The sequence below is a fragment of the Silene latifolia genome, chromosome Y, assembly GCF_048544455.1.
Source record: "Silene latifolia isolate original U9 population chromosome Y, ASM4854445v1, whole genome shotgun sequence".
Taxonomy (NCBI): domain Eukaryota; kingdom Viridiplantae; phylum Streptophyta; class Magnoliopsida; order Caryophyllales; family Caryophyllaceae; genus Silene; species Silene latifolia.
The window spans coordinates 214,136,904-214,208,992 of record NC_133538.1 but is presented as its reverse complement, the minus strand read 5'-3'; the positions used below and the strand labels follow the sequence as shown (position 1 = coordinate 214,208,992).

The 72,089-nt window shown below is 38.5% G+C and overlaps 1 protein-coding gene and 1 pseudogene across 1 annotated transcript; both read right to left on the bottom strand.

Annotated features, from left to right (window-relative positions):
* Positions 1-26,571: 26,571 nt before the first annotated feature.
* On the bottom strand, positions 26,572-60,439 carry LOC141630052 (uncharacterized; annotated as a pseudogene).
* A 2,196-nt stretch (positions 60,440-62,635) lies between these two features.
* Positions 62,636-63,157, bottom strand: LOC141630051 (uncharacterized). The gene has a single exon (XM_074442938.1). The coding sequence runs from the start codon at positions 63,155-63,157 to the stop codon at positions 62,636-62,638; it is 522 nt and encodes a 173-aa protein (XP_074299039.1).
* Between the last annotated feature and the right edge of the window lie 8,932 nt (positions 63,158-72,089).

The window sequence follows — 72,089 nt, the reverse complement described above, 5'->3', positions numbered from 1 at the left end:
AACAATTATTGAAAGATTGAAGTGCTTTGTAGAAAGATTAAAGACTAATCTACTCCTAATCTAATCTAAGGAGGTTTTTCCTACACTAATAGGGCTTAATCTAAATTAAGAGGACTTGACCCTCAATTTATTACAAAGAGGATATATATAGTGATACAAGGATTAGGTTAACTAAGGGTTTAAATGACGATTAGACCCCTTAATTGACGTCTAAGGCCTTGCAAGTCCTGGGGAGGCGACACCCGACCTCTGTTTGAAGATAATCATCTTGTATGGGGAGACACCCGACCTGTCATGGCGACGCCCGTCCAGAGCTTGGCGACACCCGGTCCGACTTCGTGTCGCCCGTCCTCAAGTGCTTTTCTTCTTCTTCTTCTTCTTTCTTGGCTACCTCCAAATCTGTGGGGATCATTGAGGAGCCGTGGGGGTCCTTTGTCAGTGCCCAATTCCTTGTTTCATTGACTTAGGCCTGTAGTGGTGGTCTTCTCTTTGATGCTTGGTCGTTAGATGTTATCAATTTAGCTCCGCTTCACTCCGTCTAGCCAAGTTAGTGCTCTTCTCCTACAAAGGACGCCAAACCTCATAGTATATGCATAAAAGGAAGCTAAAGATAAGAAACGATCCTAATACATACAAAAAAGAATAGTAACTAGGCTAGTTAGGGGACTAAATGTGTGTAAATAAGAGTCACATCAAATATCCCCAAACCGAACCTTTGCTCGTCCTGAGTAAAGAGGTGATACATTCAGGCATTAAGCAAACAAAAACAAGTCAAAGGATGCATCTACAAAAGAATATCCACTTTCCTTATCTAAGTGGCGGAAATCATGTACAAGGTAAGCAACTTAAGGGTACACACTTCATCATAGATATTAGTTTTCCTAGGTACTAAGTCCAAGAGGATACAAACAAGTCACCTCCAAGTTGTGTTAAACTAGGCTACTTTCGTTCACAATCGCTAATTTATCAAGAGCCAATTCCCTATGGTGTTAGAAAGCACTGTAGGATCGCGAAATTCCCCTCTTGCGTAAACTAGAAGAAGGGTCGTCCCCTCTTCACCTTGCAACAAATATAGGATCATCAGTGGATAAAAGGGATTCAAAGTGTATGAGTTTCATGATAGTTGTTTGCTTTTGGGTTTATTTCCCCCTTTCCCCACCCCCCCCCCCCCCCCCTCGCCATTTTTGTAGCATTCGACGATTACGAACATTTCATGCCATTTCTGATGTTTGGCATTTGATACTTGGCAATTTCAATTTTGCATTTTTGAACATTTTTCAAAGTAACCCCATTTGTAGCAAGGGTACTTCTAGTAAAGCATAGGAGTCTATTTTTGCTCCTCATTTCATTGATGCAATTTGCAAACATTTGATTTTGATTTTGTACTTGAACTCAATTTGATGTTTTTGTGCCCATTCCCTTTTTGTTGACAAAATGATGATAGAAGTGCAAGAACGGTTGCATGGCATCAAGGATCACCTTGGAATAAACGGTAGCCAAGGAATTATCACACCACAAGGCACTCTTGACTAGGCCTTAGACCATGGGACAAAAGATACTAGTATGACACATCCTAGGGTGTCTTGATAGTATCATAGCAAACAAAGTCTCAAGGAGAAAAATTATCTATAAGGGCCTTATATACACTAGTCAAGCTTCCCAAATAGGCATTTTCACAAAATTTTCTATCATGCAAACTATATGCCATAATGCAACTAATATATGATGCGGGAGCAATGTCGAGCTCTAGCGCACTCTTACTTAACGCTGATCCGAGTCCTTATTTTGGTGCTAAAAGAAATGCGAGTTATGTCACAATGATAAGTTGGACACCGAGCTCTAGCTGATCCAAGGAGTGCCACCCAAGGAGAGTGCCGCCCAAGGAGAGTGCCGCCCAAGTTAGAGGATGATTTTAGTCTTCCTCACCTAGTTTTCCTCACCTAGTTTTTACAAAAATCTAGCATATTTTTTCTATAATTTTAAATAATGCCTTGGTGCCCAAGCATGCCTAGGAAATAGTTTTTAGCATTTAATGTTGTCTTGGAGCCCAAGCACATATTTGCTATATAAGGGGCGAAAATCCTCATTTGTAATAATCCAATTTTCAGAAATATAAACCCAAGTGTAGAGATTTTCTCTCAAACTTTGAATGCTTGCGAGTGTTCTTGTCTTCCTTGCGAGGTCGGCGCCATATTTCAACCTTGTTTACTGTGTGTTCTTGGTTGAAATATCCTTTGTTTCCCTCCTTGTTCCTGTGTGGTCTTGGTTAGAGATTTCAGTTTTAGTTGAGTTATCTTGCGAGGTTTCTTAGCTAATCCATATCCATTTTACTTTACATTTTCCGCTGCAATTTAAACTCATAAAACACCAAAAATATCACTCACAATACTTTACCAAATCAGGCCTTTTTGTGTCTAACATTCACACCGATTTGGTACCCGGTTTTACATCAAATTGGTTATCAGAGCTTTGTTCAAATTTGTTTCTTAACAAGTTTGTCTTGGGAAAAGCATAATCAAAAAAAAAAAAAAAAAAAAAATTCTTTGTTCACGTCATTCTTGTTCACCCGTGAAAAAAAAAAAAAAAAAAAAAAGATGTCTTATGATGGTTCATATCAAGAACCATGGGAGGAACGTATGGATGACTTAACAAAACAAATGGCACAAATGAATTACAAGATTGATCGATTTGTAATCATACTCTTAGAAAAGAAGGGGAAAAGGCATGTTAAAAGTTGATTCCGATGAGAGCCATCATTCCATTCCTGAACCAAGGAGGAATAATGATGATGATCGTGGATTAAAACTTGATATCCCGGAGTTTGAAGGGGAACTTGATGCTGAAAAATTCCTAGATTGGGTGAGACAAGCAGAGAGAGTCTTTGAATATAAAGGTTATGATGAACACAAGCAATTCAAGGTTGCTACCTTGAAAATGACCAAGTATGCATCCTTGTGGTATGAGAACCTTAAGAAGCAAAGAAGGCGTGAAAGAAAGAGTAAGATTGAGACTTGGGATAAGTTGAAGAAGCACTTGCAAAAACGCTTCGTGCCAAGAGACTATGAACAAGAGCGACTTGATGCTTACATCTCTTTCTCAAGGTAATTTAAGTGTGACTGATTACATTAAGGAGTTTGAAAGACTAATTATGGTGTGTGACCTTGAGGAACGGGAGGAGATGCAAATTGCTCGGTTCATTAAGGGTTTGAGTCCTTCATTGACCCAACGAGTTGAAGTTCAGAATTTCCTTGATTTTAATGATGTGTGTAAGCTTGCTCTTAAGTTTGAAAAGCAGGACAAAGGAAAGAAACCCCTGGTTGCTCGTGATGGTTCTAAGGGTGTTAATCCTTTTTATAAGTCAAGCGCTACATCATCGTTCAATAAGGAAGCCAAAAAGGAAGAACCCAAAGACAAAGGCAAAGGAGTTGCTACTGATTTTAAAAATATGGGTGCTAGGAGATGCTTTAAATGCCAAGGTTATGGACACATCGCTAACGAATGTCCCCAAAAGAGAGCGCTTACTCTTCAAGAGTTAGGTGAGATTACTCCATGTTTCGTGGTGACAAATGAGACGGAGGTCAATTCTGTCCAGAACGATGGAGATGAAGAAGATGATGAGGTTCACACTCATATTGTCGAACCATCATATGACACTGATAAGGAGATGTTCGTGGTGAGAAACTTGCATATTCAATCCACACCGATTGAAATGGAGCAACGTGAGCAGATTTTCCATGCTCGTTGTAAGGTGCGTGGTAAGACTTGCAATTTGATTATTGATAGTGGGTCTTGCACAAATGCGGTTGCTACTGAATTGGTGGATTCCTTTAAGCTTGAGACTCGTAATCACCATAAACCATACATGCTGCATTGGTTGAATGAAAACAGTGGGATTAAAGTCAAGAAACAAGCTTTGCTTTCATTTGTTATGGGTCCCTATGAAGATGAAGTATGGTGTGACGTGTTACCCATGAGTGCGTGTCATATTCTATTGGGACGACCATGGCAGTTTGATAGAGAAGTTGTTCATCAAGGAAGGGATAACATTTACATTGTTAGTAAGGGTAAAAACAGATTCCACTTGAAACCCTTGTCACCTAACAAAGTAAAGAAGAAAAATGAGAATTTGTTTATGAATGCTAAAGAATTTGTTGAAGCATTAGAACAAGGGGAACAAGCTTATGTTCTTATGGTTCGAGATGTGGAAGAGGGAATTGAAGTTCATGACGAGACTGTCCAAATGTTGTTGAATGAGTTTGGTGATGTGTTCCCGGAAGAGTTGCCACTTGGATTACCTCCTAAGCGTGGCATAGAGCACGAAATTGATCTTATTCCAGGAGCTACACTTCCAAACAAACCAGCCTATCGATGCAATCCAGAAGAGGCTAAAGAGTTGCAAAGACAAGTGCAAGAATTGATTGATCGAGGCTATGTGCAAGAGAGTCTTAGTCCTTGTGCCGTACCTGCTCTTTTGGTACCCAAGAAGGATGGGACATGGCGTATGTGTATTGATAGCCGAGCGGTGAACAATATTACAATCAAATATCGCTTTCCTATGCCGAGGCTAGATGATATGCTTGATGAGTTGAATGGAGCTCGTGTGTTCTCGAAAATTGATCTTCGAAGTGGTTATCATCAAATGAGGATTCGAGAAGGTGACGAATGGAAAACAGCCTTCAAAACAAAGCAAGGGTTGTATGAGTGGCTTGTTATGCCATTTGGGTTATGCAATGCTCCTAGTTCTTTCATGCGGCTGATGAATGAGGTCCTAAGGCCATTTCTTAATAAGTTTGTTGTTGTTTATCTTGACGACATTCTTATTTACAAAGAAAAAATAAGGAACAACACTTGGAGGATTTGAAGAAGGTATTTGAGAAGCTAAGAGAACAGAAGCTTTATGGAAAGCTCGAGAAATGTATGTTCATGGTGCCTAGTGTAACCTTTCTTGGTTATATCGTTGGAGAAGAAGGGGTGAGCGTTGATCCTTCAAAAGTGGAAGCAATTCAATCGTGGCCTATTCCTAAAACAACTACTGAAGTTAGAAGTTTTCATGGATTGGGTTCGTTTTATCGAAGGTTCATTCAGAATTTTAGCTCTATTGTTGCACCTATCACAGAGCTAACAAAGAAAGGAGAGTTTGTGTGGAATCCAAGTGCACAAAAGGCATTTGATGAGATCAAAGATAAGTTGTGTTCAGCACCTATTCTAGCTTTGCCCAACTTTGACAAATTGTTCGAAGTTGAATGCGACGCTAGCGGAGTTGGAGTGGGAGCTGTTCTAATCCAAGAGAAACGACCTATTGCATTCTTTAGTGAGAAATTGGGTGGAGCAAGGCTAAAGTATTCCACCTATGACAAAGAGTTCTATGCGATTGTGCGAGCACTGGATCATTGGGCTCATTATCTTCGCCCAAAACCATTTGTTCTACATTCTGATCACGAGGCTCTAAAGCACATTCATGGGCAACAAAAGTTGAATGCAAGACATGCCAGATGGGTAGAGTTCCTACAATCCTTTACCTTTTCTTCAAAGTATAAAATGGGAAACTCTAATGTTGTGGCTGATGCGCTTTCAAGGAGGCATTGTTTGCTTGTTGCACTTGATGCGAGGTTACTTGGATTTGAGCAATTGAAAGAATTATACAAAGATGATCCTGATTTCTCAAATGAACTTATTAGTCCTACTAATTTGTTCTCGGTGCAAGAAGGATATTTGTTCAAAGGAAACAAGCTTTGTATTCCTAAGTTCATCAAACTTTACTATTAACTATTGTCGAAGATATCTGAAATTTTTATATTCCTTATACAATTGTTTTGCTTTAGATTTTACATTGAATTCATTTCTACCATTTCTAAGTATAAATTTTCATATTGTTAAATAAGTTTCAGTTTTCTTCTCTTATTCACCTATATATCCTAGAGCCGTTTTCAATTTTTCTTTTCTTTGATTTGGACTCTTGATTCGTACTTATGTTTATACAATGCATCATATTACCTTTTTTTTTCCTTTTAATATATTGGCACATACAATCTCTAAATTGGTACCTTTTTGTATTCAAAATTTCATTGTTGCCTACAGATTAATGTGCTTTGCTATTTCATGAGTTCATGTTGATCTTCAATTTCAACTTATCCAATCCAACATTTCAAGTTAAGTATGTGATTTCTTGAAAACTACAATGACACCATCTGTATTTGTCATTCATATTTCATCAACTTACGAATATGATATTTTAACAATAAATTATTTTAAATCAAGTATTACTCCATATGTTCGGGTTATTTGTTTATCTTTGATTTTGGCACTAAGATCAAGTAAAAAGGAGATGACCAATTATTTGATGACAATTGTACCAAATTGGGTGTGGAGGATCAAATTGTTCATAAAAACATTCTCAAAATAGAAAGGTAAACAATTGATCAAACACCAAAAAATCAAAATGGTAAACAAATGACCGGACGGAGGGAGTATTTCTTTGTGTTCGCCTCACGGTTCTCATTGTGACACATTGTACTAATGTTTTTTATGTCATCTTATTTCAAAATAGTCTGTGTTTAAAATCGGTCTTGAGAAACTAATGTACTCCGTAACTTTTGATAATGTTCTACTCATTCTACAAAAACGAATCAACTAAATGAGGTGGAATGGTTGCATGTAATTATCAAAAGTATGTGACAAATTTGAAAAGTTTTTTTTCTTAAGTCCACAAGTGATTATAATTTTATATTTCTTCTGTCAATTGTGTCATTGTAGTTGGATTGATTTTTGATAAAAATAAATGCTGGCCTTTGGTAGAGTATGATACTCATGGATCGAATTTTATATACTGGTTTGATAATCTATTAAATAATAAATATAAATATTTTCCTAATTTTATTTGTCATCAAATAATTGATCTCCTGTTAATTTTTTCATTTGTGTTTGTGCTAAAATTAAAGTTAAACAAATAGGATATATTTTCTATGATATATAAGAGCGATTTGTAAAGGCCCTTTATTTTGTGAATGCCTCTAAATTATAAATGTTAAAAGCAAAAAAAAGTGTTAGCAAAAATAATACTTTATCCATTTTGATTATATTGTTTAATCTCTCATTTTAAATCATCTCAAATTAACTGTGGTGCATAACAAAATGATTTACAATGTTGAGAGGTAAGTGTCAACATGACTCAATAAACAAAAGAAAAGACAAGAAAATAAAATATTATTTGGCGACTTCAAGGCGATTGAATGGGCGGTATTGATGGTAGGAGGTTGCGATGGAAAGGAGTCGCGATGGTTGGGTAATGATGGGGGTAGGGAGTCGGATAACGTTACCAGAAGGGTCAGGGGTCACGCATGGGGTGGGGGTGTTATGCTGGAGGTATGGTGGGGGACGTAGGGGATGATCATGGAGGTAAGATGGGGTAGGGTAGTTATTGGAGGATGTAGGATATGGATTGCAGGGTGGTGGTTAGTTGTGGGGCTGATGAGATAGGGGTTGAGAGAGACATCGTGGTCCGAGGTGTTGGGTGCAGTCACCTATGCAGTGGAGGGTCTCGAGTTAGTCAGACGGTGATGGAAAACGCTGCTTTCATACGTCCAGGAGATGGGAGAGAAAATGAGAGAGAAGGTAGAGAATTGAGAGGAAAACAAACAAGAAGGAGAATATGAAAAAAAAAAAAAAAAAAAACCGTACAACAATGAGTAAAATAAAATTTATATTGCGTAAATACATGTTATGAAATTTACAATAATTTTATATCCACTTTTCATATGTCACCTATCATAAGTTAAAAAGTTGAGGAAAAAAGTTAGAGTATTTCGAATAAAATTAATCAACATAAAATTATCAAAATTGTGTGGGTAGACAAAGTAAAAATTTCTAAAATTTAATAATTTACTAAATATAAAAAACACGTAATTTGTTACTTTTAATCATACTTTCCGTTACCACCCGTGCAATGCACGGGTTGAAAAACTAGTTTATTTACAAATGCCAATGAAAGTTAACAAAAGCCATTATTGTGCCATGTTTTAATTTGTTACATAGTATTCCGTGATTGTTAATGTGATAAAGATAGTGTATAATGAAGTCCTTAACTAGGAATTGTATAGGCATATTTTATTGTTTTTAACAAGCCAATTGTTTTAGAATGATTTGATAAGAAAATGTAAATAAAGACACCCACAAGAAAGAGAAATTAATGTGATCCTCAAACTTGATACGTTATTACTTTTTATCTGAGATTTTTTTTTAATAATTTCAATTTTCTAAAATAAACTTTGAGTGATAATGTATAATCTGGAGCACAAGTTGTTTAATATAGAGATATTTGTTTTTCAGTTAAAACAGATTAAGTATTACTCATTTATATAGATGATGACAAAAAATAATATTTAGCAAATAATAAATTTCTGGTCATCTATATAAATAGTGTAGTACATAACCTATTTTCAATATAAAACAGATGATTTAGTCAAGTGAGACTAACCGACCAAGAACAATGTCGTGATTCATGAATATTATTGTTTGTGAATAAAAGAGGAAGAATTATATTTTACGGGTCATGTTGATATGAAATCCGGTTGCCCCTATAACTAGGCTTGCCTATATTACTCCCTGATTGGAGTATAGCTTCAGTAAACAGTTACAGACACATTGTGTTGGAAATTTTATAAAAAGGTAGGGCCTTTTGCATGTTCTTCTATTCGACACTTGAGTAAATACGAAGTACTCCGTAATAGACTTGATTTGTTTAAAAGTGATGCCACAAACATATTGCACATTGCCACGACCAAAACTGACAACTATTAATCGGTCATACAAAGTACAAAACTCTATAATTGGTGACGGAACAAAATAAAGAATGTAAAAAAAGTAAAACACAAGAAATTGGTGACGCGGAAAATCCGAATGTGGGAAAAACCGCGGGGGAGTTGTTATTCCATCAAATGTATGCACCATGACTTCTGGAGTACTGACGAGGAACAATGTAACGATACAATTTTGAGGGAAATAATGACTAATGCCCTTGCGCGATGATGAGTGATATTTTTCTGGTGTTCAGACTTGAAGTGTGAGTGAATGATTTATTAAATGCCTTGCTGCTTTGCCTCTGCTTCGTATTTATAACTGTTCCCTTTGACCCGCTCCTCCTCAGCGCCTACTCCCTGTTTCTCTCAACTTCCCTATTTTCGTGAGATCTGTTATTGGGCCGAGTCTCACGGGCTTTGTTTAACTTGTATGTGACTACAGCTTTGTGTGAGGTTTGATTAAGATATTTCTTTGCCACGTCGTCAATCCGTTGCTTCTGTTTTGATCCAATTGCTAGCTGCCACGTCATCAAGCGGGTTTTTGTGTAAAAATAACCCAAACAATTACCCCCAAAGTAATTGTCGTTTACTTGCCCAATGCAATGATGGGAATTGCTTTCCAGAAAAAGGCGGACTGTCAGAGGAGTCCCATCAATACCACGCCGCCTATCTCCTCAACTGACCCTATCCACTTCCCCACGATCTCCCTCTTAACTTCGAACACTTTCTCCCCTCAACTTCCCCCTTTATAAATACCCCTACACCCCTGGTCTCTTTACTCCTCTTTTCCAAAAAACGCTTTCTCTCAAGTATTTTCTCCCTCTTTCTCTTCTCTTACTCCTTTTTTCCAGCCACTATGACCAAAAAATCTACCCGCCGTCCACTGTCTCATGCTTCAACATCTCCTCCCTCTCCCTCTACTTCATTCGAATCCACGGGGGTTCTTTCTGAGATGTTCTTATGTGACTCCTGCTACGCTCACTCTGATGTTTTAGAGGTGGGGCAAAAATTTGGGCGGGATGACCAGGTGGAAATTCATCTTCCCCAACCTGGTGAAGCTCCTGACTTCTACCGTACGAGATGAACTTGCCTTTATGAGTATCCATCTCATCTGGGTTTCTCGTTCCCCCTGCCTTCTCTGGTTCAGCAGGTGCTCTCCTTCAATAAGCTGGCGATATGTCAGCTTCAACCGCATGCATGGCGTGTGCTGGTCTCGTTGTGCATTCTGGATGAAGACTTTAACTTGGGTCTGACTTTGGCAATCTGGCGGCGCTGTATACCTACAGATCCGTCAAGCATGGCCAAGTGACCCTTAGATCTTGTAATAATATGAAATCGGGGATGATTCTTCCTCCCAAAGTGAGGGAAGAGGGTTGGTTCAAGCGCTACATCTTTGTCAAAATCGACACAATCTCCCATACCTTCAATTATTTGTTCGATAAGTGGGCTCTTGTTGAAGGTAACTACTATTGTCAATGTACTCATTCTTCCTTTTGATCTCACTGTTCTTGTTGGCTTTTTCTTGCAGACTTGGTGCAACCAGTTCCTACCAAAGATCTTACTGTGGTGACTAGGCTCCTCAATCTCCCTCCCAAAGCTAGAACCTTCCCTGCCGTCCTTGTTTCGCAGGCCACAGGTTCTTCCTCTCATCAGCTTAAGATAGACGAAGAGGAAGAAGAGGACCATGAGCCTCGCGAAGAAGAAGGCGAAGAAGAAGAAGGAGAGACTCCCTCCAACCCAGAAAAGGAATCTGAAACGGAACCCTCGATGTCGTCTGGTGAGACATTTTTCTGTTGTTCTTTCTGTCTGTTATGTTTGTTTTACTTTGTGTGACTGGTGTGATAACCGCTTTTCTTATGCAAAGCCCCTTTCAGTGCTGACTTTGCAATGTAACTAAAGAAAAGGAAGCTTGCCTCCTCCTCCTCCTCTCAACCTACTCCAAAGAAGAAAGTTGTTCCGGCTTCTGAGCCAGAAGCGAAGTCTGTTCCTCCTTTGGCCTCGGTACATCCCAGGGCGCCTCTGCTCAACTCTACAACTCTCCTTTGTTTCCCTCGTGGATATGGTGGTGAAGCTGGTATTCCTCTCTAACCTCAACTGGAACAGTTCCTACTCCCTGCCACGGCCTAGAAACTGAGTACCAAGCCTATGCTTGAGATGTTGGACATCTCAGTGGAAACTGCCTTCGCTGTAAGTACATTTGTCTCTGTATTTTGTTATTTGTTCTTGCTGAGGTGGCTGCTCATATCTGTTTTCTATTCTGGCAAAGTCTTCAGCTGAATCTGTTCATCCGCAAGAAGGTTCCTTGTCTGATGGGCGAGGTGAACAACCTCAACCAGCGGGTTGCTGATCTGGAGGCTAAGCTCCCTGCTGCTACCGAGGAGAAGAACACTGCCCATTCACAGTGGCACAAACTCAAACCCAACTAGTAAAGGTACAGAGCACCAATTCCTCTCTGGTCGATAACCTTGTTGCTGCTGAGGGTCAGGTGCAGACCCTAAAGAAGCTGCTTCTGGATGCCCTGCTGTATGTTGCCTGGGAGTCCAAGATCAAGCGTATGCAGGAATTCCAAGTCGGTACGCACACCACTTGGAATCTGGCAGAGTAGGACAGGCAGTTTGCTGAGACCTTCCCCGTTCAGCCTGATTTTAGCATCATCAAAGACCTGATGGCGGAGGAGGAAGCGACTCTGGCTGGGGGGGGGGGCGAATGCTCCTGCTAAAGAGGTGATGCAGGTGGAGGAAGACGTCCCTGAATCTGCTGCTGCTGCTGTTCCGGATGAGGGGCATGTTCCAGATCAGGCTGATTAGACGAGAAAATGCCCTCTAGTTAATTGTAGTTTATTGCTTTTAGGCCTTAGTCCTGTGTGGCATTTGGCTTTGTTTGTTTGTTTTTTGAACAATCGTTTTGACTTTTCTCTTGCTCCCTTTTGGGGGCCAGTAATGTTTAAGTTTTTTTTGTGTTATGTACTTACTGTGCGTACTGCGATTTGTTTGTCATGCATGCATTGTATGTTGGCCGGCTCAGTGTTCTGTTGGGGTGAATTTGGTGGTCCTGGGGTCTTCTGTCCTTTCAGGATGCCTGGGTCCCAGTCCAACAACGCGCACCATGTTCGTCCAGTAGGAGGAATATTTTGCTAGTCCTTTTTTCTTTCAGACTGTTGGCGATTAATTTTCAACTTAAATGGTTCTCAAAAATCCTAAAAAAAAGAAAATGAATAGCGCAAATGGGAGTTGATTAAAAAGGAAATTGTTCCAGGAGTAAAAAACTATACTCCATCAAATAGTACAACCAAAAATTTAAAACAATACTTAATCTAGGCCCTTTTTGCAAGAAATCTTAAATATGTGACTCCCAAGTTTTATTCCCTTAGCGCTACCTGTTAACAGATAACACCCGAGGGTGGAAAAAATAAGAACTTAAAATGTTTGGGAAGAATTTGAGAGCGTGTTTTAAGTTGTTACCCTTTTAGCCGTACCTGACAGATCCAAGGTGGCTAACACGTACGTTCTGAACGAGATGCCTTGTCGGGCATGATAATGTTCCTTCTGTGGAGCTGCAAAAAGCAACAACGTGATACCTATTCAAGCGAATAAATGAGACGTTGGTGCCATAACTTAAAGTTTTGGGCTTCCACCTCTCTTGTCGTACCTACTGAGAAATAGGACTGAGGTTCCAGCGGGTGGATTCTGGGCGTTGTACCCCTTCAGATGAATATTGTTTCATTGTGAGAGAATTAGTTTAGGTGCTAACGACACGAGTTCAGAGTTTATCGCACGTACAGTTGTGTACCTTTTGAGGGTAAGGCTTTCGTGGTTCAGCGACTGGAACCTAAATGTAATACTTCTTCAAATGTGTAATGTTCCAGGGCTTATGTATGAGTTGCCCCTTCATAGTCATGAGTTTGTATGCTCCATTACCCACCACGCTTTCTACCTGGTACGGTCCTTCCCAGTTGTAGGCGAACTTTCCTGCCTGCCTGTTCTTGGTGTTCTGGAACACTTTTCTGAGAACTAGGTCTCCTACCTATAAAGCTCTTACCCTTACGTTTTGGTTGTAGCTCCTGGCAGCCGTTTGTTTGTAGGCTGCCATTCTGATCTGAGCGCTGGTTCTTAGTTCGTCCGTGGTGTCCAGGTTGCTAGCCATTTCCACCCGATTCATATCTTCTATTATGCAACCGTACCTATGTGTGGGTACTTGTACTTCATAAGGGATCACAGCTTCAGCTCCGTACACTAAGCTGAACGGTGTTTGTCATATGGCCACATTGGGGGTGGTTCTGTCAGACCAGAGTACAAGGGGAAGCTCATCTGCTCATTTACCCCCTATTTCCTCCAGTCTCTTTTTCAGGTTCTCCATGACAATTTTATTACTGGATTCCGCCTGTCCGTTTGACTGAGGATTCCTTGGGGTAAATTTTAATAGTGCGATGTTCCACCTGGCACAAAAGGCTTCTGTTCTGTCAGACATAAATTGAGCACCATTGTCACATATTATTTCTGAAGGGATACCGAATCTACATATGATGTTCCGCTTGATGAAAGAAATTACGTGTCGCTCAAGGACATGGGGGAACTCCTCCGACTCTATCCACTTGGAGAAATAGTCTGTCACGGCAAGAATGTAGACCTTGTTTCCTGAGGCATGAGGCAGTGGTACCACAATATCCATTCCCCATTTCATGAAGGGCCATGGTGACATTATGGGGTGCATGGGCTCAGCCGGCTGATGGCTAACTGGTGCGTGTCTTTGGCATGCGTCGCATTTCTTTACGTACTCCATTGCATCCTTACGCATGGTTGGCCAGAAGTACCCTTGTATGAGTGCTTTATTGGATAGGCTCCTACCCCTACATGATTTTCACATTCCCTACTGTGGATGTCATGCATAACAGCATGTGCCTCCTGGCTGCTTAGGCAGCGCAGGTATGGTCCTGCTAGTGACTTTCTGAATAGTATGTTGTCAATCAGTACAAACCTGGAGGCTTTCGTCTTGAAACTACTGACTTCTTTTTTATCGGCAGCGAGTACATCGTTTTATCACCAGTCATTGTAAGGCTGCCGCCAATCTGGAGTTTCATCCCGGGCTGATGAGGTACACATTACCCCTGCTTCATGTGTCCACTGGGAGTTTGTGGGTTTATCTGGTGTATCATGTTCGTACTGGTAGACAGCTGGTTCTAAAACATGTATAATGGGCACTGTAGCGATTACCCCGAGCTTGAATGTTGCCCCTAACGTTGCCAAGGCGTCCGCCTCAGCATTCTAATCTCTGGGGACCAGCTTCATGAAGAAGGTAGCGAAACTAAGTTTGAGATCCTTTGCCACTTTCAAGTAGGCAACCATTTTGGAATCCCTGGCTACATACAAGTCATTCACATGGTTTACAATAAGTTTGGAATCACTGTATACTTCTATGTGACTGACTCGTAGGTCCAAGGGAAGCTGTAGTCCCAAGATAAGGGATTCGTATCAGGCTTCGTTGTAGGTTGCCTTGAATTAACACCATACCGCCGGAACAATCTGTTCCTCTTGAGGTGAGCGGAAGACCAGGCCTACCCCCGTTCCCCTCATATTTGAGGCCCCGTCAACGTACAGTACCCACCTTTGATCACCCTTATCCTCACTCAGGCTTAACACGTCTTTGTCAGCCTGAGGTTGGAGGGCCGGGCTAAAATCTGACACGAAGTCAGCTAGGGCCTGGGATTTGATAGCTGTTCGGGGTTCAAATTTCAGGTCGTTCCCACTCAAGTGGAGTGACCACTTAGCCATTCTACCCGACATTTCAGGTTTTCTCATTATAGCTTTCAGGGGGGTAGTTTGTGATCACGGAGATGGTGTGATATTCAAAGTAAGGACGCAACTTATATGAAGCAATAACAAGTGCTAAGACAAGTTTTTCTAGTGAGGTATACCTGGTCTCTGCAGGTAGCAGAGACTTACTGATGTAGTATACAGGTTTCTGTGCTCCATCGTGCTTCCATACCAGTATAGCGCTGACTGCCACCTCCTAAACCGATAAGTACAGGTACAGGGGTTCTCCTGGTTCCGGTTTAGAGAGTAACGGAGGTGTGCTCAAGTAGCTTTGAGTTCATCAAACGCCTTTTCATGTTCCTCCTTCCACTCGAACTGCTTGTTCTTCCTAAGGATGTCATAGAACAGCCGACATCTGTCCGAGGATCTGGAAATGAACCGGTTCAGGGCCGCCACTCTTCCTGTGAGCCTTTGCACGTCTTTTGGTTTATGGGGGGATTCCAGTTGTAGCAGTGCTCGGATCTGTTCTGTACTTGCCTCGATTCCCCTCTCGGTGACTAGATACCCTAAAAACTTTTCGGAGGACACCCCAAAGGTACACTTCAATGGGTTCAGCTTCATGTGGTACTTTTGAGTATCCCAAAGGTGTTCTCCAGGTGGGTCATGTGTTGTTCTGCCTGTTTTGACTTGACCACCATATCGTCTATGTAAACTTCCATTGTTCTCCCAATCTCATTTTTGAACATTTGGTTTACCAGACGTTGGTAAGTCGAACCGGCATTCTTGAGGCCGAACGGCATTACGTTGTAGCAGTACAGGCCCCTCTCAAATCTGAAAGTTGTTTTCTCCTGATCATCCGGGTGCATTTTTATCTGATTCTACCCACTCCATGCGTCAAGTAAGGTGAGCATTTCGCGGCCTGATGTGGCGTCCGCCATTGCGTTTATGTGTGGCAATGGGAAGGGATCTTTTGGGCATGCTTTGCTCAAGTCTGTGAAGTCTAGCATACCCTCCACTTGTTATTCTTCTTAAGTACTACCACAAAATTAGAAAGCCATTCTGAGTACTTGACCTCCCTGATATTTCCTGCTGCTAGCAGATTGTCTACCTCTTGATTGATTACCTCGTTTCTTTTTGGAGAAAACTTCCTCCTTTTCAGTTGTACTGGCTGATAATTGGTGTCGACGTTCAACTGGTGCGTTATAACACTTGGGTCAATACCTACCATATCATCGTGCGACCAGGCAAAGCAATCCATGTTAGTACGCAAATAATCAAGTAGCTGCTGGCGGATACTACCTGTACAGTGTGCTCCAATCAGCACAGTTAGCTCAGGGTGCTGCGCGTTCAGATATACTTCATCAAGTTCTGCCTGTGGTGGCTCAATGTACTCCCTCTGGACGCACAGTCTCTATAATTGCTATGTTGGTGGGCTTGCTGTAGGTTTGAGGGCATCCTTGTAGCAGTTTCTAGCCTCTTCTTGGTCTCCACGTATTTCCTGTACTCCCCAAGGTGTTGGGAATTCAAGCTTTGGTCGTATGTAGATGGCAAGCTTTCATTTCATGGGTCCATGGTTTGCCAAGGATAACATTGTAAGTGGACGGGCCGTCGATGACCAAGTATCTTACCTGTTTGTTAATTCCTCCAGCGAATGTAGGAATTAGGATCTCTCCCAGAGAGTGTTTCGTTTCTCCACTTAACCCAACCGGAGTACCGCCTTCCTGAGCAGGTCGTTCTCACTAAACCCCATGTTTTTTAGGGTTCCCAGCATTATGAGGTTGACGGAACTCCCACTGTCGATTACGATCTTCCTTACCAGGTAATTTCCAATTGAGAGGGTGATAATCAATGCGTCATGATGTTGTTCCCCCTCATCTTGGATGTCTGTTTCGTCGAACGTAACTTCTGGCAAGTCGTTCCTGCTGACGCGGCAAGAGGATTCTAGTTTGTTTCCCTTAGTCTCTGTTGCATGTCGTTTTGCTGCTAAATAAGTCAGCCCACATATCTCTGATCCACCTGTGATAATATTCACAACCTTTAGAGTACAACAGAGGTGGCGAGGGGTGTAGCTGCTCTAATGTGTTTACCTTTCCGGACTTGGCTCCTTTCAGTAGTAAATGATCAAGGCAGCCTGCTCCGTGAAGGTGCTTTATCTCCTTGCGTAAGACTATCCTCTGTGTTGTGTCCGATATCGTGGTGGTATTCACATTTCTTGCTTGCGTCCCTTCTGTCGTTCTCCCTGGGTACCGACTTCTTTGGCCACCTAACTCTCTGTCCGAGCTCCTTTAATGTCTTCAATACTCCGGCGATTCTTGTGGTGAACCCATACTCACTTAATTTGGGGGGAAAGCTAGCACTTTCGGTCCAATCGGTGTCGCCTGAAAATTTGTTCACGGTGTTCTTGCTGTACGGTTTAGATCTTTCACTTTTCTTTTATGTGGTGATTTTTCTGTTGGTACGTTCTGTGTCGTAGACATCCCTCATGGATTCGTCCTCCTCTAAGCGCATGACAGCCACTGCCTTCTGCTGTACCTCTTTAAAGGTGGTACATGGGTACTTGGTGAGTTCCATGTACAGATCTGAATTTTGGTGAAGTCCACGCCTAAATGCTTCTACCACTGTGGGTACGTCGCATTTTGGGATGGAGACCTTTTTCTATGTTGAACCTGTTCAGGTAGTCCCAAGTGGATTCCTCAAACCTCTGGACTACGCTGTACAGGTCACTTGTTTGTTTTTCTAGCTTGCGACTGCTGGCGAATTGTTGGTTAAAGGCATTATCCAGATCTACGAAGGTGGATATAGACTTATTGGGCAGGCTCACGAACCACTGCAGCGCTGCCCCAGACAGGGTTGACCCAAAGACCTTGCACATGTTGGAGCTTGTGTCCTCCACAAATTAGTGTGATAACATTTGTAAATCTCTTACAGGTTCACAAGGGTATACTTCGTATATTTAATCAGTTGATTAAAGTTTACCTAATAACGGTTGGCTTGCTAGAAAGTTTGACGTTATTATCATACAGATGGCGGTGATCAACTGGTCCCTAAAGGTCACACCTATAGGATGTGTTTGAGAGATGTGGTTATAGAAATATGATCACATTGATGCCTAATATGACTAAACAGTTAGTCAATGTGTTGATGAGACAATTATTTAATGAAGATTAAATAATATTAGTTGAGACGAATTAATCACAATTCGTAAATTGAATATAATAAGTTATATTTAATTAAATGTATGTAATGTTAGCTTGGACGAATTAATCTGTTAATTCGTAATTAAATGTAATCGGTTATATTTAATATCAACAAGTTGAATGTGTCATAGTGGTAATAGTGAGGGTACACAAACCAAGAGGTCATGGGTTCGATCCTCACTAGATGACAATTTAACACATTTTATACATTTTTGGAATAACCAAAAATAAGAAGATTATACTCCTTATTTCGGTTACATGGGCCAAATTAGGGTAGAGAATATCTCCCTTATTCAACTCCCATTTTCGGTTTCCATAAGAGGAGAAAGGGAGATCATTTTCTAACCCTAATTCTCTTTTAACCTAATCTCTCCCTCTCATCAGAAAATCACACAAAAAAAAAACCCTAATATTTACAGAAAATTGGGGATCTCATTCTAGCAATTTGAGGGGCATTTCTCGGAGCATCTTTGGTGCAACTGATAGGAGAATATCATTGCGATATTGTTCATAGGCCATAAAAGCTAGGACCGAAGGTTGTTTCTTAATCCTTTACGACTTTGTTTATGCAATTTATTTTATGACTAGTTATCATCACTTTATAATTCGTTATAATCCTTAAATATAAAGGGATGCATACAGATAAATCCCACAAGTGGTATCAGAGCCAAGGCCACGAATTTTAATTTTGATGATTCTCATAAAATTGTTTGTAAACAATAATTAGGGTTTGCGAAAAAATATAATCGGCTGGAATTTGTTTTTGAGCCGTGGATTTTTTTTTTTTCGTTTCCGTACTGTTCACGGATGAACAGTACTTTTTTTAAAAAAAAAAAAAAATTCTGTTTTTTCCTTTCGGTTTCTCCTGAAAAACCGATTAAAGTTTTTTACGGCTGTTTTTGTTTATGCCGATTTGAAAAGCATCCGAGAAAAGAAATTTTTTTCTCTTCATCGTTCACGTGGTTACCGCTCACGATGGGCAAGAAAAAAATTGTTTGTTTTGTTATGGTTTTTACAGAAAAACCGCAAGAAGAAAGAAATAAAAACGGGCTGTTTTTGTTGTTTTGTCTATCCAACCGAGAGAAAAGTAAAAAAAAAAATTTTTGGTTTCTGTTACTGTTCACGTGCTGGACCGATTTAAAAAAAAAAAATTTGTTTTTTTTTTTGGTTTTAGCTGTAAAATCGAGAAAAATTTTCTTTGGGTTGTTTCGGTTTTTACCGAGATAAATTTTAAAGAAATTTTTTTTTTGGGGTTTGTTGTGGCCAATTAATTATTGTGAAGCGGTTCATAATTCGTGGATACTTAATCATTTTAAAGCAGTTTAAAATTTTGACGGATTAAATTCATATTACAAGTTTAATATGAATTAAGATTGAAATTAATGTGATTAATTGAGAAATTGTCACTTAATTTAATAATTTAAATGGGTGGTTTGGATAAAATTAATCTACATAATTAAATAATTATGTCTTGCATGTTTAATTTTTTTTTAGTTGATGCATTTTAAAGTTGAATGAATCGTTTGAATGGTTTAATTTACGTATTTTTGCAATCGGTTGTAATTTGTAATATTTAGTGTGGCCTTAGTCAAATTATGTTTTCGTAATGAAGGAAACATAATTTTTTATGTAATTATGAGATCTCGAATCTCCTTTTTTTATTTCTTTAGTTTTGGGTTTTTGAAATTAGAATGTAATAAATAGGTTTATTATGTAATTTTGTTTATTGTAATTTCAAAGAAGACTAAAGATGGAGGTTGGAACTCACTCCCGCTACATGGATCAAGATGGAACATCAAGACAAGCTTCTCAGGTCCAAGGATGGATTCCAAACTTGTATTTATGTTCATTTTGATAGGATAGGCCACACTAGAACTCTATTATTGTTTTTACATTTTACTATTCTTATTGTTTTTCATTCACATGCTACTTAATGCATCATATTCGGCCTAAACCAAACCACCTACTACTAAAATGCATGAAAATTGACTCATATAGATTGTATGTTAGTTTTCATGGACATACAGATGTCACATACTTATTAAGCCATCACCTTAGTTTATTCATTCACGCATGCTAGATATTAGTTCACTTAAAATGAATTAAAATAAAGTTGATGGGATCTTCCTCTAAAACGGAAATTGAGATTAGTCTTTATAAGGGCAAACAACTATGAATCCCTTCTTCGTCGGTAGGCATAATATGACCCCTTCTACGTTGGGTAAGTAGTTTGTGTTGACTTAGTTTATCTCAACATTATAGTCCGAAGAGTTTCTCGTGATTATAATGGACTAAAGATAGAATTTACAGAAATTTATCGACCAAGAATTCTAAAGGTAGAATTAGCCAAGAGGTGGGCTTATCAATTTACAGAAATTGAGTCTTGGGATCATTTATATAATTCTTGAGGAAGGTCAATTGTATAAATGCATGAGTCTTCGCGTTATAACAAAGATTGCATTAGACTTAAAAATCAAATCGATGCATAGGCTTATTAATCAATTATCTTTTCGCAAAGATGTAGAACACGTTAATTTTATCATTAAACAAATGGCCGAAATAACGAAATCCCAATGCCAAGTGCCACACTTGATCGCGCGTCCTGGGTGAAAGTTTTTATGGACAACATGAATCAGTTCACACATCTGAAAAATGACGGGTCCAACTTTGCGGACTGGGAGGCAGCACTACGGAATGCTGCCATTGCTGACGGTAAGCTCAAGTACTTAACTGAGCCAATACCGGTCAACCCAGGCCCCAATGCAAGAGTCAACGAGTCACTCGCTTATAGTGACTTCGTTATGGAAGCGGGTGCGATAAAGAACGTACTCATCTTTGCAATGGAAACCAATTTGCAGAGACGCTTCATTGCTCAGGGTGCAAACAAGATTTTCACCACGCTCACTAACGTTTCTCAAAGGCACCGAGAATCGTTACTTATGAACATACCTGTCGCTTCTTTGATGCGAAACTCCAGAAGGGCCAACCGGTTAGCCCACACATTCTTCACATGATTGAGAATGTCGAGAAGCTGGAGGCACTTGATTGTAAAATCAGTGAGAGCATTGTCATAGACCGAATGCTTCATTCTCTTCACGATGGTTTTGCCCTTTTCAGGGCGAACTACTACATGAATAACTTGAAAAAGAGTCCTCATGAGCTACACTCCCTTCTCGTACAGACCGAGAAGGATATGAAATTGAGTTGGAGTGTGAAGCAGGATGTTCTCACGATTTTCAACAAGGGTAAAGGTAAGGGCAAGACTCATGGCGACCTAGTCAGAGGTGAGCCAAAGTTTAAAAAGCCAGAAACGGTAAGAGTGGGCCCGGTGAGACTAGTGGCTCACAGGGCAAGGCAAAGAGCAAGGGCGGTGACATTGAGTGCCACCATTGTCACAAGACTGGACATTGGAGGAGGAACTGTCCCGTCTACCGTGAGGACATCAAAGCAGGCCGCGTCGTTCCTGTTGGTATGTCATCTTATATTCATATGATTGAGATTAACCATACAAGTTTCAGAACATGGGTACTTGATACTGGTTGTGGTTCTCATCTGTGTAATAATTTGCAGGACCTAAAGAACATCATACCTCTCGAAAAGGGTGATGTGGACCTGCGAGTCGGGAATGGAGCACGAGTTGCTGCAGTCTCGAAGGGAACATATGTAATCCAACTCCCTAGTGGTTTTGAGTTATTTTATATAATCACTATGTACCCAGTTTATCTAAGAACATTATTTCTATTTCCGTACTCGATATAGACGGTTTTGCATTTTCAATAAAGGATAATACCTGTATTTTCTTTTTAATGAAATGATTTATGGCAAAGCAGTTTCCATGAATGAAATTTACATCTTAGATCAAACCACAGAAATATTACACGTGAATAATAAGAAATTAAAGGTTGGTGACAAAGATCAAACCTATCTATGGCATTGTCGAATGGGACATATAAATGAGAAAAGCGTGAAGAAACTCGTCGATAATGGGACTATTCCCGCATTCGAATTTTATACATATGGCACGTGTGAATCATGTCTCATTGGCAAAATGACTCGAATTTCCTTCAAAGGTGTTGGAATGCGTACTAGTGACCTATTAGGACTCATACATACTGATGTTTGTGGACCTATGTCAATTACCGCTAGAGATGGCTATAGATATTTTATCACTTTCACGGACGATTTGAGTAGATACGGATATGTCTACTTAATGAAGCATAAAAGTGAGTCCTTTGAGAAATTCAAGGAATACCAGAACAGGGTTGAAAACCAACTGGGTAAAAAGGTTAAAGCACTCCGTTCAGATCGGGGTGGCGAATATATTTCAAATGAGTTTGATCAACACCTTAAAGACTGTGGAATCGTACTACAGTTAACTCCACCTGGAACACCTCAATTGAATGGTGTGTCCGAACGGAGAAATCGAACCTTACTTGATATGGTTCGATCCATGATGAGTCACACGGTAGTGCCTGATTCATTATGGGGTTTTGCTCTTTTGCCAGCTGCTCTTATACTTAACCGAAGTCCGTCTAAAGCTGTTGACAAGACATCATATGAAATGTGGAAGGGAACGGTACCTAACTTGTCCTTTATATGGGTTTGGGCCTGCGAGGCTTATGTCAAGTGGAGACACGAGGATAAGCTCGGCCCGCGATCGGTCATGACATACTTTATAGGTTATCCAAAAGGAACATTTGGTCATTACTTCTATTCGCCTACCGAACATCGAGTTTTGGTTGCGGCTAGTGCGACGTTCTTAGAGAAAGAATTTCTCGAGAACAAGACGAGTAATAGAACCTTCGAGCTGTCGGAGATTTCAGAACCAACAACCGAGGAACAGATGGAGGAAGTTGTTCCTCCAACTGATGATACGGTTAATATTCCGGAGGAACCTAGGAGGTCGGGTAGAGTCTCTCATCCTCCGGACAGATACATTGGTATGGTCGAGGAGAATGACGTTTTACTCCTAGAGAGTAATGAACCCATTACCTATAAAGGTGCTATGACCTGTTCCGACTCAAAGCTATGGCTCGAAGCCATGCAATCCGAGATGGACTCCATGTATGAGAAAGACGTATGGGATCTAGTTGATTTACCTAATAAGGCAAAACCTCTACAGTGCAAATGGCTTTACAAAATAAAGCGTTCTGTAGACGCGCAACCAGATACCTATAAGGCACGACTTGTGGCAAAAGGTGTCACTCAAGTGCACGGATTACATTATGATGAGATTTTTGCACCTGTAGTCATGCTACATTCCATTCGGATAATCTTAGCGATTGCCGCATTTCATGATTATGAGATTTGGCAAATGGATGTGAAAACCGCCTTCTTAAACGGTTATTTGGAGGAAGAGTTGTACATGGTGCAACCCGAAGGTTTCATAGATCCTGAGCATCCTAAGAAAGTATGCATGCTTAAGCGTTCCATTTATGGACTTAAGCAAGCTTCTCGGAGTTGGAATCATCGTTTCGACCAGGTGATAAAAGAGTATGGTTTCACTCGATCGGTCGAAGAACCATGCTTATATATCAAGTCGAGTGGGAGCAATATTGTTTTCTTGATATTGTATGTCGATGACATACTCTTGATTGGGAATGATATTCCTCTCCTATCTTCGGTTAAAGAATGGTTGAAGAACCATTTCCAGATGAAAGATCTGGGTGAGGCACAGCGCATTTTGGGAATCCGTATCTACCGAGATAGATCACGACGGACGTTATCACTTAGTCAGGAGTCTTATTTGGATAAGATTCTTGAAAAGTTCAGCATGACCAACTCCAAGAAGGGGAACCTTCCAATGACGACTGGGATGCAGTTGAGCAAGTCTTAGTCACCCACGACGCCTGAAGGGATTGAGCGCATGAGTCGTGTTCCTTATGCATCTGCAATAGGATCGATCATGTATGCCATGATATGCACACGTCCAGACGTGGCATATGCATTGAGTATGACGAGTCGGTACCAAAAGACTCCTGGTGAAACACACTGGATAGCTGTTAAAAACATCTTCAAGTACCTACGGAGGACTAAGGATTGGGTATTGACTTATGGAGGAGATACTAAGCTATGCGCAATCGGTTACGCAGATGCTAGCTTCCAAACGGATCGAGATGATTAGAAATCTCAGTCTAGATTTGTTGTTACTCTTAATGGTGCTGCGGTCAGCCGGAATAGTTCCAAACAGGAAGTTGTAGTAGATTATACTATTGAGCCATTGAAATATGATAAGCATGAAGGGCACGTTATTTCCATGAGAATTAAACGTGTACCTGAGTTATAGTAGTTGATTATGAATTCGATACGTTATCTTTTTCATAAACTATTTATAACTTCATCGTTTTTATAATATTTTGTTTTTCATGTGGATTGTACTGACAACATTGAACCCACTAAGTGAACTGAATTACATTATATTTGTTTTGGTCCGTAATCGCCAATGTGAACTGATAACTCCGGCTATTATATTGTGCAGTCGATTGATGGTGGGTTCAATGAGCCATAAGTCAAACGGTTGACTGATCGATCACAGATGCGAGATTATAACGATACCTCGTAGGACAACTTTTTGTGACAACGTAATGGAGTCCTAAATGTTTAAAAACATTCGGTGCCAGGTCGTGGATAGGACATCCATTCCTAGAGTCAATTCTTTTGACTATCGACTGTCTCTTGAGATTAAGGCAGTTTTTGGGTGACTTTGGTTTCTTTCTTACGGTCTGCCGTAAATGGAGGCTAAGTAGATTTTTTTTGGGTCATTTCATACGGTGCTTACATCTGCAGGATTCGAGTTGAGGAAAATATCCAACCTTTATCAGGTATAGTTATTTCTCAGGGCCACGCGAGGAGTTGTAACTGAAATGCATGGACATGCTCGAATGTTGATTCGTTTATCAGTTAAGTTACTCTCTAGTCGGGGAAACCATTCTTGATATTGATCGCTTGTAAAATACGACCTTTATGAATACGGATTTGCAAATTGTTTTACATTGAGTGGGAGAAATTTTAGGATATGAGAATCGGTTATCGCACATACACTTGTGAGGACAAGTGGGAGTTTGTTGGAGCTTGTGTACTCCACAAATTAGTGTGATAACATTTGTAAATCTCTTACAGGTTCACAAGGGTATACTTCGTATATTTAATCAGTTGATTAACGTTTACCTAATAACGGTTGGCTTGCTAGAAAGTTTGACGTTATTATCATACAGATGGCGGTGATCAACTGGTCCCTAAAGGTCACACATATAGGATGTGTTTGAGAGATGTGGTTATAGAAATATGATCACATTGATGCCTAATATGACTAAACAGTTAGTCAATGTGTTGATGAGACAATTATTTAATGAAAATTAAATAATATTAGTTGAGACGAATTAACTGTCAATTCGTAAATTGAATATAATAAGTTATATTTAATTAAATGTATGTAATGTTAGCTTGGACGAATTAATCTGTTAATTCGTAATTAAATGTAATCGGTTATATTTAATATCAACAAGTTGAATATGTCATAGTGGTAATAGTGAGGATACACAAACCAAGAGGTCATGGGTTCGATCCTCACTAGATGACAATTTAACACATTTTATACATTTTTGGAATAACCAAAAATAAGGAGATTATACTCCTTATTTCGGTTACATGGGCCGAATTAGGGTAGAGAATATCTCCCTTATTCAACTCCCATTTTCGGTTTCCATAAGAGGAGAAAAGGAGATCATTTTCAAACCCTAATTCTCTTTTAACCTAATCTCTCCCTCTCATCAGAAAATCACACAAAAAAACCCTAATATTTACAGAAAATTGGGGATCTCATTCTAGCAATTTGAGGGGCATTTCTCGGAGCATCTTGGGTGCAACTGATATGAGAATATCATTGCGATATTTTTCATAGGCCATAAAAGCTAGGACCGAAGGTTATTTCTTAATCCTTTACGATTTTGTTTATGCAATTTATTTTATGACTAGTTATCATCACTTTATAATTCGTTATAATCCTTAAATATAAAGGGATGCATACAGATAAATCCCACAGCACATGCATGCTTCCTTGAGGGAACCCGTTGCTGTTACTACCATCATCTTCTGCTTGTACTAGTTGACTTGGTCCAATGGATCAGTTGTCCCATCATATACGGTCATAGTTGGTGGAGTAAATCCTTTAGGTACGCTGACGAGTGCTATGCTTTCCACAAAGGGTGAATCGGTGTACCTTTCTGGTGATGTCATCTCCATGGGACGAGGCATTCCTTGCACTTTAATAATCATAACCCTAAGCTCCTGCAGTTGCTGCTCCACTGAGGTACTTGTTCCCACAGGTATGTTATGTACTGGCGAATAGAAGGCAAAGGGACTGCCGATCCCTGGCGTTCCTCCTGTTGCGTACGGTGGAACGACGTAGCCGTTAGGCAGCGGAGTCACTTTCATAATAGGCCTGAACTGTTCCCCCGGAGCCTGTTATGCGTACATGCTTGCTCCTGTGGGAGCAGTGTTTGTAAATAATTCGTCTTGGGTGTTCCCCAATACGGGCGGTGTACTGATGAATGGCGAGGGGAAACTGGGTGTTAAGGCTCCCAACCCTACTAGGGTGATTGCCCCTACTAGCGTTCCCGTTGGTGACATCGTCCTTGGTGGTGGCGTTACCCCTGGTGGTGATAGTACCCCCGGAGGAGACATCATCATTTGCTGCTACAGTACCCCCGGTGGTGATACCACTCCCAGATCTAGCTTGGTTACCAAGTCTTGTGGGAAGATTTTTCCCTGGCTCCCCTTGAGCGTTTCCCGATCTGGTGTATGCTCTGACGTCTGTGGGGGTACTCCCTTCTAGGATACTGCATCCATCCTGTCTTTCAAGACCTGGTTGTCCCTTTGCAGGATCTCGTTGTCCTTTTGTAGGCTCTCCACAGCACGGTGCAAAGTGTTCATGCCTGGGAGTAGCTGCTGCCATGCCTCCGGCGGTGCTGATCCCGCGTGTTGAGAAACCATCGGCGTTCCTCCTAATCTGACTGGGCTGCTTTCCCTGCTGGACTTCATTTGGGCAGGGATCCCTGATACCTTACTTCCGCGCTCTGCCCCCACATCCGTGGTTCTGGGTGAATGCGGGGGTTTGGCTAGTACTAGGGTCACCTTAGTCGGCTGGCTGGTGGTAACTGCCTGCTGATGATATCCGCTGGCTTTACCGTTCCCGTTACGGCTGGCGTGGTTCGTACCATGGGTTGGGTGGTAGAACCTGAGATGCTGGAGGTGGAACTCGAAGCGCTGGAGGTACTTTGATTGGATCCTGACATGCTGAACGTACTGTTGGGAAGGTTGACTTTATAATATGACCGTTATGCCCCACGGTGGGAGCCAAACTGTTTTGGTAAAAAATTACCTAATAGTTACTTTGTCTTAGGTGGGTTAAAGCGGTCTATTGTTGGTCAATTTTAAGGTAATGAGATCGTACTTGCAAACTGACGGAACAAAATAAAGAATGCAAAAAAATAAAAGACACAAGAAATTGGTGACGCGAAAAACCCGAATGTGAGAAAAACCGCGGAGGGAGTTGGTATCCCACCAAATGTATGCACTATGACTTCTGGAGTACTGAGGAGGACCAATGTAACGATACAATTTTGAGGGAAATAATGAGTAATGCTCTTGCGCGATGATGGGTTTATATTTTTCTGGTGTTCAGACTTGAAGTGTGAGTGAATGATTTATTGAATGCCTTGTTGTTTTGCCTCTGCTTCGTATTTATAGTTGTTCCCTTTGACCCGCTCCTCCTTAGCGCCTACTCCCTGTTTCTCTCAACTTCCCTATTTTCGTGGGATCTGTTATTGGACCGAGTCTCACGGGCTTTGTTGAACTTGTACTCCGTATTTGACTGCAGCTTTGAGTGAGTTTGATTAAGATATTTCTTTGCCACATCATCAATCCGTTGCTTCTGTTTTAATCCAATTACTAGTTGCCACATCATCAAGCGGGGATTTTTGTGTAAAAATAACCCAAACAATGAGTTCAGCTCTGAGTCTACTGATTGGAATCACACTATTCTTCTATCGTGATATTTGGGATTTATTTAGTTTTTTTAATATTATTATTCCACCAGTATTAAGAAAGATGATTGATTGCCTAGGTAGAAATCCACCACTTTTGTTACGCAAATTCTTATTTCAGACGGAAATAAGACGGATTAAATGTAGTCATTTTACTGTAAAATGTTATTATTTTCTGATAAAATGTTATCCTTATTTTTAGAGTAAAAAGTGATAACTTTAGTTAATTTTGTCATTAAATAATTACATTCTATTAAAAAAAATAGTGATATTTAATTCGTCTTATTTAAGACCGTCTCAAGCAAGACTTATTGCTTTTCTTATGTGCTTTTTAGGCAACCCCATCAATTGTGCATTGCAACTTTATTTATTTATTTGAACTTGCGTCACTTTGTTTCTATACGTGAATTGAATATTTCTTTTGTTTTACATAGTCGTTATTTGTGGCTGTAAAAATTTATACAATCAATTGTATTACATCTAACGTATAATCTATGAACTGAATAGCATTCTGCTATTTATCCCCTCTCAGATGAGAGCTTCTAAACAATATATTAATGATTTTATGTATTACCATAAAATTTACGACTTGAATGAAGGATGGAAGAGAAATAATAAGAAAGGAAATGAAGAATGGGAAGGCCTGTTTAATATGCATGGAGTCAACATCACTATCATCATCGCCATCCTCATACTCAAGTACTCAACCATGAGGGAAAGCCAATAATCAGTGGACCCATCATTTACCCGAAAAGCTACCTTCTTCCCTAGATATTTGCATGCCGTCCTACATTTTTCATGCAAATTAATGTATATGTGACGGACTAAAAGTCATATGCCTATCAAATGTAAATTTATAATTACTTACTTACTAAACTACTAAAACAATAATATAGAGAAAGTAAGGGTCGAACCCACAAGGAAGGACTAAATCAATTAAAGTGTATGATAATGTAGAATAAAGTAACCAGTTTAGGGGGAGAATTTGAATTGTTTGATTAACTAGAGAACTAATACTGAGCAAATAATAAAGATGAGCAAACTCAGAGATTTAAAGGTCTTAAATCCAAACATATATCCGCACTCAATAACAATTGATCATTGTAAGACGGTTTCAATAACTAATCTTGATTACTATATCGTGAATGTAAAAATCCAATTCTCCTTATGAATAGTCAATTAAAACGAATCCCGTTTTTAATCAACCCCAACTATTAAACAACCCTAACAATCCAGTTCAAGGTTTAATTCAATAGCAGCAATATAATTTAGAGAATTCAATAGAGAATAAATAGCGCATACAATCCAGTTGCACTTTAGATATTTATGTGAATCGCTTCTAAGTACTAATATCAATGTATCCCATTCAATACTAATTCTTAGATGTTAGTAGTGTAATGTTAATCAATAAATCTTATTCAATCAACAATACTAACAATAGAATGAAGAAATCAAGAAACTAGTTGCGCACCTAGCAATTATCAATCAACATTCATATAATTAAGAGCTAAGCAATTCACAATAATCAAGAAGAGAAATTAAAACATTCAAACTCACAATCGGATTTAGAGTGCTTCAATTGCTTGAATCCAAGCTGAGAGGAATTTGTTCCTTATAATTGTCTTACAAAACATAAAATCTCTCAGTTATTCCTCTCTAGAAAAATATTCTCAAACTAATGATAATCCTCCTAATCGATAATAACCCTAATATTATAAGAACCAAAATAAATATGGTAATTCTGAGAATAGGAAATATTGTGCAAAACGGATATCTTGCAAACTGATCTACGAGCGGACTCCTGCGGGTCGCATAGCACTCTGACTTGTTGGAGTATGGTGTTGCTCCAAACTAAAATGTGATAATATTGTCCCACATAGGATAAATAGTGGGGGAGTCTTATCCTTATATATGAATGTTCACTATCAAGTGACACGTGACACATGGGTGTTGTGCGATGTACCCCTTTTACTTTTGTTCTAAATATTTTTCCTCGGATTCTAACTGTTGGAATTTTAGTCGTTAAAGCATAATCACACAATATAATATCTGCTCTTAATGTATGGTTTTATTACTATTCATTGCCGGTTTAATGGCCATTAACTTGGTGATTTTGTGGCATCTCTATGTGGTTGTTGGAACCTTTTCTTTACTATAAAAGCTTCCATTCTCCAACAGTTTTACACACACAAAAATACGGAAACATTATCACTATATCTTTTATATATAAACTATATTCTGAGAACAATTACCACTTCCGTCTTTGGTGTGCAACAATGTGCGGAAGGAGGCATTAACCCTGGAATCGGTGACCACGGAACCCAGGGAGCACATGTGTGGGGGTCTAGCTGATTTAGGGCAGTGTCTTACACGACCATAACTCGATCTCTAGACCTTCGTTTGAGGCGTGTAATATGGCGTTGGAAAGCTAATAAGAAGGGCTACAACTTTGTAGTTGGAGCGAGGAGCAGATTAAGTAATATACCATTCTTAAAATAGGTTGCAATGTCATGGTTGTGGTAGAAAATTTATAAAAGAATGGTATAAAACTATTCTCGAAAGGTATGGTCTTGCCCTTTATCTTATAAGTACTCATATTGAGTGTGTTGCAAGCAATGCCCATCATCTTTTATGGGTGATGATATTTTTGTTTAAGTACATGTTGGCTATGGTTATTTACTATATAAGTGAATACAATATTTTATCCTGGTTAATACGGGTGTAATTGATCATTGTTGCCATATTAATTGGTTTCGACTTTCAATGCATTGTGAATTAATTATTACATTACATATGTTGACCAAAGTGCTAATCAATATGTATCATTGTGTTTAATTCGTTTTTTTTTTTTTAAAAAAAAAAATTAAAATCGAAGTATCGGGCACACGTGTTTGTTGAAGTGTCGGACTCGGCAATATCTATGACGATATTGACACTGATTCAAAATAAGGTATTTAAGTGTCGTATATTTATTTCAAGTGTCGAGAAAATATGAGGAGTCGAAGTAATATAGGATATAAGTATCGTTCTTACTCGTCCAATTATATAGCTTAGAGTTTATATGTTTGAGTGTCGCTATTAATTTGCAAATTGCAAATTGAGCACTAATTGGTGATAAAGTACGTGGACTTCAAAAACCATGTGTTTCACTTGATTGAAGTTGTTTTCACTAGTGTATATTGAGAAAACCTATTTATCATACAAATTGCTATGAAATAAGAATTCGTTGCTTTGAGACTTTTGTTTTGTGCATAATGTATAACATGCAAGAAGTTGTGTGCCTATGTTGTTTGTACACAAGTGTGGGGTTCAATATTTTGTTTTCACTTGATCTATTATCTTGGATATATTTGCGTGATAATTGAAAGTGTTTATTTGTCAATTTTCATAAGGTTAGATTATGAAGATTTAAATTGTCGTATACGATTATATGATATCTAAAAAGTTGAGATGATTAATTAAATAAATAATGTGTATAGTTTGTTTGAACGATTATGTTTGTCACTAATTTGTGGCGTGACAACATGTGGGAGAAGACGTTCAACTTATTATTTGATAAAATTATTAATCAAGTTTAGATTTGATAACTCATTAATTATTCCACATGGCTAAATATTTTGATTGTGGGGGAAAGCTATTCTATCTGCTTGTCATGTTTTAAACCGTGTATCTCATGAGAAAGTTGATGTGACTCCTTATGAGATTTAGAAGGATTATAAACCTAATTTGAGGTTTTTAAAGGTCGGGGATATTTAGCCAAAGTTGGCTTACCTGCTTCTAAAAGAGACAAAATAGGACTTAAAACTATTGACTCGCTTTTTGGTGGACTATATTGATCTAATAGTGCAGCCTATAGATTCATGACTAAAGATGTGGGTTCGGGACTTTATGGTAGCATTGTTGAATGTAGAGATGTTGTTTTATTTGAGGAATTTTTTACTTTGAAACCTTCTTGGGGATGGATTTGACTTTTGATGCTTCTTCCCATGTGGATTTTGATGGTAGCTCTCCACCTCTTTTTGACACATCTAGTGAACTACCTTTAGTTACAAAGAGTAGTAAGAGACCTAGAGTTGAGAAATCTTTTGAGTCTAATTTTATTATGGAGGAGGATGGTAAATATCTAGATGATGAGTTGGTTGGCATGTATATTGTGGATGGGGATCTTGAGATCTATGACGATGTTATGAGATCAGTTGATGCTTCTTTGTGGAAAGAGGCCGTTGATAGTTAGACTGAGTCCATTATGTCTAATCATACTTGAGATATTGTTTACTTATCTCGTGGTTGTAAGCCTACAGGGTGTAAATGGGTGTTTAGGAAGAAATGACGGTTGATGGGACTATTGATAAATCTAAGGCCGGGTTGGTGGTCAAGGGTTTCACCCAAAAGTTTGGTTTAGACTATTTTGACACCTATTCCCCGGTCACTAAGATTGCTTCCATTAGAGTGATGTTTGCTATTGCTTCCATGTATAACTTGCTTGTTCATCAGATGGATGTGAAAACTGCGTTTTTAAATGGTGATCTCGATGAAGAGATTTATATGGATCAACTTGATGGTTTTATAGTGCCTCGTCAAGAACATAAAGTTTGTGCGGTGTACCCACATAGGATGAATAGTGGGGGAGTCTTATCCTTATATATGAATGTTCACTATCAAGTGACACGTGAGACATGAGCGTTGTGCGGTGTACCCCTTTTACTTTTGCTCTAAATATTTTTCCTCGGATTCTAACTGTTGGAATTCTAGTCGTTAAAGTATAATCACACAATAATATCTGCTCTTAATGTATGGTTTTATTACCATTCATTGCCGGTTTAATGGCCATTAACTTGGTGATTTTTTGGCATCTCTATGTGGTTGTTGGAACCTTTTGTTCACTATAAAAGCTTCCATTCTCCAACAGTTTTACACACATAAAAATACGGAAACATTATCTCTATATCTTTTATAAACTATATTCTGAGAACAGTTCCCACTTCCGTCTTTGGTGTGCAACAATGTGCGGAAGGAGGCGTTAACCCTGGAATCGGTGACCACGGAACCCAAGGAGCACCTGTGTGGAGGTCTAACTGATTTAGGGCAGTATCTTACACGGTATCTCGATTAAGGTTACATCGATCAGATAAGTTCATATTTCCTACATGACTCAAGTGCTCCGTTTCAGCGTTTTCTTTGTTGGTCATACATTATGCTGATGCTTATTGGACCTAAAGAAGACAAGGCCATGTGAGTATGTGGCCACCTTTTGCATTTTGTTGGTCCACTTGCATAAGTTCCATTCTCTTGCTCCTTTGATTTAGCCCAAGATTTAATAAGCTTGCTACCCAATTCACTCAACCAATATTCCAAAACTCATTCATCCCATAATTCCACATAATTACTTCATCTTATAATTAACATTATAAGATGGTAAATTATAGAATTACGCCTCTAATACACCACCTATTTCACTGGTAATCACCTTAATCGACACCCTTATACCATACAAAACTCGTCTCATCAATATGTCAGTAGGTACTATAGTAGATTTTCACATAACGGTCAACTTTTGTCTTACACTGAAATCTCTATGTGTTTTGACACTTTCGTATAATAAAAACAGGAAAGTAAAAATCATAAGTTAAAAAACAAACAAATCAAGTAATGTAGTTGGTCGGTCCGCTTTGAGCTTAGATTTCGGTTACTTGTCGTTAGGAGCACCTAGACCAAAACAATATTTATAACTTCACAAACAACTCTACTACTAGTAAAGAGGCAAGTAAAGGTCGGATCCCAAGGGACGGGTATTGATGTAGGATTTTCGATTGCAAGTAGTGGTGTTTAGGGGTGTCACAATTTGGGTTGAGATAAGAAGATCACTAAACTAAATAACAATTAAAGTAAACAAGCAAGATGACTAAAATGAGATGTAAACAATTGATTAAAAGCACTAGGGTGTCATGGGTTCATAGGGGATTCATGGGAATTAATCATACAAACATATTCTCAAATTATAAGCAAGCAATTATTGTTGTGATAGGATCGAGTTGGTTTATATCTTACAATCCTAGGAAGGTTTGGGTCCCGGAGCCGAATCAATTAGGTTGTACAACACCTACAAGTCGACTTAATCCTCCCTATCAACTATATGCATGGTCTAATGAAACTCGAGTTGGTTTATGTCTTACAAGTCTCATTGAAAAGGTAAGTTATGGGTAAAAAATGCAAGGATTCATAGGCTCGCATTTCATCAAACATAACATGTGCATAAGTTGAGATCACAACAAGCAAGCAAATAAATTATGAAAACATATTAAATTAAGCCTGAATCATCCCCCATGTTGGTTTCCCATAGGTTCCCATTAACCCTAGTTAAGGAAACTACTCACTCATTATCAAGTTTAACATGTTAACAAGGTTGTCAATCATATTAACAAAGCAAAACATGATGAATAAATGAAGATGATTAACAATAATTAAAAAGGGATTAAGAGAGTTATACCTAATGATGATTCCAAAATAATAATGCAAAGAATAATAGAGGTACTTGATGATTGATGGAAGGTTGTCAATCTCCCAATAAACCCAAATAATCTTCAATTACCCAAAATAAAAGAAGAACAAAAGAGAAATTAAGGAAATGAGATTTGTATTAATATTTGATTAGAAGTTGATTACAAGATTAAAGAGATATTAGAATAGTATAAACTACATTAAAGATTGATAAGAAGAACATGATAATCTAATTAGACTAATGGGGTATTTATAGTGGGGATTAGGTGCACAAATTAGGGTTGGGCTTAAATGACGATTAAGTCCTTGAGGAATCGCTCCTCTCAAGAAAAGATACGGGTCTCCTTTTAGCTAGTCTTCCAAAAATATGCGCATCTCAAATGAAGAAAGAAGAGGACGTGCCCCTCTGGAGTACAATCCGAGCGTCCAAGGGTCGGGACGGGCGGATTCTGGAGCTGCTGGACAGGCGGCCTTGTGGTAAGGACGAGCGTCCTGGGGAGCTGTTGGACGGGCATCCCGATGGTTGGGATGAGCGGATTCTGGCTCAGCTTCCTTTTCTTCTTTTCTTCTTTTCTTCTTCCAACAATCCTCCGGGATTTTGTCGGAGATGCAAGGATCTTCTTCATCATTGCCCATCTACAACATTATGTACAAAGGCCTTCTAGTCTTGTCTTCTCTTTGATGCTTGGTCATTAGATTCGATAAATTTAGCTCTATTTTGCCATGAAAATGCAAGGGTTGCACTCCTCTCCTACCAAGGAAACAAAACCTCAAAGAATATGCAAAACAAAGGACTAAAGATAGTAAATGACCCAAATATGCACTAAAAAGCATAGGAACGAGGCTAATTCGGGGACTAAATATGCTCAAATATTGATCACATCAAATATCCCCAAACCGAACCTTTGCTCGTCCCGAGTAAAGAGGTGACAAAACTAGTACCCTTATTTAAACTATCCTACTAATGTAGCCGATATGAGCCAATTAGTGGGTCTCACTCCGCCCCTTAAACTCACAACAAGACAACCATGAGGTAGGATGCCTTCTTGCAAGGCAAGGTGGGTCTTGCCAAAATGGCGACACATCCAATCATTAAAGCACACAAAATTAAGTAATGGATGCATCTACAAAAAGAATAGCCGTTTTCCTCATCTAAGTGGCGGAAATTATCTAAAGGGGAAGCAATTTAAGGGTACACACTCCTTCATAGATATGGTTTCTTCAAACTACTAAGCCTAGAAGGATACCAATAAATCACCTCCAAGTTGTGTCAAGCTAGGGTACCTTTGTCCTCAATCGTTAAGTTCTTTTGTCAAGAATAGACTCCCTATGGTGTTAGAAACACTGGAGGATTGCGGAATTCCCCTTCTTGCCTAGACAAGAAGAAGGGTCGTCTCCTCTCTACCATGCACAAAAATGGATACGATGGATAAAGGGATCAATAGTAATTGAGTTTCATTTGGGAGTTTGATTTTGTTGTTGTTTTTCCCCCCAATTTCTTGTGGCATTTGACATTTGAGAACATTTTCTTTTTGCCATTTCTTTTGATTTTTGGCATTTCAATACTTGACAACTTTTCAAATTTTTGCATTTTCTTTTGAACATTTTCAAAGTCACCCCAATTAATAACGAGGGTGCCTTATATTTGAAGCATAGGAGTTTTTATTTTTGTTACTCCTCTTTTCTTTTGATGCAATTTGCAAACTTTTTGACTTTTCATTTCATTTCTTGAACTCAACTTGAATAATTTTTGTGCCCATTCCCTTTGATGACAAAATGTATGGTAGAACATGGATGAATGATGGTTGCATGGTTTCAAGGGTCACCTTGGAATAAACGGTAGCCAAGGAGTTATCACACCACAAGGTACTCTCGACTAGGCCTTAATCCATGGGTCAAAGGATACTAGAATGACACATCCTAGGGTGTTTTACAAGTATTCTAACAAGAAAAGTCTTAAGAAGAAAAAGCATCTACTAGAGCCTATATACACTTATCAAGCTTCCCAAATAGACGGTTTAACAAAAAAAAAATTCCTAAATGCAACTAACATATATACAACCTAATGCATATGATTCTACCAACTAGTATGCCAAATAATCTAAATACAATTCCTAAATTCACATTGTTTATACCGCATCAATCAAAATAAAGCCACATAGTCATTAACATAAAGAGGAAAAAGGAGATTGGAAAGATCATACCATGCGGTCTTCTATATCCTCATGTCTCGGATGTGGCGTAGTCAATCAATGTGAACAAGGATGAACAAACACAATATATACAAAATAATATATACAAATCTACACTAAAAAGGAATGAACATGTTTTTAGATTTTCAATTTTTCAATTTTTTTGGATTTTTTTGGATTTTTGGATTTTTTTGGATTTTGAATAAAAGTCAAGTTATAATTTCCCATCTCCACACTAGTATGGGCATTGTCCTCAATGGCCAATACGATAGGAAATTATGCAATGAATATGCATGATTTCTAAACTAAATGCAAACTATACTAAGCTACACTACATGATGCATGTGTTTTTGTTATGGCGGAGAGCATAATTTAAATTAGCTCTCAATGCATATGCATGGACTTCCCCAAACCAAAATAGACATTATTTCTAACGTCATGAATTTCGGGGGAGTTTATGAACATGGAATGCAATGCATGAAACTAAAGATTGTCATTTTGGATTTTACAAGTTGGGAACAAAAATAAAGAACACATTAATGAAGCCAAAGTGTTAGTCCTCTAATGTTGCTAGGACTCCACAAAATAAATGATCAAAACAAATATGGTACAATAAATTAAGAAAACATCAAATTTTTTTCATGAAAGTTAAAGAGAGAAGGGATAAGGGAAACTTCACTTAAGCCTTGATGGGTGCCTCTTGCCCGCTCCATCAAGCTATGAAGAGATCTCTAGAGATCGCCGTCATCCCCCTCTAAGTCACTATCCCAAGCCTCTTTGGATACGTCACTTGCATTGAAGTCCATGAACTCATCTCCCTCACTATTGAGCTCCACCATATCTCCACCACAAGATTTATCACTCCCTTCGCCTTCTTGCCCATTTGCTCCTTCATTGGCCCTTGCCGAGTTTGGGAAGATAATATCCATTTGGGCCCAAGAGGGAAACATTCCCTCCTCGCTAACCTTCCCTTGTTGAACCAAATGGTGGAATTGTGGGTATAGAGCATAGTAGCTATCCACGGTGGCTTCATATTGACGGAGATGCATGTCTTGGAGAATTCCCGTCATAAAATCGTATCGGGGAAGGATGAAGGGGTTAGGATGATTGTATGGTTGGTATTGAAAAGGGTAGGGAGGTATCTTGATCTTTTCATTTTGTTGTTGTGGCTCGTTTTGTTGTTGTTGGGTTTGTGGCGGTGCTTGATTTGCTTGGTTCGGGTTTGTGGGGATGAGGTATGACGGGATTGGAGATAGAGGACCCCTCCTAGGTGAAATTCTCGGTAAACCGTTCATTGGCAAGTAGATAGGATTTCTCCCTTTTGTTATCCATTTGATTTTCTTTTCAAAACCCTCGTGGGTTATCCAATGATGTTGCACAAGGATTAGCTCCTCATTTATCCTTGTATTTCCCGGAAGGGGAATGTACTCATTGTTCTCATTAAACCTTGGATTAAAGTGTTTTGCGAGTCTTGTAATGAGTCCTCCATTGACGATATGCTTCATCCCATCGTCGTACCCATTTCGAAACTTAGCCCATTTCTCAAGGAGTACAAGTGGTAAATTAAAATGATATCCACTTCTTCCTTGGATCTCAAGATATGATTTCATGAATACGAGATCAAGCTCATTCACAATTGCCGGGTCTCGGCGTGCAAGAATAGTTCCGGATAAGAACCGGTAAGTGAGCCTTAGAATAGGGTTTTGGATGTGAAATGCTAAACATTCCTTGATATACAAAAAGTCTCGACCGGTCATGGCTCTCCATAATGGTACCACACTATACTTCTTAGGTTTTGATGTTCGGGTAGGCGAAACATCCAAACCGAGTACATTTGCAAACTCAACAAGAGTCATCATCCTTGCTACATTCTCCAATCTAAACTCTATGCAAATTGTTTGGTTCAAATTTGTGATCTTTAAGAAACTTAAGAACTCAAGAACAAGAGGTCGGTAGGTTTGCTTATGTAAGTGAAACAAGGTAGAAAGACCAAACAACTCAAAAAGGGCTTCCGTTTGATGGTATATTCCAAGCTTTCTTAATGTTTCATGGCATAGAAATTTGGTAGGAAGAATATTCTTACCAAGTAATCGGTGAAAGACAAGCCTTTGAACATCGTTCACAAACTCAATGTTGCAAAAATCGTCAAGCTTAGTGAGATCCACAATCTCTTCATGTACCCTCCTTAGAGTGTTGATGTGAGAAGTAGATGAGCTTTCTCTCACTCTTGGTCTTCTTCTTTCCCTAAATGAAGATCCTCTTGGTCCCATTCTTTGATTGTAGATTTGGAATTTAATTTGTTGGAATATGGAGATGCTCTTTGTGAAGTAAATCTTGCTTTTTGAATCTTTTTGGAACCCTAGAATTTGGGGGTTTTTGTTTTTGTGGAGTTAGTGAGTGCTTGAGATATGTTTTGGGAGTCATAAGAGAGGGGGTTTTTATATTGTAAGTGGAAAGAAGGATGAGATGTCACAAATTGTGTGGTGGGGGAGAAAATTGATTGCAAAAATCGGGAATAAAAGACGCAGGGGGACGAGCGGATTCGTCATCGGGACGCTCGGATTTTTGGGTGCTGGGACGAGCGTCTTCCTCTTGGGACGCTCGATTTCCCTTACAGAGAAAAATTCCATATTTTGAAGTAGCCAGGACGAGCGTCCTCTGGTCGGGACGAGCGTCTTTCAATAGTAGGACGAGCGGTTTCTCTGGGAGACGCTCGTATTTTCTTACAGCGAGTAATCCCAAAAATTATTGCCAACTAGACGAGCGGATTCCCTAATGGGACGGGCGTCCGGAATAGGACGAGCGGATCAGCACTTGAGACCCTCGGATTTTAGGTCAGAACTAAACAGCTATTTGTCAGCTCTTGTAGGACGAGCGGATTCCCAGGGCGACGCTCGGATTCTTTGCTTGGACGAGCGTCTTCCTCTCGGGACGCTCGGATTCCTCCTGTCTTTCTTTCACTCGGATAGACATATTTCCCCACACTTGAAAACTAGTTCCTTCATTCATCAAAATGATTACTGACCCTCCCTCACTTACTCTCATGGAAAGAATCATGTTTAAAATAGAAGTGCAATAAAATTAAAAGTACAAGTAAGAAGGGTTAGTATATTTACAAGTAGTGGTTTAGGGAGGACTCCACCAAACTCTCCTTTTGATTCTCTCTTCAAGGATGAGGAGGCCCAAGGTAGGTGACCTAGACCTCTCCAATGAATGCTCCCTCATAGTATGGCTTCAATCTTTGGCCATTGACCTTGAATTTGCTTCCACTTCTGATTTGATCTCAAAGTCTGCATACTTTCCCACCTCGATGATCATATAAGGACCCATCCATCTAGAGTTCAACTTCCCAGGAAAGAGTCGATATCGGGAATTGAATAGAAGGACTTTATCTCCTTTGTGCAAGGCTTTTTGCTTGATTCTCTTGTCATGAAGCAACTTTGTCCTTTCCTTGTAGATCTTGGCGTTCTCATAAGATTGTAGTCGGAATTCTTCCAACTCTTGGATTTGTATCATCCTCCTTTGACCACTTAATTTGAGATCAAGGTTGAGTGCTTTGATTGCCCAGAAAGCTTTGTATTCTAACTCAATTGGCAAGTGGAATGCTTTCCCATAGACAAGTTTGTAATGGGAAGCTCCTATGGGAGTCTTATAGGCCGTCCTATAAGCCCAAAGAGCGTCATCAAGCTTCATGCTCCAATATTTATGAGTCTTGTTTACAACTTTCTCAAGAATTTGCTTGATCTCTCTATTTGAAACTTCAACTTGTCCGCTTGTTTGAGGATGGTATCCTAAGTCGGTTCTATGTTGAACACCATATTTGGTCAAAAGGGATGTGAGCTTCTTCTCGTGAAAATGCCTTCCTCCATCATTTATGATTTCTATAGGGACTCCGAATCTTGGGAAGATTATTTTTTTAAAGAGCTTAGTGACCGTTTTTGCATCATCGGTTGGGGTGGCAATTGCCTCCGCCCATTTTGAAACGTAGTCTACGGCCACAAGGATATATTTGTTTCCCTTGGATGTCACGAACGGCCCTTGGTAGTCGATCCCCCAAACGTCAAAGATCTCCACCTCTAGTATGCCCCTTTGTGGCATTTCATTCCAAGAGATATTCTCCGTCCTTTGACAAGCATCACGATGAAGGATGAATTCCCTCGGATCTTGGAACATCGTAGGCCAATAGAAGCCCGATTGAAGAATTTTTGCAATGGTTCTCCTTGCTCCATGGTGTCCACCGTAAGGTGATGAATGACATCCTTCCAAAAATCCTTGAATCTCCCATTGAGGGATGCACCTTCGGTAGAGCCCATCACTACACTCCTTGTTAAGATTTGGGTCATCCCAAAAATACCTCTTTACTTCGAATAAGAACCTCTTTCTTTGGTTGTAGTTTAAGTTTGGAGGGAGTACTCTTCCAACAATATAGTTGGCATAATCGGCAAACCATGGGGTGATATATCTCTCGAGTTGTGTTTGAATAGCCATCAATATATCATCGGGGAAAGAGTCATTGATCGGTGTTTCTCCTTCTTCATCATGAAACCGGATCCTTGACAAATGATTCGCCACCACATTTTCGGCTCCTTTCTTGTCTCTTATTTCCAAGTCGAATTCTTGAAGAAGCAAAATACATCTCAACAACCTTGGTTTTGCCTCTTTCTTTATCAAGAGATGTCGAAGGGCACGGTGATCTGAAAAGACAATCACTTTGGATCCAAGTAGGTAGGAACGGAATTTGTCCAAAGCATAGACAATGGCAAGAAGCTCTTTCTCGGTGGTATCATAGTTCACTTGGGAGGAATCAAGAGTCTTGTTTATATAGTAGATAGCATGTATAGCTCTCCCTAACCGTTGGCCAAGAACCGCTCCAACGGCATAGTTACTAGCATCACACATAATCTCGAACGGTAGTTCCCAATTTGGTGGTTGAATGATCGGTGCCGAGATTAGTGCTTCCTTGATTCTATTAAAGGCTTCAACACACTCATTAGTGAAATGGAATTGGGCATCTTTAAGTAAGAGTTGAGTGAGGGGTTTCGCGATTTTTGAGAAATCTTTTATGAAATGGCGATAGAAACCCGCGTGACCGAGAAAACTTCTCACCCCTTTAACATTCGCGGGAGGTGGGAGTTTCTCTATCACCTCAACCTTAGCTTTATCGAACTCGATGCCCTTTTCCGAGATTAAATGACCCAAAATAATTCCTTCATTGACCATGAAGTGACACTTTTCCCAATTTAAAACGAGACTAACATCTTCACATTCTTGCAATACAAGAGAAAGATTATGCTAACATGAGTCAAAAACTTTTCCATAAATGCTAAAATCATCCATAAAACTTCCATTATGGTCACTAGGTAGTTGGAAAAGACACTCATCATGCATCTTTGAAAAGTAGCGGGGCATTACACAAGCCAAAAGGCATCCTCCTATATGCAAAAGTACCATAAGGGCATGTAAAGGTGGTCTTGTGTTGGTCATCCGGGTGTATAAGGATTTGAAAGAATCCCGAATACCCGTCAAGATAGAAAAAGAACTTGTTGGAGGCTAGCCTCTCAAGCATTTGGTCAATGAATGGTAAGGGAAATGATCCTTCCTTGTTGCGGAATTCAATTTTCGATAGTTAATACACATACGCCAACCGATGATCTTCCTTGTGGGTATTAGCTCATTCTTTTCATTTGTCACTACCGTGCTACCTCCTTTCTTAGGTACTACTTGAATGGAGCTAACCCACAAAGAGTCCGATATGGGATATATGATTCCCGCATCAAGTAATTTCATAAACTCTCCTTTAACAACTTCTTGCATGTGAGGATTTAATCTCCTTTGAGATTGGATGGTAGGTCTATAGTCCTCTTCTAAATGAATTTTATGCATGCAAAAGTTGGGACTTATCTCCTTGAGCTCATCTAGACTATAATCTATAGCCTTTTCATGTTGTTTTAACACATCAAGCAATTTTCCCAATTGGTTTTCATCAAGTTTGTCATTAACAATCACGGGTTTGGTCTTAGATTCATCAAGATAAGCATATTTAAAATTTGGGGGAAGGGGTTTTAAAGTTGGGACTTGTACCTCACTTTCCTCCATTGAAGGTTCATTAAGAACTTGCTCCATTTCCATTAGACACTCCATTCTCATGGCATATTCAACTTGTTCTTCAAGCTCATCAATCTCGTTATACTCAAATTCCATGACAAATTCTTCTTGTTTTCGGTTTGTAGGATGTCTTCTATGATTGCTTGCTCTTGTTCCATAGGTTGATATGCTTCCACAAGGATGTTTTGTACTAATTTGGATTGCTCATGAGTAAGTTCTTTGTTAGCTAGAGCGGCCTCAAGAAGGTCTACCTCCAACTCCCAATGCATATTTTTGGCCTTACTTGCTTCCAAGGCTTCCAATGCTTGCATAGGGTCTTTGAAGAAAGGTATACTCAAGTGGTCCTCAACAAAACAATCTATAATATCCATCTTGCAAAATATCAAATAACTCGAAAATAATTTGAACAAACCTTGATGAGTTTTATTCCCCAAGGCAAAGAAAGACACAACTAATAACAATCGAAGAAAATCAAATCAAGTTAATACCATCCCCGGCAACGGCGCCATTTTTGGTCGGTCCGCTTTGAGCTTAGATTTCGGTTACTTGTCGTTAGGAGCACCTAGACCAAAACAATATTTATAACTTCACAAACAACTCTACTACTAGTAAAGAGGCAAGTAAAGGTCGGATCCCAAGGGACGGGTATTGATGTAGGATTTTCGATTGCAAGTAGTGGTGTCTAGGGATGTCACAATTTGGGTTGAGATAAGAAGATAACTAAACTAAATAACAATTAAAGTAAACAAGAAAGATGACTAAAATGAGATGTAAACAATTGATTAAAAGCACTAGGGTGTCATGGGTTCATAGGGGATTCATGGGAATTAATCATACAAACATATTCTCAAATTATAAGCAAGCAATTATTGTTGTGATAGGATCGAGTTGGTTTATATCTTACAATCCCAGGAAGGTTTGGGTCCCGGAGCCGAATCGATTAGATTGTACAACACCTACAAGTCGACTTAATCCTCCCTACTCAACTATATGCATGGTCTAATGAGACTCGAGTTGGTTTATGTCTTACAAGTCTCATTGAAAAGGTAAGTGATGGGTAAAAAATGCAAGGATTCATAGGCTCGCATTTCATCAAACATAATATGTGCATAAGTTGAGATCACAACAAGCAAGCAAATAAATTATGAAAACATATTAAATTAAGCATGAATCATCCCCCATGTTGGTTTCCCCTAATTACCCATTAACCCTAGTTAAGGAAACTACTCACTCATTATCAAGTTTAACATGTTAACAAGGTTATCAATCATATTAACAAAGCAAAACATGATGAATAAATGAAAATGATTAACAATAATTAAAAAGGGATTAAAAGAGTTATACCTAATGATGATTCCAAAATAATAATGCAAAGAATAATAGAAGTACTTGATGATTGATGGAAGGTTGTCAATCTCACATCAGCAGTTAAGTAAATAGTTACAGTCAATATCAATGTCAGTAATCAGGAATGCAGGACCCATAAATTCTTATTTAAGACGGGTACGAGTTACTATCCTTCTAAGTTTAAAATCGATCAAATATACCCATGTGAGATAAATAGGACAAAAACCTAATGTATTGGTAAAGGAAAATGAGATGGCGACACCGGTGTTACTCAAATTGAGCGACACCCGGGATATTATTGTAATTTACTTAGGGATTTTGCTTTCCCTCCGCCAAAATTTAAATTTCGAACTAGTTAATGCTAAAGGGTAAATTAGGAATTTAACAATTAATTAATTTAACAATTATGATAATAATAAATTTTAAAAAATCTGGTTAAAAGATATTGTGGGATTTTAGTGTGTGATATTGTTGGAACAATACCTATGTGTTACTGATCATTCGAGTCCAATATTTCTACTGTTTGAATAATATGACTTTTTACGTATTTAAGTGACGGAAATCAATATTTTTATTAGAGCGTCTTATTGTTTTATAGAACGAGTCCAAAAAATAGAAGAGTTAAAGCATATTCTATCTTATACTTCCTTTCTCTCGGTCATTTATTTACGTATTATATTTTATGAGCAGTGGTGGAGCGAGATTCTAGGAATGTTGGTAGGAGGGGTAGCAATGAATATCGCACCTCTTAAGCTAGCCATATAAATAGTAAACGGAGAAAGAACTGAAAGAAGTGTTGGAAATTGAGACGGCAAATATGTAGTCTTCAATTCAAATAGACTACTAGTGGAACTCAACTAACTACACCGTTGATCTCAGATTACATTTTTAAGTTAGGACTATATCCCGGCCTTTACCTACTGATACGTGCATTTTATATAGTCCTTTCTTGCCTTTATTGCATGTATTTCCAGTTAATTCTCTTAGTTTTATATTGCAAAATGCCCCGAATAGGCTACTTTGGTTTGGTTTGCCTTATTTGCAAGAACGGACCCAAAAGTAGCGGAATCGTACCTTTTTCAGTCCCCTTAGCATGCATTTATGGAGATGGAAGATTTGGAGCGGAGTTACTATGCCTCGGGAAGTGTGAAGTGGTCTCGGAAGCTAACCAACGAAGGAAACAAGCTGGTTCAGTGGCTGAGCACTCGATCGAAGTCCTTTCTGTTCGATCGAGTGGTTTAGGGAGTCACAAATATTCGATCGAGTCCCTGCTGAACTCGATCGAGAGGTGGCATTTGGAGGTTACTCGATTGAACGTGCTTTCTGTTCGATCGAGAGGATTTGCTGGAATAGTGTTCGATCGAGAAGTCTCAAATCACTCGATCGAGCACTTTGCTATATTACACGGGATTTTATTTCGTGTAAACTTAATTAGTATCTTAGTTTTGTTTAATAAATATCTTCCCTATATAAGGTGAAGACGTTATTAGGTTAAAACATCTCTTTTACTCTCTTAATCAACTCTTAATTACTTTAAGCAGTCAGTTAGCAGACTCTCTCTTCTCCTTCGTTCGTTGCTTTGAACATTCGCCGGATTCTAAACTTTGTAATCATTCAGTCTCTCATAATTCAATTCAATTCATCTTTGCATCATTAATCTTTGTTTTTAATTGTTGTTCTAATTATTGTTATTGTTTGGTGGAGTGAAACTTCTAACTCGATAATTTAAGTAGAAAACTAAGGAAAGGAGCCTAAGTTTGCATGAAACAAACTTCAGATTAGGCGTGTCCCTAGGGACGGTTTTGGGTGATATGACTAACCCCGAACACAAAGCATTAGGATTAGACTCGATAGTTTAAAAGCACACAAGCAAGTAAACTATCAAACTCCAAGCACAAAGCAAAGGAGCTCTTCAAGCACAAAGCAAAGAAGAGATTTTAATGAAGAAAACTCATGTTTCTTACTTGGTTTTTATCTTAAGCAAATCTGAATATTACACTTGGGAACTTGGCTTATTTATAGCCCAAGTCCTTCTAATCTTAACCATCCAAATTACATCCAATGGCTATCATTAAACTACTTAGAAAACAATAAAAGTTGCTTTAAAAATCTATCCTAGGCGACCAAGAGCATCAACCAAGCAAGAACAATCCAAATGGTCTTCTCAAGGTCTTACAATGAAAGGGACATAAGAGCTATCCTAGGAACACACAATTGGAGGCTTCCTTAGTCCATTTTTGGCTGGTATAAGCCCTTGAGAGCAGCCCCCAAAGCTCTTACACAATTGTAAGAATGATAGTGACACTTTGGATCTTCCTTGAAAGCGACATTTGAGCTAACTCTTCAAAATAAAGAAAACAGCCTCCTAGGACTGATTTGGACGGTTTGAGCAGCTGAAAAACGTCCTAGGATGGTCTTCATGTGATTACTAAAAAGATGGGACCGATTGGAAGCAAACTAAGCTCGTTTGTTGAAAACCGATAAACCCGTCACTCGGTTTTGTCTTGTGATTTCATCTTAGCTCGGATCCTTATTTAAATAAAAGTCCCTAGGCAAAAAGTCTCAATATTCATTATAGAATTGAGACGTGACAAAGATTACCATGTCTTCTTAGACGGAATTTGAGTTAGACCTCAAATTGGACGAAGGTCCCAATCATGGTCTAGCTCGGCCTCCTCTCCCGTTTCAACCTCCCCTTCTTGAAAAGGATTTGCCCTCAAATCCTCGACATCTTCATCCTCGAGGTCTTCATAAAACGGACTCAAGTCACCAATGTTGAAGGTTCCATGGACACCATACTCACCCTAAGATTGATTTTGTAAGCACTCGGACCAATTCTTTCCATAACTTCGAAAGGACCATCGGCTCTAGGCATGAGTTTGTTTTTCCTCTTTTGTGGGAACCTCTCCTTTCTTAAATGAACCCAAACAAGATCTCCGGGTTCAAAGTTCTTTGGATGACTCGGTTTCTTGACACGGTTCACATACCCCTCATTTGTTTTCTCAATTTGCTTCTTCACTTGGGCATGGATTTGGAGCATTTGTTCGACCCTTTTCTTGGCATCATAGTCGATGGAATTCCTCTTAATAGGTGCTAAATCAGTAGGCATAAGTGGATTAATGCCATAAACCACCTCGAATGGAGATTTCCCGGTGCTTGATGAAGGAGCTCGATTAAACGCAAATTCGGCTTGTGATAATTTGAGATCCCAATCTTTCAAAGACTTGCACACCGTGGCCCTTAAGATTCTGCCCAAGGTCTTGTTAGTAACCTCGGTTTGACCATCGGTTTGAGGATGATGGGAGGTGCTAAAAAGAAGTCTTGTTTTGAGCAATTTCCATAAGGACCTCCAAAAGTGACTCATGAACTTAGTATCCCGATCAGAAACTATTGACTTGGGTACACCATGTAGCTTGACCACTTCCTTTAGATACAAATTAGCAACACTTGAAGCATCCTCGGTCTTTTTGCAAGCAATGAAATGAGCCATTTTGCTAAATCGATCAACCACGACCATGATGGAATCCTTGCCTCGTTGTGTCCTTGGCAAGGCCACAATAAAATCCATGCTAACATCCTCCCATGGCTGGTTTGGGACGGGTAGGGGTGTATAGGGACCCTTTTGGAAGGAAGACTTGGCTTGATGACAAGGAGCACACCTCTTGATCACACTTTGGACATCCCCAAGCATCTTTGGCCAAAAGAATTGCTCTTGGAGAATATCATATGTCTTTTGGATGCCAAAATGACCGGCAAGGCCATTTGAGTGAACTTCTTTAACCAACAAGTTTCTATAAGGTCCCTTGGGTATGCATAATCGATTCCCAAAGAACAAGAACCCTCCTTGACTCGAATACTTACTCCTCTTGCCCTCCTCACATTCTCGGCCCTCTTGGAGTATTTGCCACTCATCTTTGAAATCCGGATCTTCAATGTACAAATCCTTCATGTGTTCGAACCCTAATACCCTTTGTTCCATAAAACTCAACATGGTGAACCTCCTTGAGAGAGCATCGACCACCACATTGTTTTTGCCCTCAATGTACTTGCTTGAAAAATTGAATGATTGTAAGAACTCCACCCATTTAGCATGCCTATGATTGAGCTTGTGTTGGCCATTGATATACTTGAGAGCTTCATGATCGGAATGCAACACAAACGGCTTTGGCTTCAAGTAGTGACTCCAATGGTTCAAAGCTCGAATAATGGCATAGAATTCCTTATCATAAGTTGAGTAATTGAGCTTGGCACCATTGAGCTTCTCACTAAAGTATGCTACTGGTTTGTGGTCTTGAAGTAGCACGGCCCCAACTCCAACTCCGCTAGCATCACACTCGACTTCAAATAACTTGTGGAAATTGGGTAATGCAAGAATAGGAGACTCGCACATTAAGGTCTTGACCTTGTTGAAGGCTGATTCGGCCCTATCATTCCAAGAGAACTCCCCTTTCTTCATACACTCGGTAATAGGAGCCATGATGGTGCTAAAATCTTTGATAAACCTCCTATAAAAGGAAGCTAAGCCATGGAAGCTCCTTACTTCGGTGATGGTGCTCGGTCTTGGCCAAGATTGAATAGCCTTGACCTTCTCTTGATCCACTAGAATCCCTTGATCACTAATGATGAAACCCAAGAATTGGACTTCCTTTTGCATGAATGAACACTTCTCCAATTTTCCATAAAGCTTATGCTCCCGAAGTGTTTCAAACAATACTTGTAGATGCTTGAGATGCTCTTCTTTGGATGGACTAAAAATCAGAATATCATCAAAGTATACCACCACAAATCGGCCCAAATAAGGCCTAAGGACCTCGGTCATCAACCTCATGAAAGTACTCGGAGCATTAGAGAGACCGAATGGCATGACAAGCCACTCATACAAGCCATGTTTGGTTTTGAAGGCTGTTTTCCACTCATCCCCTTCTTTGATTCTAACTTGATGGTAACCTTGCCTTAAATCGATCTTTGAGAACACTTGAGCTCCACTAAGCTCATCCAAGATATCGTCAAGTCTAGGTATGGGGAACCTATACTTAACGGTGATGTTGTTGATGGCTCGGCTATCGGTGCACATTCTCCATGACCCATCCTTTTTTGGAACAAGTAGTGCCGGAACCGCACAAGGACTAAGTGACTCCCTCACAAATCCTTTACTCACTAACTCCTCAATCTGTTTTTGCAACTCTTTGGTGGCTATTGGATCACTTCTATAGGCTGCTTTGTTTGGTAAAGAGGCTCCCGGAATGAGGTCAATTTGGTGCTCAATGCCCCTAAGAGGTGGTAGCCCACTCGGAAGTTCATTAGGAAAGACATCCCCATAAGAATCAAGTAACTCTTGAACCTCCCTCGACACTCCCTCCTCGGCCGTGGCCTGCTGGCCGTGACCCTCTCCGCCACCTCCTATTCCCTTAGCCAACCCCGTAACCACTAAAGCATACACATCCCCCTCCCCTTCTAACTCTTGCAACAATTCAGCCCCATTGATTAATAGGATTTCCTTAGAAGGTTCAACCATTGAAGGTGGTGTTGTAGGTTTGATGGTGGGTGGTAATGGTGACAATATGACTCTTTTTGAAGCAAATTTGAAGGAATAGGTGTTCTCTTTCCCATGGTGAATCGAATCCCTATCAAATTCCCAAGGTCTCCCAAGTAACAAATGACAAGCATCCATGGGTAAGACATCACAAAGGACCTCATCAACATAATTCTTTCCAATGGAAAAAGAGACCAAACATTGTTTATCAACTCTAACCTCGGCTCCTTTGTTGAGCCACCTTAGTTTGTATGGACAAGGATGATTTATTGTGGGTAATGAGAGTTTTTCAATCAAAGTACTCGATGCTACATTAGTACAACTCCCCCCATCAATTATCAAATTACACACTCTTCCCTTGATGGTACACCTAGTCCTAAAGATTTGTTGTCTTTGGTCTAGTTCTAATGGTTGTGGTTGTGTGTGCATCACCCTCCAAGTAACCAAACTAAGTCCCGAATCCGGCAAGACTACCTCGGCTGCCTCTTTTTGTTCCTCATCATTCTCATCATTTTCACAAACAAGAATCTCATCCTCTCCCCAATGGACTACTTCTAGGGTGCTAAGAGCCCTCTTGGTTGGACAATCTTTCATGAAATGACCATACCCTTGACATTGGAAGCATTTCTTGAGGCCTACGGTTTTTCTTTGAGAATTTTCGGGTGCTTTTCCTTTGTCAAAATAGGCTGTTTTTGGTTGTGAATTTGAGAGGTCTTTGGGTTTTGATTCGGTTGGTGTGTGGGGTTTCGAGTAATGGCCTGTTTTGGTCGGGTATTTTTGTGGGTTAGCCCTTCCCTTTCCCGCTTTCTCAACTCTCAAAGCCAAGTTAACGGCCTCATCAAAGGACCACACATGTGGTAATCGGACTCTTTGAGCAACTTTGTCATCTAGACCCTCAACAAATCTAGCAATTTTTTGTTCCGGTTTCTCATTCATTTCACATTGCAAAGTGAGTTGCTCAAAATCTCTAATGTAAGACTCAAGTGGTTGTTGATCTTGTTTAAGTTGAGTGAGTTTAATGAACAAATCTTGAGTGTATTCTTTAGGTACAAATTTCTCATTAAGCTTCTTCTTCAACTTTAACCAAGACTTAATAGGTTCCTTACCATCTCTTTTCTCGATTTTTTAAGTTCTCATACCAAAGTGAAGCATATCCTTTAAGTTTTAAGATGGCAACTTTAAAACACTTAGCATCCGAATATGACTTAAACTCAAAGACTCTTTCGATAGTTCTAAGCCAATCTATTAAATCTTCGGGATTTAAACTACCATTAAAGTCTGGAATTTCTACCTTTAAGTCTTTAGGATGTTCCTCATGATGAGCTTCAACCCAAGAATCCCCCGAATCCGAGTGCAAGTCGTCCTCCACGTCCTCATGCTCTCGGCCCCTTGCTCCAAACCCACGGCCACGCCCTCTTCCATGGTGCGGTGGTGGTCGTCCTCCACGCCTTGGTGGTGTTGGAACATTGGTCATCAAGGTTGTTATGGATTCCAAGATCAAATTCACATTTGTTGTCAATCGGTCTACTTTGTTTTCAAGACCGAGTATTCTCTCTTCACTCATTGGGCTGTTTTTGTGTTTTTGAATGTAGTTAGGAAAATGAACTCACAAAACTAAACCAAAGCTCTGATAACCAAGTTGGAGTGAAACTTCTAACTCGATAATTTAAGTAGAAAACTAAGGAAAGGAGCCTAAGTTTGCATGAAACAAACTTCAGATTAGGCGTGTCCCTAGGGACGGTTTTGGGTGATATGACTAACCCCGAACACAAAGCATTAGGATTAGACTCGATAGTTTAAAAGCACACAAGCAAGTAAACTATCAAACTCCAAGCACAAAGCAAAGGAGCTCTTCAAGCACAAAGCAAAGAAGAGATTTTAATGAAGAAAACTCATGTTTCTTACTTGGTTTTTATCTTAAGCAAATCTGAATATTACACTTGGGAACTTGGCTTATTTATAGCCCAAGTCCTTCTAATCTTAACCATCCAAATTACATCCAATGGCTATCATTAAACTACTTAGAAAACAATAAAAGTTGCTGAAAAATCTATCCTAGGCAGCCAAGAGCATCAACCAAGCAAGAACAATCCAAATGGTCTTCTCAAGGTCTTACAATGAAAGGGACATAAGAGCTATCCTAGGAACACACAATTGCAGGCTTCCTTAGTCCATTTTCGGCTGGTATAAGCCCTTGAGAGCAGCCCCCAAAGCTCTTACACAATTGTAAGAATGATAGTGACACTTTGGATCTTCCTTAAAAGCGACATTTGAGCTAACTCTTCAAAATAAAGAAAACAGCCTCCTAGGACTGATTTGGACGGTTTGAGCAGCTGAAAAACGTCCTAGGATGGTCTTCATGTGATTACTAAAAAGATGGGACCGATTGGAAGCAAACTAAGCTCGTTTGTTGAAAACCGATAAACCCGTCACTCGGTTTTGTCTTGTGATTTCATCTTAGCTCGGATCCTTATTTAAATAAAAGTCCCTAGGCAAAAAGTCTCAATATTCATTATAGAATTGAGACGTGACAAAGATTACCATGTCTTCTTAGACGGAATTTGAGTTAGACCTCAAATTGGACGAAGGTCCCAATCCGCGGTCTAGCTCGGCCTCCTCTCCCGTTTCATTTGGTTTATGTTATTTCACCTTCATCATCGCTATATCATGTCTTTGATTAATTCTTCAATTATTATTGTTTGTTTCATCATAAACATGAGTAGCTAATTCCCTTTATGTTAGGATTAGGGGAGCCATGGTAGTGAATTAATGACGTTGTAAATAGATTAGATGGTTTACATGTGAGAACTATTTTATAACAATATAATTGTAATCGTTTAGTTGAGTGCACGCTTCTAAACAAGTTAATTCGGTTAAATTCAGACCTAGATCGAGAGATTGGTATGAACAGACCTATTATGAATAGTAGACTACACTAATGAGGGCGAGAGCTAAGTTAGTAGTATTTTAGGGCAGAAAGTGGACCGAGAGGACCTTTCCTTTACCCTTCTCACATTAGACCGTTTAACCTATTGATGACTGAATTGGCTAATTACCATGGTGAACCGACCTCCTAGTATTCTTCTCTTTATTTGATCACATCCTTTATTTCCTTTTTTTCTCTTTACTATTTTTATTGCTCTTTTCTCTTTCCTTTAATCTCATTTAGTTGGTTAGAAAACAAATTCAAACACCCCATTGTTATCGTGACGGACTAAAATAGCGAGTAGATATAATAGCCTCCCTGTGGAGTACGATACCCGACTTACCTCTATTATATTTATTAGTTGAGCCGGCTGGTTTATTTTTGATAGGGTTGCGACAGCCGTGTCACCTACCTTAAAAATTATAAATTTAATGGAGGAAATTTCCGTAAGGTATTCGTAGTCTCGCGTTTGACAATAGAATTCTCTCTTGTTTTTTGGTTAAACGGTAAATTAAGATTTGATGAAGATAAAGACGATGTGTTTGTTATGATTTTGTATGCTCTATAATATTAGATATAATTTAGTTTTAATGAGTATCTTTTATTTTTTATTTTATTAATATAATTTATTGTGAATTACGGTCTTATCCTTACGATATTGACATAAAAATTAAGACTATTTTTTAATTTTTAATTTTTTTCTATTTTTATCAGGGTGTTACCGAAACTCGGTAACACCCGGTGTCGCTCTAGCACTTCCCAAAAGGTTTGTCCTATATACCCATGTAATTCAGGCAATATTTAAACCGTCTTAAACTTAAGACAACTATCCATTTTATGCTTAAGACACTTAAAAATGGAATAGGTAATTAAACCCATATATTGTACTCCATTACATACACTTAGACAATCATAATTATATATTTTTTTTCTTTGGAGTAAACCCTTTGGCTAATCCGAGTTAAAACAACACAGTATAATACGGAGTATATAGTACTCCCTCCAAATGTCTATGTTTGCCCCATTTCCTCTATATGGCAAAGTTTTTGTGATTGCCCCATTTCATAAATTTCCTATTTGAGACATACTTTTGACCATATGGTCCTTATGACTCTTTTCTATTTACAATTTATGCCACTTGCTTATGAGCCTAAACTTGTGCTTTATAAACACTAACCCAAATCTTTCATCCTAATCTATTTAACAACTAACCAAAATATAACTACTCCCTCCTATTTTTGGATCAACCCAAATCTTCCCTCCATATTTTGGATTAACCCAAAATACTTCCCTCCATATTTTGGATCAACCCAAAATGCTTCCCTCATCCGTCCATTATTTAAAAAGCCTAAAAAACAGCCTTATCTCTCTAATCTCTCTAGATCTTTCCATTCTCTCCTTCACTCAACAGTCGTTCTCAACTTCTCATCTCCTCTCTAGATCCTTCCTTCATCTCTCACTACAAACCCTAATTCTTCTTCACAATTTCACCATACTGCCTCCTCTTCTTGACTGCTCCTTTTCTCTTCATCCACATCTTTCCGGTTCTCCCGATGTCATCTCGAAGGTTTTCTTCTAAGGGTGACTTAGTCTTACCTTATTCGGTACTTCATGGGTATGTTGTACCGGATTCAGTAGATGGCTTTTACGGTTTGGATATCGTTGATCCATCAGATTTAACGACCTGTCTCTTTGTAAGGATCCCTTACAATCATGTTCTTGATGAATCTCATCGTCTCGAAGATTCAGTAAAAAATAATAAGGTTTGTTTTTCTATTTATTTTATATACACTATATCGTGGTAAAGATTGCAACTTTTGTTATTATTTGGCAAGAAATAACCAGATCTGCGGATTAGTGAGTTAAATTTTTGTGGTTCTTAAACAATGAAATAATGAACTTTGGATTATTGAGTTAAATTTATGATGTTTCTTTTATATTTATATATGGTGAAATAATGAACTTGACTTCGGATTGTATTTAGGTCAATGATCTGCTGTTGTTGTTTTTCTTTACTGTGCATGTAAGGAGAGAAAGAGAAAGACTTGTGATGATTGGAAAGGGAAGTTGGAAGTCAAAGAAGAGGAGGGTGGTCCTGTGGTGAAGAAAATTAAAGAAGGGGATGATGGGAAAGTGAAGTTGGAAGTCAAAGAAGGGGAGGGCGGTCCTTTGGTGAAGAAAAATAAAGAAGAGGATGATGAGAAAGTCAAGTTGGAAGTTGTTCAAAAAAATGACGAGGACGGAATAAGTTTACCCAATTTAATTTTGGGTATATATTGTCCCAAATATAAGGAAATGCCTGAGTATAGAGGTAAACTAACTCAACCTACAGTTTTAATTTTCTGTTGCCTCAGGTTTTTTATTTTCCGCAATTGCTGGTTAACTGTTGGTGTTCTGTTGGTTATTGTTGCTGGTTAACTGTTGGTGTTTTGCTGGTTATTGTTGTCTGACTGATTAAATAGAAATTGAGGATGTTGGTCTGAATTTTGTTAGTAATGTGTTGTTCTGTCTGCAATTCTGTACTTTACTCAATGATGAAAATGCACTATGAGAGTGCTGGTCTGAATTTAACTCGTTTTCATGCTGTATTTGTTGGTTATTGCTGTATTGTGATGAGAGCTCAATGATTAAGTAATAGCTTATTGTTATGAGAGCTCATTGATTGTCTAACTCTAATGCAATACTTTACTCTTACAGCATAAACATGTTTTATTCATTCCAAAGTTCAGATTTTATGATGATATTGTGAATTTTAATAGGACTGTGATGAGGATACCACCATGTTAAGTTCATGAGTTGTGTGATTATGAGTTTTGTTTATGTAGGAGGTCTTTTATAGTCCACCACATGACAGATTCAATTCTTTTCTGCAATTCTATACTTTGCTCTATGATGAAAATAGCAATACCTATGAGAGCATTGGACTGAATTTAACTTGTTTTCATGTTATATTTGTTGGTTATTGCTTTATTGTGATGAGAGCTCAATGATTAAGTGACAGCTTACTCTTATGAGAGCTTAATGATTGTCTAACTCTATTGCAATACTTTACTCTTACAGCATAAGCATGTTTTATTCATTCCAAAGTTATGTTCAGATTTAACATTGTGGTTGTTATGAGAGTTGTGATGAGGATTCCACCATGTTATGTTCATGTGTTGTGTGATTTTTACTTTTGTTCATGTAGGAGGTCTTTCATAGTCAACCACATGATAGATTTAATGTTGCACAACTTCCTTGAAATAGTATGGATGTAGGAGACCTTTTTCATACTCTATGAAGGCTCAATGATGAGGTTGCTAATTGCCCTGAGAGCTCTTTCCATTAAATTTCAAAACATTGTTCAACACATTACATAACATTGTTCAGCATATTACAACAAAATTTCACTGTCCTACTAATGTTTATAATGTAAGCATTCTATTATAAGAATGTTTCCAATATAAACATTCATTACATGCCAAAAGACTGTGAGTACATTTCATATCTTGCCTATATTACAACAAAAGATAACTGTCCTACTGATGTTTATAATATAAGCATTCTATAATAAGAATGTTTCCAATACAAACAAAGTTCAGATTTGCTGATTTAAGGTCATTGGCACAAAAATATGTTCTAAACCTTGATCCTTCCCTGCTTCATTTAAATCTTGTAGACATTCCATTACAACATCCATGTTTGCATCTAAATTTCTTAGCAAAGTCCCTGCTGCCCTTTTTACTTTCTTGCCTAGATATGGTAACTTGAAATCATTGTACGTGTCCTTTATTTTTGGAACCTCCAACATGACAGCTTGTAGACTTAACCACACATCATCTAAACATAAAGCAGGCTCTTTATCCCACGCTTGCACAACATTGAGGACTAACTAATAAACTATTTTTGCCCTTTTCCTTTATTGTAGTGACTGAATTGACCTGAAAAACCCTAAGTCTAGCATATTTAAATCAGGTGAGTTCGGGGGGCTGTTGATTCAAACTTATTTTAAGACCATATGTTGTTGCTGCATTCAGAAAATCATGATTTGTGCATTTAATATGTGGCTTTGCATTGTCTTATTGTTTACTTGTATTCTTAGACGCCGATGCTGGCCACTTGCTTTTAATGGCTGGAATAATCTTAGAAATAAATAGAGGTGGCGAACGGGTTAATCGGATCAGTTTCAGTTCGGGTTCTTTCGGATCGGGTTACTTCGGTTTATCTTTTTTTTCGATTTCAGTTCGGTTCAACTCAGGTTGGATTCAATTTCCACTTTTAATCGGTTGTAGATATTTCTGAGCGATTCAGGTTCGAGTCGGGTCAATATCAGAGCAGATGAGATTCGAGTCAGGTCATAATCGGATCGAATGTCAAGGGATTATATCTTTATTCAAAAACATTGGATATAATACAATTTTTGTTTTAAAAAAGTAATATATAATGTTTTTTTGTATAACTTCGATATAATATTAATTCATTGACGTCAAATGGGTGATACTCATGTACAAAAAGACACCTTAGATGTGACGCCTAGGTACATTCGGGTCATTTCGAGTTTCAATGTTGGGTTTCAAACATTAATGTACGGGTTGAAATCGGTTCAGATATATATCGGTTCGGATTAAAACAATTCAGGTTGAAACAGTTCAAGTTCATTCGATCTTGGGTCTATTTCGGATATTAAAAATTCGGTTCGATTTCGAATTAATTCAGGTCGATTCAGGTTTCGGGGTGAAGTTAAGTTATACCTTTCGGATGTACGGCCAGGTGTCGATTCAGTTATTTTGTTCGGTTTTTCGGGTTCGGTATACTTTTGCCAGATCTAGAAATAAACATTTGCTTGACAACTTGTTTAGTGATTCATGGTATTCACTTTGTCTCTAAAGTCCCTGCCACCCTATTTTTTGAGTTTCTTCTTGCTGGCTCTTGGAATGTAAATGGAAAAATCCTAATTTTATTTTTCCATCAAATACAAGGGTACCATTTCCATCATACATTGGCCTAGAAACTGCTGACGTGAACATGACCTTTGTAATAAAGCTTTTGGATTTGCATGCCCTATATAGATTTAACTCTTCACGTAGAAGAAAAAACTTAGCTTGGTCTTGAGTAATGTAAAACCACTTCTCATCCATATGAATTTCACATGACATTTCTTTAAGCCATAAAGAATTAGATATTCTGTCATACCTTAATTTAGAAAGAGCAAAGTACATCCTCTTGTACTTATTTTCATCAGTGAGCATTGGCTTTAATGCTGATGTATGAGATCTGATTAGTCCATCTTTAACTTATTTCTGGACTGTAGATGGTGAAACTCCTATTGCTTTACTAAAAGTGATTAATGACCCTCTTTCACTCATGGCGATTGCTAAAATTCTCTTTACTGGAAGTTCTATTATGGCCTTGCCTTTCTTCTCCTTTATTTTTGATTGTAGATGTAGTGCCTCACCATTTGTTCTCTGATTCTGTGCAAGGCTCCATATTCCGAACATTGTTTTCCTGTCTACATTAAACTGGTCAGGAACTTTCTGCATTATTCCTCTCTCTAGCATGCCATGTACTGTATTTTCGAATAGAATACAACCTATCTTATGTCTTTCATCGTTTGAAAGGTTTGAGCCACGCATTTTGTTAATGACAAGAACAAGTAAGTTTATATTTTGAATAAATTCTGGTTGTTCTTTATATAAAGGCTTGTGTGACTAACGTTTTTTCTAGTGGAGTTCCATGACACACTGTCAAAGAAAAAAAGGAAGAGAAGAAGAGGAAGGAAGACATGGAGGAGATGAAAAGGAAAGAACAGTTAGAAGCGGGAAAAAAGGAAGAAAATATGTGAAGAGATTTGGTTGTGTAATTTTATGTAGATATTGATGTAAATAAAGAAGGCTTTAAGTAGGAGTACAAAAGTGCCAGATGGCTTTGTATTTTGGTGGGAGAAAAAGGGGGGAAATATTTATGACTATTTAAATCTCCCACCATGTTGTATGCTTTGTTTTCATTATTTTTTCATTATTTATTAATTTCCTTATTTTTTGTGCCCAAATAAAATGGGGGCAAACACAGTAATTAGGAGGGAGTAGTTGATTTAAATTATAATTATAGATTGGTACAAATAGAAATTTTAATACTACTTATAGCCTAAATAAACTATACCACCTACGAATATTGTACTTTAAGCATAATTTAAGCATTGAACAAACCATAATTTCAGCAAATAAACGACATAAACTAACTTTACAACTAACCATAATTATAAGAATCTTACTACTCTGATTCGCAAAAAAAATTGTTACTTACTTCTTGTATTTGCGGTTAAGAATCCCGCGGTTCCGAAGCTGGCCGCGTTCGCCCACAACTAGGGATGGGAATGGATAAGATCTGGATAGGATCCTATAAGATCCAGATCCGATCCATATTTGCAGGATCTGAAATTCTCATATCCATATCCGATCCACAGGATCTGGACTGGATCAGGATCTATCCATATCCTTTTGATAGTAAACGAAAACTCCCTTTTAAAATATGAAAATATTAATTTTTGGATTTTATTGCGACATAACATAATAATTTTCTCTATTAGATACAAATAATAAAGCCAAAATTTTAATAAGATAAAAATAAAGTCTTATGAAATTACAATAACACTAAAAAAAATATTATTTTAACCGAAAAATGTTAATCAGAAAAAATCATGGTTTGATTTATGAAAAAATATTAAAAAAAACAAAGCATATAGTTTTATTATTTGTTTAACTTAACTTATTGATTAATAAAATAAAATAAAAATGGATCTAAGGATAGGATCTGGATCTCGACCATACGATCCATATCCGTATCCTTATCCACTGGATCTAAGATATTGCGATCCATATCCAGTCCATAGGATCTGGATCCCAGGATCTGGGCAGGGTCTAGATTTCATTATCATCCCTACCCGCAACTGCCATACGGCCGAAGGCAGCTCTGCTAAGGTCAAAATGGGCACTTGTACGAGAGCAGCCAGGACATTCGTCTGTTATAATAACTGTAACGGCTCTCTTGGAACATATTGTCTTGTCCAGACACCTCACTTTATAGCATGCCCCACATCCTTCACCACTCTTAAATAGAATGGGGCTTACCGCCCCAACCCGCCTCGGATAAATTTACACTATGATAAATAAATAAAATGCAAAATTATGTGCTAAATTCTCATATATATATATATATATATGATGACATTATGACATGATTTCGGGTTATGACTACTCTTAAGACTACCGTAAATTTGAACCGTACGAACAAGATTAATATTTGGTGGTTAGTAGGGGATCTCCATTATTGTTGAATTGAACTGTCGAGACAGTCTCAAACCGAAGTAATTGACATTATTTTTAATAGAGTAAATTATTAATAACTTCCTGTCAAAGTATATTTTTTTAAAACTTACTCCCTTTTAAAAAAAAGTTCAAATATTATACCCAAAATATTGCAAAAGTTTAAAAATTGCTCTCTAACCCATATTTTTTCCTTTTTATGACAAAAAGGCCCCTTATTTTTTTATTTTTCATATGATTATCGAACTCCATTACAACTTTGCTAACTCTTCTACCACACATGGTCAACCACTACAATCCTCGACCCAAAATACATAATCATATTCGTCATATGAGAATAAAAAATCAGGGGCATTTTTGTCATAAAAATGTAAAAATAGGGTTGGGAGCAATTTTTGAAATTTTGCAATACTTTGGGTGTAATTTTTAAACTTTTTTTTTAAAAGGGAATAAGTTGTCAGAAGTGTATTTTTAAAAGGGAGTTATTGATAATTTACTCTTTTTAATATAACAATTGGTTTATGAGTAAATATTGTTTTTTTTTTTTATAATTATGGGAGATTTTTGGAATGATGGATAAACTTACCACTACTCCCGTTGCCATCAGGATCACCATACCAGGTAGCGACAGCGGATTTGCAACAACCCTTGGAAGTACGGTGCACCAAAGGCTGTGCAGAAACAACTCCAACTCCAAAAGCCAACAATACACCTAGTAAATACAAGCCCATGTTTTTCCCAAATTGCCACATTGGGGGCAAACTGGTCATTTCACTAGTGTTATTGGTACACTAAAGAGAGAATGTGAGGATTGAAGAAAGGAGCTAAAGAAGAAAAAAGGTAGAGAAAGAGAGTGTAATACCGGTAATTTAGTGGCATGGTCAGCAGCTAGTCAAGATGGAAATGTGTTTCATAAATAATAATTGGGCATTTTATATTTTTATATTGTATAAATAATATTTACGATTAATGAATATGTCGTGAGACGGAATAAAGTAATAAAATAATGGATGAATCGGGAAAGGGAGTTGGGCCGTGTAAATGGGCCGAGCTCGTGTAGTATTTGTATGGCCTATGTAGTACAATAATAATAATAATAATAATAATAATAATAATAATAATAATTATAAAAGTATTATATAATATGATACATAAGTTTCCTAATACCGTTCTATAAGACTTACCTTATGTCTATAAATAGAGGGTATGACCTAATAAGAAACCTTATTCACTCATAATTTCATAAGCTCACCAATAATAGAGAGAGAGAGGGAGATTCGGAAAGGAAAAGGAAAAAGAACTCAGCTTTTAATTATCGTCTCAAGGTGACAGAATTGTTGAGAAGCATTATTAATTGGGATTGCTATTTATTTGGATTGTTATAATTGGAATATTCCTGATCGGGTAAGAAACTACTCAATCTTGTCTTATTTCTGTTATTACTAAAAGATGGATTAATTGTCTGTTGTGGAGGATTGGTGAAGGATGAGTTTAACTGTTTACAACGATCTTTTATTGCCTTGCTGGATTTTCTGCCTTATGCCATTGTTTTATATCACGTTGGTTTGGTTATATTAGTGAGACTGTCATTATTATTGATTGTTGTTGGACTTGGGAGATGAGTTTTGTGTGTATCCAGACTGTGTGTCTGAGGCAGGACTGTGTGTCCATTGGACCGTGTGTCCTGGAGTATGACTGTGTGTCTAGAAGTGGAGTATGACTGTGTGTCTAGAAGTGGTTGTGTGCCTTGATGCTGTGTGTCGTGGGGTGAAGTGAAAGGAATTGTGGTGGTAGAATTTATTTGTGTATCAGTGATAGTGCAGGTTGCTTTATTCTTATTCATTGTTTAGTTTTCTACTCAACCTCGTGGTTTACCGTGTATTCGTGAACTGTAATACTACGGTTTTCATAGGCTGGTACTCGACCGAGTATAGCCTACTCGGTCGAGTAAAGTGTGTCGTGTATCCTGTTTGGCTACTGCCCATGAACACTCGGCCGAGTATCCAGAATACTCGACCGAGTAGAGGATACTCGGCCGAGTATACTCTATACTCGACCGAGTATCCGGTCCGTCGAGTGTTATTTCCGCGGTTTGATTTGGAAATGATTAGGGCGATATATAATAAGCTAAACAGTTTCTAATTACATTTTACAAAACATAAACACTTCTACGACGCTCTAATCATCTCTGAATCTCTCCTTTGTGTGTGGGTGATCATAGCAATTGCATTCATTCCTTTGTTCATCGTCGGTAAGTCCTTGTCTTCATATTCAATGGTTCATATTTTAGGGTTTGTCTTTGATTATGAATTGGAGGAAATGGGGTTTCGCATATAGTGATTGTGTTATGTGATTGTTGATTAGGCGGAGACTTCGTAGAGGAGCCATTCTAGATCGCTTTCTTGTATTCCTTGCAGTTGTGCTAAGGTAGGGTTTCCCTACTCAGTTCCTGTTTAATTGATTTGAGATGCTTTGTTGTACTGTGTATGATTGTTGTCTACTGATCATCGTTGGAGTGTTGGTGCAGTGGTGGTGTGGTGGTAGTGATGGTGTTGTGATGATTGTGGTGGAGTCACTTGCGGGAGTGGCTTCACACCCTAGTTCGCCCTCCATCGAACCCGCCACGGGAGGGGATGTGTACATTAAAGGACAGGGTTATCGCTCGTTGATGAGCAGGATTTAGGTGGGGATTGGTTGCGGTCCCCCACTGGCGGCGAGGATTACCTGTTGATGGGTAATCCGGCAGGGCTACACACTTCGGTGTGTAGTCGGTTACTGTGTAAGATCGGGATACCGGGGACGGAGAATGATCAGCTGGTTGCTTTATACGCTTGTCTTATTTTTTTTTTTTTTTGGGTGAGATGTAAGAATTTCAATAAGCATAAACTTAGGTAATACAACCTAACAGTTTTACAAACTAAGCCAATTTTGATAGAGATAAGCCTCTATTAACAAACATCAATACTTTCTAACCATTGCCTATCAAGGATATCCATTTTGTTATGGAAAGTACAAATTCTCATCTTAGTAACATTCCTAGCCAACCTAACTACATCAACAGGCTTGACCAGGGAGTGCTCCACCCTTGCTCTATTCCTCTGCAACCAAATGAAGTAGAAACAAGCCATGAAAGCACACAGTAGAACACCTCTTCTATGCTTAGACCATTTCTGCATCCAGATCCATCTAAGAATATCAGTAGATGGGAGGACAACATGGCACAAACGAGCCATTTCTAACAAGATAGTTCTGCTATACAGGCACTGCTGGAATAAATGCACATGTGTCTCATCAGCATTCCCACATAGCAAGCAAACAGCATCAGGAACAATACCCAAACCAAACAGCTTCATTTTAACCTGCAAAGCTTCTCTGGCAATAAGCCAACAGATGAATCTATGCTTGGGAATTGCCATCTTGTTCCACACAATACTATGCCAATCAACAGGATGATACTTCACTCTCAACATCTCATAACCACTCTTCACAGTATACCCCTTAGCATCAAGTAACTAGTGACCTTGACTGTAACCAGAACTGAGTTTATCACGAACTCTGCAAACTGATCTCCATCCCCAGCTGATATCACCACTGGGTACATACTCAGTCCAGCATCTGCCTTTTAAATAAATCGGGCTGATCCATTTCACCCATAGTTTGTCAGGGTTAAAGTAAATCCACCATACTAACTTACCCATAGCAGCTACATTCCACACAAAACTATCCCTTAAACCCAGACCACCCTCCTTTTTTGGTGAACATATCTTAGCCCAACTGACAGGGGGTACTCTCAGGTGACCAACACTGCCATCCCACAAATAGTTTCGACAGATGGAGTTCAACCTATGCAAGACACTCTTAGGAATGACAAAGATGTTCATCCAGTAAGAGTAGAGAGAGGTCAATACTGAATTAACAAGTACTAACCTCCCTGAATAAGACAAGTGTCTGGATCCAAAACTTACAATTCTTGCAGTAATCTTCTCAACCAAAATTTGACCTTGAGCTTTTGTTAACCTACCAGCAGTAATAGGCACTCCAAGATACTTAAATGGTAGTTGCCCTTCCTGAGTTCCAGTGGCAAGCAAGATTTCCTCCTTAACTCCCCCAGGAACCCCATTAAAATAAGCATTGGTCTTGGGAGAGCTCATATGTAAACCAGAAGCCCTAGAAAAAGTAGCAAAAGCTCTTAAAATTACCATGATAGAACCCACATCACCCTTACTGAATAAGAGCAAGTCATCTGCAAACATCAAGTGTGACAGTTTGAGTTTGCCACACATAGGGTGATATTTGAATCCCATATTTTCTGTAACATAAACCAGAATCCTGCTCAAGTACTCCATAGAAATAGTAAACAAGAGAGGAGACAATGGATCCCCTTGCCTTAATCCTTTCTTGCCATTAAAGAAGCCAAACACATCTTCATTCAGAACCAAAGAGTAACTTGCAGTCCTAACACATTCCATTATCAAGGTTATAAAATGGGTAGGGAACTCCAAAGAAACCAGCATCTCCTTTAAAAAGTCCCAGATGACTGAATCATATGCTTTCATCAGATCAACTTTCATAAGAAATCTAGGAGAGACTGATTTCCTATTGTAAAGCCTGACTATATCCTGGCATATGAGAATGTTTTCCACAATGCTCCTTCCCTTAATGAAACCACCTTGACTATCACTGATCAACTCAGGCAGCACCCCAGAAAGTCTAGCACACAAAAGCTTAGATATACACTTATACACCACATTGCAACAGGAAATTGGACGAAACTGAGTAACATTCTGAGGCATTGCACACTTAGGTATTAGAGAAATGAGGGTATGGTTTAACTGTTTAAGTAATTTACCAGTTTGGAAGAAATCCTTAATAGCAAGACACACATCCTCCCCCACAACATCCCAAGCATCTTTGAAGAAGGCCCTAGAATAACCATCTGGCCCTGCTGCCTTATGGTTAGGAATAGAAAACATAGCCTTCTTAATTTCATCATTAGTGACAGGGTTCAACAACAACTGTTTATGCTCTTCAGTACACACCTTCCCCATCTTAACTACTCTGTTACTAATATTCAAGACTTCCTCAGAGGTACCCAGCAGCTTAGTATAAAAATTTAGGAAAGCTTTCTGGATTTGTTGAGGATCTTCACATTTTACCCCCTGAGTATCCTCAATTTTGATAACCTTATTCCTGATCTGCCTCCCCTTAATAACACTATGAAAATATTTGGTATTGTCATCACCTTTATCAACCCATATAGCCTTTGATTTTTGCATCAGGAACTCAGAACAGGCAGACTCCAGAAATCTTACACTACTATTAGCTTCCATCTCTTGAACAATAAGTGCAGCATTAGAAGGATCACTCCTGAGTTTTAATTGAATAAACTCAAGGTTCATTTTAACCCTAGTAGCATTATTAACAACATCATCAAAATTTTCCTTGTTAAGCTTCTTCAAAGGCCATTTTAAGGACTTCAACCTCTTAACCAGCTGAAACATCAGAGTACCATGCCAGTTAGTATCCCATACTTGCTTCACACACTCCTTAAAATCCTCAGCTTTACTCCACATGTTATAATACTTGAAACTTCTCCTTGGTTTAAAAGCATTACTATGTTCTTGTATCACACAGGGAGTGTGATCAAAAACACCTTCAGTATAGAAGTGAGCATAAGAACTTTCATTACTTCTAATCCAAGCTTCATTCACCAAAACTCTATCCAATCTACTAAAAACTCTAGAGAAAGGCTCTTGTTTATTAGACCATGTATACAGAGAACCTATGGCAGTGCAGTCAGTCACCCCACACTCAGCAACACACTGATGAAAATCATCCATTTCCTCATAGGGTGAATTACCTCCTAACCTCTCAGAAGGAACCAAGACAGTATTGAAATCCCCACATATAACCCAAGGCCCCTTAACATCTTGATTATAATCACACAGTCTAGACCACAAAGCTTTCCTTTCATTCAAGTCATTAAAAGCATATACCATAGTACACTTAAACTGGAAACCAGAGCCTAAATCCTTAACCTCCATGTGAATAGATTGAGCAGTATAATCTAAGAAATTAACAGAAAACATAGAAGGTTGCCACAGAACCCAAACTCGACCCCCTTTGTGATAAGAAGTATTAGTAGAGACACACCAATTAGCACAAATATTATTACGCACACTATTTAGAGACAAAGGCTTCACCTTTGTCTCAAGGAGACCAAATAACCCAATTTGATGATGGTGTAAGAACCATTTAATAGTATTCTGCTTGGTTGGGCTATTGAGTCCCCTAATGTTCCAAAATCCAAAATTATACATTACCCCCAGAGGGAGGTAATGCACTACCATTTACAGCAACCACACCAATTCCAACAGAAGGAGCAGGAGTGTTAAGTGACTCAAGGAATGTGTCCTTACCAAACTTGATACAACTATACCCTTTGTCCATCAACTCCTGTCTACTGAATCTGATAATTCTCTTTGCAGGGGTTTGAGCCATATGTTACTTCCCATTCGTCCCCCAAGTCACCTAGAACTGGTTAGGCTTTTCAATGGGAGTAACTAATCTTGACTCCTCAGTGGCAGGCACTGGAACAACAGGCTCAACTGGTGGTCGAGCTTTAGGTCTCCATTGCTTGACTACCTCTTTTGGAGCCTTAGGTTTAGGAGCCTGTGACTGTTTAGTTTTCCTGCAACTTGCAGAAGTATGACCAACTCCTTTACACGACGTACAAAGGATTGGTTTCCATTCAGAAACAATCTTAATAACAACCACATGACCATCTTCATCTAGAAACTTAATCTTATCAGGGATTGCCTTGCCAAAAGGAACCTCCACCATGACTCGGGCAAATCCAAGCCTAGTTTTGTCCTTAGTAGCCGCATCACATTGAATATATTTCCCTAATAAGCCTGCAATTCTGGGAAGACACTTCCCCCAAAATTTCAGAGGAAGCTGTTCTAATCTCACCCAAACTGGCACCTCTTTGACATCCTCCTTCACTAAGTCAACATCAGGACTCCAAGGACGCACAATAAAGGGACTTGTCTTATTTTAATTATACAGTAACTGACCCTGTTGTATTTTGTAACATCTGTGGTGATCCATTCGGGGATGGTGAGCAGATTGTGACAGGTGATGCAGTTGATGAGCTTTGGGGCAGTTATGGGGAGTCACCACGCAAACTTAGTTATAGCTGTCAAGAGTTGTAGTTGTTATTTCATAATTGTTGGTTTTTGGATAGTTGTTTATAACGGATTTTGAGACTATGTAAACTTTACTTTATCGTACTTTAATAAATGTGTTTGGACTGTTGCTTTTGATATATACTAACCTCGGGCAACCGAGATGGTAACAGCCTTTCATGCTAGGGTAGTCCTTGGTAAGGTACCTTGGTACCAGGGGGTGTTACAAAGTGGTATCAGAGCCGACGATTCCATCACCTAAAACTAATGAACCCAATGAACTTAGGGAGTCCAAATAAAATGAACCCGTGGAGAGTTGTTTGGAGCTACCGCAAGGACTTGGGAGACGTTCCAAAGTCTCACTATGGCCATCACAATCTCAAGCTGGTCACCAGGGGGAATTTGTTGTGTGTCTATTCGATGTGTGTGATGCGTGTCAATTATATGATGTTTTACACCCTATTTTACACGCATTTCAGAGCTCAATTGTGTAGTTTTATGCTACTATTTGCCGCATTTCGTCTACTTTCGTATTTTATTGTAATATTGCAGATTTATGCCGAAATGGGTAGAAATTGAACTAAATCCGTCCCCGAGTACCTTGCACTGCATTTGACGTAAAGTATTCACTCAAGGAACGAGCTTGGTGCGTATTTCGAGGCCCAAAAGACAAATCCACGAGAAGTTAAAAGCGGACTGTCAGCTACAACGGTCGATCGACCGTTGCCCTTAGTCGATCGACCAATGCACGACAACCAGAAGCTACTCAGAGCTTACAATCCGATCGATCGCTATCCTAGTCGATCGACCACATCGCTATTCTGACGAGAATTAAAAGATCGAGATTTCCAAAGCCCATTATATTTAGGTTTTAGAAATAAGTGTTACGTATATTTCTATATAGCGTAACTGACTTTAGGAATCATTCATCAAGCTTTAATCCAGTTTTATTATCAGAAATTCTTTAGGGTTCATAGTTTTAGAATATTGTTTCGTATTCAATACAAGTTACTTTTTGCATTCGGTTTTTTAGATTCTGTCTTTACAATTCCTCTTCACGGTACTATCCTGCTCTTATTTCAGTTCGTTACTTTATTAGCATTCATAGGTATAGAATTGTTAGTTAGTATCCCAAAAGCCAATTTTATCGTTTTATGTCAATTGCTTATTTCATCGTTTTAATCATGAATTCTTCTGTTTTATTAGTCAACCTTATTGTCGTTATCATTCCTAGTATGAGTAGCTAAATTCATTGTGCTAGGATGTAGGGAATCTGTAGGTTAGGCGGCATTAAAATTGGTATGACATAAATCGCTTGTCGGTCGATCGACTCGGTTCCCTGGTCGATCGACTGGCCACGCTGAGATTGCTTCGTTTTAATTGTTTTAATTGTTATGTTTGACGAATCGAGTGCACGCGACTATTTGAATGCTTAGGAATTGACCGACCCAATAAAGATCGAAAGATAGGGATGAGAAATAGCCTGCCTAATTAAGACGACTAGATTAGCGAGATCGAAAGATATGCTAATTTAGCCTTTTGAGTCACTTTTCAAGACGAAAGTCAGTATTAGTGATATCAGGGACCTGTAGCGAGATCGAAAGATGCTACCTGTTAAGAGTGGACCGAGAGGACCTCTTGTTTTCCCGCCTCACGTGTTTGATTTAGACCTACTTAGTATGCTGCCGCCGAAACTATAGTGAACCGACCATCCTAGTACCCTTCTTTATATTTGATTTAATACATTTCTTTAGTTTAATTTATATTTCATTGCCTTTAGTTATAGACCAAATCACAGCAAACCCCTGTTGGAGCTGGTGTCCTCCACAAATTAGTGTGATAACATTTATAAATCTCTTACAGGTTCACAAGGGTATACTTCGTATATTTAATCAGTTGATTAACGTTTACCTAATAACGGTTGGCTTGCTAGAAAGTTTGACGTTATTATCATACAGATGGCGGTGATCAACTGGTCCATAAAGGTCACACCTATACGACGTATTTGAGAAATGTGGTTATAGAAATATAATTACATTGATGCCCAAAATGACTAAAAAGTTAGTAAATGTGTTGATGAGATAATTATTTAATGAAAATTAAATAATATTAAGTTGAGACGAATTAATCACAATTAAAAAATAAATATAATAAGTTATATTTAATTAAATATATATAATGTTAGCTTGACGAATTAATCATTAATTCGTAATTAAATATAATCAGTTGTATTTAATATCAACAAGCTGAATGTGTCATAGTGGTAATAGTGAGGGTACACATACCAAGAGGTCATGGGTTCGATCCTCATTAGATGACAATTCAACACATATTATATATTTTTGGAAAGACCAAAAATAAGGAAATTTTTATTCCTTATTTCGGTCAACAGTGGCCGAAAATTAGGAGAGTTATTTCTTTCCTAATTGATTTCGGATTTCTGTCTATATAAAAAGAAAGGTAGAGAATTATTTCTAACCTAATACTTTTTCTTTTTCTGACCTTGCCTCCTCTTTCTCATCACAAGAACACAAAGACAATAAAATTTTACAGAAAATTTTAGATTGATTTCTAGCATAATCAAAGGGTATATCTCAGATCGTCTTGGGTGCAACCAATAGGCGAATACCTACTTTGGTATTGTTCTTAGGCCATATTTGCTAGGACCGGAGGTTAATTCTAAATCTTTTTTACTTATGTTTATGTATTTTATTTTATGACCTTAGATCATCTTCTTTAAATCGTTATAATCCTTCATGTTAAAGGGAAGTATACAGATTATTTCCCACAAGTGGTATCAGAGCACTAGGCCACGATTTTAATTTTGATGATTTTCATAAAATTGTATGTAAACTAATAACCTAATTTTCGAGTATATAAATTAGGGTTATTTTTTTACGGCCTGATCTTTTTTTTTGCTTTGTTTTCCCTTTTGTTTGATGATTTATATCCAATTTCTTTTGATCATATCTTCGTTTTAATCGGTTAAAATTATCATATGAAGAATTGGCGAATTTTGATTTAATGCAGATTAAGTTAGAATAGATATAGTATCATCATGCCATTGATACGAGAATTTGTTTTTGCTATATAGTTTTAGCATAAAAGATTAATCATGCTTGTTAATCCATTTGCTAAACCATGTTCTATTAGCAACTGTAAACTTTGTTCTTCATCAATCTTGTTTTAGGGCTTACTGCTGCAAAAGGGAATTTTTTTGACGGCTCAAAAATTTTTAGGGTTTGTGGTTTAAAAAAAAAAAAAAAAAAACGTTTTTAAGAATTTTTTTAATTTACCGAATCAGAAAAGGAAAAGGAAAGTTTTGTTTTTTTCCTTCTTTTGCCGCATAAAAAAAAAGGAAGGGAAAGGTTTTGTTTTTTTATTGCCGGATAAGTAAAAAAAAAATTTTTTTTTTTGGTTGTTTTCTATTTCAGCCGAGAGCTGGAATTTTAATATAAAAAAATAATTTTTTTTCCTTTTATTTGGTTATGCCGAAACCAAACAAGAAAAAAAGAGAAGTTATTTTATTTGGCCAATTAGTTATTGTGAATCGGTTCACAATTTAATGATACCGAGTTATTTTAAAGCAGTTTAAAATTTTGACGGATAGAATACATATTACAAGTTTAATATGGATTATGTATGAATTAATGTGATTAAATTGCGGAATTGTCACTTAATTTAATTTAAATAGGTGGTTTGGATAAATTAATCAACATAATTAATTTATTGTATTATGTATGTTTAATTTATTTTAGTTGATGCTTTTAATTATGTTGAATGAATCGAATGAATGAATTTTATTTACGTATTTAATTTTTGCAATCAGTTGTATAATGTAATACTTAGTGTGGCTTTAGTCAATCATGTTTTCGTAATGAAGGAAACATGATTTTTATGTAATTATGAGATCTCGAATCTCCTTTATTTTAGTTTTGGGTTTTGAAATTAGAATGTAATTAATAGGTAAATTATGTAATTTTAATTATTGTAATTTCAAAGAAGACTAAAGATGAAGATTCAAGCTCACTCCCGCTACATGGATCAAGATGGAACATCAAGACAAGCTTCTCGGGTCCAAGGATGGATTCCCAACTTGTATTTATTGTTCATTTTGATAGGATAGGCCACATTAGGACTTTTACTGTTTTTTTTTACGTTTTTCATTTTATTGCTTTTCATTCACATGCTAGTAATTGCATCATATTCCGCCTAAAACCAAACCACCTACTACTAAAATGCATGAAAATTGACTCATATAGTTGTTTGTTAGTTTTCATGGACATGCAGATGTCACAGTCTATATGCCATCACTTTAATTTAAATCATTCTCGCATGCTAGATTATAGTTCACTTAAAATGAATTAAAAATAGTGATGGGATCTTCCTCTAAAAACGGAAATTGAGATTAGTCTTTATAAGGGCAAACATCTATGAGTCCCTTCTTCGTCGGTCGGCCTAATATGACCCCATCTACGTTGGGTAAGTAGTTGTATTGACTTAGTTTACCTCAACATTATAGTCCGAAGAGTTTCTCGTGATTATGATGGACTAAAGATAGTATTTACAGAAATTTATCGACCAAGAATTCTAACGGTAGAATTAGCTAACAGGTTAGCTTATCAATTTACAGAAAATTGAGTCTTGGGGTCATTTATATAATTCTTGAGGGAGGTCAATTGTATAAATGTTTTTGAGTCTTCGCGTTATGACATTAGTTCATTAGACTTAAAATAAAACGATGCATGCTTATTATTTTATTCTTCTTTCGCAGTGTAGAACACGCTTATTATCAATAATATCATTCTACAACAAATGGCTGGAAATAACGCAATCCCAATGCCTAGTGCCACACTAGATCGTTCGTCCCGGCTTAAAATGTTTATGGACCAAATGAATCACCCACTCGACCAAGAATGATGGGTCCAATTTTGCGGACTGGGGAGGCGGCACTACGGAATGCGCCATCGCCGACGGTAAGCTCGTATTTAATCGAGCCAATACCGGTCAACCCAGGCCCAAATGCAGGAATCAACGAGTCACTCGCTTATAGTGATTTCGTTATGGAAGCGGGTGCGATAAAGAACGTACTCATCTTTGCAATGGAAACCAATTTGCAGAGACGCTTCATTGCCCAAGGTGCAAACAAGATTTTCACCACGCTCACTAACGAGTTCTCAAAGGCACCGAGAATCGTTACATATGAGCATACCGC

Excerpts from the sequence above, each read along its gene's own strand:
- LOC141630051 (XM_074442938.1), bottom strand. The coding sequence starts at position 63,157 with ATGTTGAGAGTGAAGTATCATCCTGTTGATTGGCATAGTATTGTGTGG.